The 71,789-nt window shown below is 43.8% G+C and overlaps 2 protein-coding genes across 2 annotated transcripts; both read left to right on the forward strand.

Annotated features, from left to right (window-relative positions):
• Window positions 1-17,638: 17,638 nt before the first annotated feature.
• LOC309604512 (antigen WC1.1-like) lies at window positions 17,639-49,314 on the forward strand. The gene is made up of 16 exons (XM_082337903.1): window positions 17,639-17,761; window positions 28,479-28,793; window positions 30,335-30,643; window positions 32,228-32,542; window positions 33,365-33,676; window positions 34,101-34,418; window positions 35,163-35,477; window positions 40,085-40,399; window positions 41,193-41,255; window positions 41,342-41,656; window positions 41,849-41,884; window positions 42,183-42,320; window positions 42,621-42,716; window positions 43,281-43,364; window positions 45,605-45,757; window positions 49,206-49,314. The coding sequence occupies exons 1-16, from the start codon at window positions 17,683-17,685 to the stop codon at window positions 49,310-49,312; spliced, it is 3,270 nt and encodes a 1,089-aa protein (XP_082194029.1). The 5' UTR covers window positions 17,639-17,682; the 3' UTR covers window positions 49,313-49,314.
• Window positions 49,315-59,524: 10,210 nt separating this feature from the next.
• On the forward strand, window positions 59,525-67,760 carry GSTK1 (glutathione S-transferase kappa 1). The gene is made up of 8 exons (XM_082333269.1): window positions 59,525-59,608; window positions 60,242-60,323; window positions 61,094-61,222; window positions 61,570-61,670; window positions 62,102-62,137; window positions 64,731-64,847; window positions 65,375-65,468; window positions 66,777-67,760. The coding sequence occupies exons 1-8, from the start codon at window positions 59,543-59,545 to the stop codon at window positions 66,824-66,826; spliced, it is 675 nt and encodes a 224-aa protein (XP_082189395.1). The 5' UTR covers window positions 59,525-59,542; the 3' UTR covers window positions 66,827-67,760.
• The last annotated feature ends 4,029 nt before the right edge of the window (window positions 67,761-71,789 follow it).

Consider the following 71,789-nt stretch of genomic DNA (forward strand, 5'->3'; position numbering starts at 1 on the left):
CGTATGACTGATTATGAGTACAAGAGACCAACAATACAAAGGGAATTAATTAATTAATTGGTGGAGCTTTCCTTAATCATCTGTGTTGGTTTTTTCTCAGCATCTGAGTACGTGTTTCTTCACCATTTATGTTGGAGGTCACCGCATTTTTCAACACATGGACATGCAGGATCATCAAAGTCTTCACTGTTTGACACATTCCTTCTAACCAGAGGCAGGAGCATAAGGACATATTAAATGAATAGCCTATATTATTTTGCAATGGGTTGTGTCTTTTATGCCAAAACTGGGTCATCTTCTGGAAGAGAAGCAGAGGGGGCAGCATGTTCATACATGTTCCAGTTGTTAGAAGAACAATATAGCCTTTCTCTGGAAGCAAGAAGGTAAGAGGACATTGAATTATAGAAAAATTTCACATACGTATGGATTTTCCCTGCGTATTTGAAAACAATTAAGACTGTATTTTTGAGGAAGTCACAGTTTTTGTGTCTAACATTTTTTAGCAGAGTAGATCAGTCTTATAGATGAGGCAGAGTTTTGTATATTCCTGTGCTCATTAAACACAAATGTGTCTCAAGGGTTAAGTGGATGACTTGAAACTCCATACATACTTTTTTATGTACTCAATATTTTAATGAATAACTGAGTGTAAGGTAATTTTTCAAATTGTTTTGAAACTCCTTTGTACAGTTATCATATAATTGCATAATTATTTGGTTTGAATGTAAGTTCTTACTGTAAACGGTATTATAGTTTCACACTATATTACAGTTTCAGACATTTTATAGATAATTTCCTAAGTTTGAATAATCTTAGCTTTTGCATTTGTAAGGAAAACTTTTTATGATTAAATAAAAGTAAACTGTGCTTAGTTCTGTAATTTTTTTCACCAAATAATACCGTGTTATGGATTAAAATGTTCTGCATCTCATATCCAAATTTACAGGTATATGGTATCTGTGTGGATTTTTCACAGGCTATTTTTTTCAAGGTTTCCCGACAACAGTGATTTTGAGAATTTCGAAAATAAGACGACTGTTATAACTGCTGTTATCTGCTGTAGTTCATCTTTACTAACAGGTTAATCAAAACACTTATGAACTGTGGTATGCGCCTGCTCTCTGACCACAGTAAGAACTCAGAGATACCAGGGCTGCATATACTACAGATAGCTACATATTTAGGAGAAGACTACAGAGGAATTAACTTGAGAAACAGTATTACCAGCCTTATGCATGGGCATATTATGCAAGCAGGTTTGCTATCCTTGAGAAGTAACTTTGCTCTGGTTATTGTTGCACTTCTTTACATTTTTGTGACTTGCCAGCAATAACTCATCCTAAACAATGTACTGTCAAATATAAAGACAAGTCATTGTCACTCTGTTAGGAGCAACAACCATGCTATGTCTGCAAGACAGAAGAGGACTTAACCCTTACTATTTCCTCTATATAACGTCTTGTAAGAAAGCCAGATCTGAAATAGAAGTCCAAAAAACACTGAAAGAAACTACCAAGAATTGCTAGATCTCTAATTCTTTGTTTTTGAAGTTTATTTGTGCCTAGAATTTCAGTTCTGCAAGCACCAAGAAGTACTCTATACTATTTCTGACTCGAATTCTGGTGGAATAAAAACAAACAAACAAACAAACAAAACAAAACAAAACAAAAAAACCCACCAACCTAGGTGAAGCAGCATATACATTCACCACGCATTAAGTTTGCCCTGCCCACATGCAGCATAAATCAATAGAGTTGAGCAGCTTCAAATATCTAATCACAGCTGCCTTATTTTCATTAAGAGTTAGTAGGAGAGGAATGTGGTTCTACTCCCTCTCCTTGTCTGCTGTTCAGAATACTTCTTTAAAGAAGAGAGCCTGGATTTAGTGTCTTGTGCAACCTGATAACATGCAAACAAACATACCAGCAAGATGTGACTAAGCTGTAAGTGTGAACAGGGTTGGGCAAGTAGGAGGTTCTCTCCACTCGCTTGGTGGAGGTGCTTCCTAGTATAATACTAATTGGACATAACAGGGAAAGTGACTGCCACTTAAAATATTAAGTGTTCTGAGCTAAGAGAGCAGAGTCCTTGTTTCCAGTTCCTTTTCTATCCATGGGTTATCAGGTTTACATGAAACATTTATTGGACAAAAATCCAGTAGAAGGGGGGGGGGGGGGAGGGGGACCAACAGATGCAATCCTACACATAAGAGCTGAAGTGTCTTCCTGGGAAGACATGCTCATGTTTGGGCTATACACCCTTGGCCAAAGTTTTTCTGTAGAACAGTCCTAGGTGTTCTTTGCTTGTACATGGATTCCCCCATGGGGATCCTATCGCTCTGCTTTACCAAATTAATTCCATACAACCTCCAGAGCCTTGGTTATTGATATTAGCTGAGTCGGCTCTATTTTAGGTGTGTGATACTCAATTTTAATTTTGTAGACTGTTCAGGCAGCAGTTACAAAGCAGATGCAGTTTAACTGGCACAGCTTGCAATGAATTCCTAATTTTTTTATTGCCTGCTCCTTCTGGGCACAAGATGGAATTGTACAGAAAGATGACACACAGGTGAGACATAGAAAGAGTTAAATGATCCAAACAAGGTATGCAAACAGCCATTTACTGTAGTTTGCATCCTTGTGATTACTGATTGGGCTTTTACAATCAAAGCATTCTTTCCTGGGGAAATGGAAAATCCTACTGCATCTGTGAGGCTTTCCCAGAGATCCACAGCTTTGTCTTTACCTGGGTATGTATATTAAGAGCAGTACTATCATCCTGATTTTAGTTTGATTAGTTCCTATACACAGATGGTACTTGTGAAATGTGATAAATAATTTTAAGACAGCATCTTGAAAATGGGCCTAATATATGTTGTATATAATATAAAAATATAAAAAACTCAAAAGATTAGTCAAAAGTGACTAATCATACTTGATGCCCAAATTCTCAGTGCTGAAATTATTGCCTTGAAAAGATATAGGCATTCTTCTATTCTCCAAACTTGAAAATTTAAGGATTCAAACAGACATATATAATAGGAGCATTTAAAACTCTAGAATAGATTTTCTCCTTCTGTATATCAATATATATGACATTAAGGTTATTGCAAATTCCACTTTCCTTGACAGATGATTATGCCATGGAGAAACCCAGACCACATACAATATTTACTTTAATGTCTTCTATTAATTAAACTGCTATTTTATTAGAATACATTTTTCATTAATAGATAGGCATTCACACAGTACATACACTTACCTCTTCACACAGTTCCCTCTCCCTCTTTCTGTCTCACGTACACATGCCACCCCCCCATATACATGCTCCCTCATAGTAACCTGGTCAGAATAATGGCCGAGAGACCAACCCCAGCTGTTTATTCAACAGGTGTGCAAAAGTAGCTTTTAGGTTCGTGTTCAGAAAATTCCTAAAGGGATCCTTTCTCTCATCAAATATACATATATACGTATATGTATAAGTACATATACATGTATTTGTATATAATCTTCTAGTCTTTGTATATAACAGCTATTGCCTCCTTGGCTGTGCTCTGAGCTATTCAACTTGCTGTTGAAAACAGTGTGTGCTGGTGACTGTGCACCCATTCAGCAGTCTTCTTGTGTTCTGAATTTATCAGTTCCTGTGGATTCAACAGTACCACTGGTCTCTGGAGTGTATCAAGTGTTGGGACACTTTCTCATGATACCTCTAAGCATGCAGTTTTCAGTTCTTCCACCTGCTGTTTTGTGGTAACTATTTCTCCACCGACACCCTACACAAACTCACACAGAACAACTTTATGGTGTAGTGATGATAATTTTTGCAAGAAGATCTTGTGCTAGAACAGTGAGTATGAAGGGACGCTCAGATCTTTTTTGTAATCTTCCTCCCCACTCCTTTGTATGTATCTTCTGTCCTACAGTAACAGATATAATTGGGGGTTTTCTTTATTTCTCCTGTACAAGTAGGATTCACTCACACACTCCTAATGTAATTACAAAAGACAACAGATTTAAAATATTAGCAATAATCAGTCACTAGCACTGAAGGAAGAAAATATGCAGACATTGTGAGCAGCAGTAGAAAGTTGATTATTGACTGATTTGCATCCCTAGGATCACCATCTGAAATCACTTTCTTAAGCTAGAACTGTTATTTTCAATTTCACTCTTTCTGAATCTTTCTTTGATACCTAGGGAAAAAAATCCTGAAGAACAGATGTACAATCATGTTCTAGTAAAACTTTTCACCCCAGAATAATTCCTGCTGGAACCCTAGCCTGTGGAGTTTATCTGGGAAAAGGCTTCCTCCAGTTTCTGAAATGCACTTCAAAATTATTTCTGCAAAGTAATTTCCCATCATCCTTAACATATCCTGAATGTTTACTTGAATTATGTAGAAACCTGGGCACTGTGACTGTGTTAATAATGCTACTCACTTCAGGCTAGATGGTCCTTTAGTGTGATTTTAGCTGTGACCCTAAAGAGGTTCTAGTATGGACTGCAACTTGTAACAAATGTCATAAAACATTACTTTGTTAATTACCACCAGAGAACTCTGAAGACACACTATTATACATTTATGGAAAGTCAACCTTGAAAAAGAGTTGTTCTTAATTTTTCCATTTGTGTTCATTGGCTTTATTTCTGTTTCACAATTTTTAAGACTCTTATCTATCATTGTCAATTAACCCAGGTCACAGCATGTTTTAAGGACAACTTCGAACCATGGTTCCTTTTTTCCCTGATGAATTTCTGTGTCTCGCTTTCTCCATGTATGAGGTGTGAAGACAGCATAGCCTCCAGCATTACAGGGGGTAGTGCTCTCCTTCCTCAACCCTACAGAAGGCTGTTGCAAGTAAATATGAACATGCAAGATCACGCGTTTGACCCAATCTCCAGTACAGCCAGCATCAGCAGCCCCGTGTGCATGTCTCTACTGCTTTTCTGTGTATGTTTGAGGAGGAGGGTGACAGAAAGATATGCATGAACTTTCTGGTGAAATTAAGGCCTTGGGTTCAGAACTATGAAGAACTTACAGGAGGTTTGTGGCTTCCCATTTAAAGATCCTGCCACATGATCCACACAGATCACCAGAAATGTAGGTTATGGGCTATTCATAACAGTGGTGTCAACTCGTCCATTCCCCACAAACCGGAAGGACAAAAAGTACATCCTGAGGAGGATTTCCTTTTATATTGTATTCAAGAGTGCTGCCAGCTGTGGTGAGTGTTGGTCATGTTAATGCTTTTTCCTGTTCCCACTTAATATTCAGCAAGACAGCTGTCTGGCAAGCTTTTTCAAGGGATTTGAGGTGTTTGATGGGAATTTCCTGGTGTTTTCTGGCATGCATATACCATAGCAGCATGTGGGTACCTGAAGGAGAGGACAGAGTGTTTGGGGCACAGCTATCTCCACAATGGCCTTCAGGAGACACAGAAAAGGTGTCCAGGACCACCAGCTAGCTGGGAATGGTTTTGTGCACTTGTTGGCCTGTACTGAGGTTCACATTCATCTGGAAATGCTTCTGAACCAACCTCTGGATGTTCAAATGTGAGATGCCAAGGTCCCCTTTCAGCACACTCCTTCACATGTCTTTGAACAACTTTAGGGATTTGATGGTGTTTCCTGGTTTAGCCACCCTTAATGGCTTTGGGATGGCAGAATGAGGGATCTGGAACCCCTGTTGTCAAGTGTTGTCTGGAATTTTCCAACATTTGAGGGTATGTTATGCTACAGTCTGGTGCTTTTGGGTACTGCTGGCTCCTCCACCATACCCAAGTAGCTGAGAAAGGGAGTCCAACGCCACTGGCTACCTCATGCTTATTGGCTTTTTGGAGCACAGCTGTCCCTGGGCCAGTATCCTTGTTTCTTCAGAAGGAAGTTTGCATCCATGAGGTGCTACCCCTTCCCTGGCATTTTTGGGCACAGCTGATTGCACTGCATCCCCAGGAGGTCCACAGTAGTGTTGTGGTTTCAGAAGATGGCTGACAAGAATTTTTGTGCTTTTGCTGATTTTCTTACAAGTAGGGGTGTTTTGTAGGCTAATTTGGTATTTTTTAGTGTGTCACCACACAGATGCAGATGATCATGGTTTCTTCTTTTAAGCCTCTCTGTCCCTTTATAGGAGGGTCATAAGTCAAATCTGAGATCTACTGAAGGAGTGATTGTTTTTTTCAAGTATTTGGTGATGTTTCCTAACAACAACATTCTAGAAGTTCAAGAGTGTGTGCGCATTCAGAGTTTCCATATTTTAAGTAGTAAATCTCAGAACTATTTTTTTAGCCTTTTTAAGGATCAGGATTCCTGAGACAACTAAGTTCATAGGATACGTATACTTCAGATTAATAAGTAAAAATCTGTTAAGGATACCTGGCTAACGGCTATACAAATACACAGAAAGCAATCAGAACAGTGACAAATCAAGAACAGTCAACCTAATCCCTCTGAATCAGCTACTCCTAAAACCATTGAAGATGTCTAACTTAGTAATTGCCCCTGTTGTAAGATACTCAATGGTGATTCAATTCTCTTTGGAATGCAATGCAAACGAAGACAGACTGCTGCATAAAGGAGTACAGAAGTTAAAATGGGGAGCTTGGGGGAAGAGGAGAATTTGGGGATTAAACGATGGAATTTTGGGAATATAGAGGATGAATTATGGAATGTTTACAGGGAACGCGAAGAATCATGTTACGGAGGAAAATGGAGAGATGGGGGAAGAGGAGTATAAAAGATGCCATTGCACATAAGCAGTAAACTTCTCTGGCCAGTCCCTGCGCCTGATCACTACAGACTGTACTGTCTTCTTATTAAATTCTAACTGCTTTTATGTGAGTATGCTCTCTATTTCTTCTCTGTGTGTGTGGTCTGCCAGCAAACTTCAAGCTGGACTCGCTGGTGAGTAGAGTGAGAAGTTTAGGAGCTAGGTACTAGAGAATCTGAGGGTCCGGAGGCCAGCTACCAGAGAGACCTGATCCACTGTTTTTCATCCATGCCTTCAAATTCAGGGATGAAATGTTTAAATATTTAGAGAAAAAGTCTAGAAACCCTATTTTACAAAAAGGGACAAACACAGACATGCACACATCACCTCCTTCCTGTTGAAACTAGAAAAAATCATTTTGTTCTTCAGAATTGAGATCCTGGCATTTAATTAAAAACTAGAGGTGAACTCACAATTCTCTGAGGCAAAGGTCATAGCGTAATGCAGCATCATTAATGCAACTTTTCAGAAGCCATTGGATCTGTTGTTCTGTCATTAGTAGATTGCATATTCGTCATGAAATCCTGGACAGTTACCTCAAATTAATTATACCATACATGGCTTGAATAAATAGTGATTTCATGACTACTTGGAATTAATAAAAACTGGAGGGGAAAAAACTAACAGAGAAACACATTAAAAGATTTTTTTTTTTTTTTTTTTTTTTTTTTTTTTTTTTAGGAAAAATGGTACAGAAAGAAATAATAGCCACAAAAAGAAACCACCAAAGTTTCCATGTATAAATTGTCTCAGAGAAAGTGCACTGAAAACATCTGCCTTAGACCACAATTCAAAGAAGTCATCACTAAAACTTTGCTTTCAATTTGTTTAACTCTTGGGGACAGAGACATACAATGGATCATAAGATCAAAATACAGTTTATTCTGAAACTGAATGACACCTTAACATTTCTTACAATATAAATCATATTGGCTTGCACTTGAGCCATCCCTAAAACCAAATCTTGTCAAATATATATATTTCTTTAAAGTATGCTTTCCTCAAGTCATACTTTTGTTGGAAGATTTCTGACTGCCACTTCTCCAAAAGCATTTGGGCCCACAAGAGAGCAAAAAAATGTATGACTAGCTTTTGGAAGTTTTTGAAAAATACTTTCATAAAGATTCAGAAAGATAAATACCACTCCAGATGACTTCATTTAAGATGTTTGTTTAAACCATTGTCAGTTTGAGATACAGAGATTAATCCTTCTCAAAGCTCAGGTTTAACTTAACCACAGGATACATCTCATTTCTCTGAAACTCAAAATCCCTCCAGCACAGCCCGAATAAGAAAGAAAGAAAGTGGTTTCCTTCCTAACTGCTTGTTTTCCTTCAGACACCCCCATCTTTACCCCAGCATCAAGTGTATTAGCTCCATCTCTTAGCTCCATCTATGTTTTGTTTCAAGATAACAGCAGTTCAAAGACACATATACTTACATAGCCCCAAAACAAGTTTTGAAGCAGCCTGTGTTAGCTTTGGACTACAAGGCATGTTTCTGTGTGTGTGTCTATATCTTCCTCACCTGCTTTCATAGACGGATGGGACTGAAGGTCTTAAGACCTGCAGGAGGCTTTTAGAAATATGTACAACCTTCTGTACAAAAGGGTTTATATTCTGATTAAATCCATTTAATAGCACAGAAGGACAAATATTTAAGAATTTATTTCTACCTGTAAGACTAGTAGTTTGAAAGCTTACCAGAAGCCCTTACTGATGGCACTGTCTGGTAAGCAGAGAGTACAGCAGCTCTTCCTGAACACTACAGAGCAACAGTTGCCACAGTGTTGGGGCAGTAGCTCCTTCACCTGCCTACCTTTAGCATGCTAGAGAGGCTGACAGGGATAAGCAGCCAAGGGGCAGCAAAAGTAGCTGCAGGACGACAGTCACTGGAACGCTGTCTTGCTGTGCTGGGTGGAGACCGACAAATTACAAAGATTTGCTGCACTCTACCAATTTTAATGGGAAAACTGTGGGCCCCTGGAGTCAAACGTATGGAAAATAGAGCTCCATAGGGATACAGTTCCTGTCATTTGAGGCGAAACACTGGGTCAGCACATGGTAGAGGGAATTAAAACAAACAGGCAAGAGCTGTTTGCCTCTTAGTTATGGTGCAGTGAGTGACATATTTTAAAGTTTGAAGTTTTAATGTGCAGCGACCATAAGGTATAAATTTTGCATAGATACAAGAGAACTGTGTCCAAAGGGACTGCAGGTAAAAATTACTGCTGCAAGCTGAAATCATGGGATGGGAGAGTGTCTTGTGGGACACATGCTGGCTTATGGATCAGCTCAGGTACTGCATTTCTGTCATAAAAGCCTGTATTGGGTGAATTTGCATGAATGAGAAGTGCCTATGTGTGTGAATGGAAAAACAGTAATCAGAAATCAGATCATGGAAAGGATGGGCAGGTGCTGAGAGGCAGCATGTAAAAGCCTCCCAAGAATACATAAGGTCTGGAGACTCTTAGTCCTGTGGATCCACAAGAGCAGAAAAACTCAAAACATGAAGAACCTCAAGTCTGTCAGGGCCACCAGTACACAACAATATCAACAGTGTGTTGAATAACTTAGACCACATCCTAGGATCCAGTGATTCTATGTAAAAAGATAACAGAATTATATACACACCTGCTGAAAAATGGGCCCTAAAGGATCTTTCTGAGCTCAGCTAGAAGCCCCCAGCATGACAACCCTTTGCTTCTGGGATGGGCCTCCCAGATCTTGCTCTAAACAGGTAACTGTCAGTGAGTGTCTGAGTGTGAGGCAATAATTGAGCATACTGTGTGAATAGTTATCTGCTATTAATAATAACAACTTGATTCTATTAGCAGTTTAACTAGTAAAAGGTGATCTAACAAACACTGATTGCGATCTTTTTCTCCCCTGACTTGAACACCTATCAGGAAAATTTACAGTTCTACTCATGAAACCATTCTGTCCTTGCTTGACTCTAGGATTAGCACAGGCTCATCAGTGGTTGTCTCCCTGAGTCCCGTCTGTACCTCACTTGACCAATAAATATTCCATTAATACTGCTCATTCCCCCTTCACTGACCTGCCTCCCTTGCATTATGTTGGTCACAGCGTAGTGAAATCTGAGGTTTTGCATGTCCACAGGGGAGAGTCCATTGTCAACTACCAGGTGAAAATGCTACGTGGTCGCTATCAAGTATGGTCTTTTTGTCTACTCTACAGCAATCTTTTCTTCGTATTCAGATTTACTTCTCTGGATAGTTCCAGGAAACAGAAGAGTTTGTAGCTCTACCACATCTTGCACTATATATTCTCTATGTGTTTACAGCAAAAGTATGATTTATACAGAAGGTCTATTGTGGTAATTCCTGAATTATGGGGCAAGGGATTTAAGGGGACCACCTCAGTCATCAAGTCTACACTTGTGTTAACCAAAGAAAACATGCCCAGTAATTCCTTTCAGTGACTATGACCTTGGCCATTACTAGAAAAGTTTCTTTCTGTTACTGTTTTTATTGGAAGCTTATTCCAGGACCTCATTTTTCTAACTGTTAGAAGCCTCCTTGTGACATCCAGTCTTACATGTCTTCACAGCAACTTTGTACTTTTCTTCACATTGTAGAGTCCTTGTTCCGGTTAGTGTTAACCTGTCCAAAAATTCTTAGAAGTTTGTTTTGTTAGACTGGCATTTTTTGTTAGTCTCTTCATCACCCTTTGACTGTAAGATGGACTTTGTATTCCTCTGATCATCCTTGAAGGCCTTCTTTGTATTGTTCCAACTCCAGTACATCATTTTGGCTATACATGAGCAAAATTATTTACTGTAAAAAATACTCTGTAGAGTGATCTTAATATTCCTCTATCTGTACTGCAAATTCTCAACTGATACAGCCTAGAATTGCATTTGCCTTTTTTTATAATGATACGGCTCCTGTTCATTGATTACAGAATGACAAGATCTTGGCATTTTTCTTCCTTTTCTGCAGTAATGTGTTTCATCCAATCACCTTACCCTCATCCTCAAGTTATCTCCTTCCTCCTTGGTACTGTTAGTGTATCCTAACTTTGCATCACCAGCCCAGATTACTCCTCCCACTGTCTTAAGGGAACACCGTGCTTGTTTCAGTAGACTATCATCTTGACCATTTTATCTTCCAAAAAGTACTTTTCTTCTATATGGAATGGTAACAGGTCTGCTTTTAAAAATATTTCCCCAGAAGAACAGTCTGAGAGATAACACAAAGGGCTGTTGGTATCACAAGTGTGTCTTCCTCATGAGAAGAACAAAAAAACCCAGACCCTCATAACAGAAAAGATTTTGAGTTAAACTCAAAAACTCAAGTCCTAAAATCCATAGTGGAACAGAGTTTTGATAGGATTAATGTTGCAGCAGAACTGGGGTATGACATGACCCAGAAAACAGAGGTAAAACCTGAAATTAGGAATAGCCAAAACATACAATCCAGACAATTGCAGGCAAAAAAGGAAAGAAGCTTTAAGAGAAAAGAGGAAATATAGCTCATTATAGAAGAGGGAACTACTAAAGATTCGAAGGGTTCTCTCTAACAGAGAGAACAGAGAGCCTCTTGAATATTTAAAGCATACCTTCCACCTCTGCTACACATACAGGCAGAAATAACAGGCATCGTGTTAAAACCAGCATAGCTTTCTGTATCCCTAATTCAAATAAACCAAATATTTTGAACAGAAAGGGAGATCTGGAAGAACTAGGATGAAAGATATACTGTACATTTAAAGACTTGTCATAAGCTCCTTCTAAGAAAGGAAGGAATTAAACGAGATTCATTATTTGTTTAAGAAAGCACACGTAAGATGGAGATGGAACTTGCCTTTCAAAAATCTCTTTACCATCAAGAAAAGGAAAAAAAAACACAACACAAAAGAAAAGTTAAAAACCCAAATATTCCAATTCTGAGAAACTGAAAGATTTGTTCTCTAGACCCTTCATCAGCTTCATTGCCTGTCTTTGGACACGGTCCAGCACCTCCATGTCCTTCTTGGAGTGAGGGGCCCAAAACTGAACACAGGATTCGAGGTGCAGCCTCACCAGTGCCCAGTACAGGGGCACCATCACCTCCCTGGTCCTGCTGGCCACACTATTCCTGATGCAAGCCAGGATGCTATTGGCCTTCTTGGCCACCTGGGCACACTGCTGGCTCATACTCAGCCGGCTGGCGACCAACACCCCCAGGTCCTTTTCCACCGGGCAGCTTTCCAGGCGTTCTTCCCCCAGCCTGTAGTGTTGCATGGGGTTGTTGTGCCCCAAGTGCAGGACCCAGCACTGAGCCTTGTTGACCCTCACACAGTTGGCCTGGGCCCAACAATCCAGCCTGGCCAGATCCCTCTGTAGGGCCTTCCTGCCCTCCAGCAGATCAACACTCCTGCCGTATATGCCGTGTGATGATACTCAAGATGATCTGATCCATAAAACATAACATAATTATACATGCAAGAAAATATGTATGTATTAGTACAGGTAGTGTCCTAACCTGCTTTGGCAACCTTCACAGATATATGAGAAGAGGGTCCTTTTCTGTATTGCAGCAGTGGGTAAGACCTCCAAGGAAATCAATGTGCATCTGTCTTTCATACTGTCCTGTCTCTGCAGTGCTGCCATACCACTCCGCTTGTCAGCCCCTGTGATTGCATTGGACCTTTCCATCAATCCCTCAACTGGTTTCACTTAATATTTCCTTCAGGGGACATCAGATCAGTTCTGATGAGGCTGCAGGTTGGCATAGGCAAAAAAGACGGCAAGCCTTCTTTTCATCATGTCCCCACTTATCTTCTAGATACCATTGGCCTAAGCCACTGTCTGGAGGAGCAGCATTTCTCTCACCCCACTGCAATCCAAATGTGTGGATCTCAGTGAGACAGCTGGCATGAGTTCAGGTGCTGCAAGAGAGACCAGGCACTTCTGAGGGAGATGATGCCTGTCCGTTCTCCCTTGTCACCACCTGCTGCCATTGCTGTGCCTTGAGCCACTCTCAGGCTATCCCTTTGGTTATGGCACCGCTGGCAAGACCTAGGTGCTCCTCTGCAGAAATAGTTAGGAAATTGCAAATGGCAGGCCTAGCAGCTCACCTTTGCTTTTGAGAGAAAGTTCCTCTCCTGAATTTCTGCTGAGGCTGCCACTGGGTTTGATGTGTGAAAGGTTCAGCAAGGTCTAGTACTGGTGTGCCTAGAGCTGAGGCATCTCTGTTGCTTTCTCACTACCAAAGCTTCTGGCAGCAGGAGCTTCAGAAATGGTGGTTTAGCTCTCTTGAAATGCTCTGAGGTAGAGCTTGAAGCAGCTTGTGACAGGAGGGCTTCTTGGTATGCAGACATCAAACCTGCCAGTGGTAAAGATGGAGACACCAAGCTTTTTGCGACCTGCAGATCTGCTGATGTCCTGGATCTCCTGTCCCCATAGATTCCCTGTGTCTACCTGCTGGACAGTTGTACCACAGTCCTGTGTCAGTAGAGCTGAGGTATCCATTCCAATTCTCTCACGTCCCTCTATGACTTTCTCTGCTTCACCACTGTTTCTCAGAAGACGGTCTCTAACAAATGTTTTCTTTTCCATGTTTCCTTTCCCATCCTCTAAAAGGGCTGTACTGCCTCCTTTGTTACCTACCCTGCACCAATGTGCATGCCTGGAATCCTGCAAAGGCTCCTTTGTAGTCCAGGTGATCCAGCACCGAGCTTGCTAAGGGGTCGTCTTAGCCATCTCCACTACAACTGCTTCCTAAGAGATCTCCCACTAGAGAGCTCAGTACTGCCAGGTCCTGAAAACTCTTTTAGAAAGTTTTTTACAGACAACAAGAAAGGACTTTTCTTGCTGACTTCCTGCTCTATATAACTCATCTTCATGTGCATGGGGAGGGATCCCCCATGCTGCCATGGGGATGAATACTGGCAGGTGTCAAGAAGATCAGGGAGCTCTTCAGCTGCAGGAGAGAGAGATGGGAGGGACTCTGTGGGTACCCCTACACTGCACAATAAGCAAGCAAACTCAAGCACTTAACCTCTGTCCATGGCTCAGGTGCTGGTTCAGTCTCTAGCTTTGCTTTGGCACACTTCAAGGGAAATACGACATAGAGGGAATTAATCCTGTGAAGTGCGGGTGCAAGTCAGTCTGTGCCACTTGACACTGGGCCCAGGAATCAGTCCCTGACCAACTTTTACTTAGCACTATAGACAGTACTTGTGCTGATTGCTTCAAAAATGAGATAAGCCTCTAACCACATCCTTCGTTGTTTGCACCAGGAGATGAAAGCCCCACTGTCTCCATGAGCTGCCTTAGGTGAGTCTGTGTGAAAACAGTCCCTACACACCTCTCAGCTGTGGGGTCCTGCCACATGAGTCTTCCAACTGCTTTCGCTGCACAACCCATGGGTGGTACCCATGCAGCCTGCTTCAAAGCCATGTTGCGAGAACATCCTTATGTGTGTCGGTTCCCTATGCTACATTTCTTTGCAAATGCAAAGTGGCAGAACTAAGGAGCATCAGAAGAGAAGAGAGAACCCTCTCTTCTACCCTACTAATCTCTCACTATACCTATGATACTGGAGATTTCCTTATGAAACAGTGGGCTATTTATTGGGCTGCTCCCACCATGTGTGCCCATTTTGCAGGAAGGTAAGTATCTACTATATATGCACAGATCCCAAGAACAACAAAGCTTCACTCTGTGCTCTAACCAGATTGGAGCCCTGCCCCATATCTACTTTTCTTCTTCCTTCCTTGCAAGCTGGAGAAGAGTGGGCTCTGCCCACCTCTTAATTTTTGCTCATCCCAGTAAGGAAAACTGAATCAACACCAGATTTTTCTTGCACAAGAATCAAGAAGTAATCCTTAGCCAGAAGGTACCCCTAGAGGTGACACCAGGAGCCCCTGGAAGAAAGTGCTGCTTGGGGAGCAGTATGTCTTGAAGCACGTGTCAACCAGTATCCCCAGAGCCCATTTTCATTTCTGTGAAGAAATATACTTCATTCTGCTCTCAGAATGTATAGTAGGGAAGTCAGGCAATTGATACTAGTATGATGCTTCTCATGCAGCACAGGAAATTCTCTCTTTATTTTCTTCCTGCATTCTCATGCAATCTAGCTATTGGCTGCAAAATTTCATAGTTTATTAGGGCTCATGTGAGGGTCTTCTACCTCTTTCAGATTCTAGACACCAACACCTGTTACATCTTCCTGTCCAAGGGTGTGTGCTAATCAGTGTACCTGCAACTCCATATGCAACATGATTTTTAGTTACAGAGTTGTAAAGCTTATTCTCAAGCACACAAGGCTGAGTCTTGTCCCCAACACATGCTGTTGCATGCCTCCAGACCATAAGGGTTGTTTTTTGTCCATCTTCCTAGGCTTTCTGGTGGGGAAGCCAATTCTGCAAGAACCTTCACAAGTGACACAAATCATCCAGAAGTCCCAGAAACTCATCTGAAGGCAAAAAAAGAGCACCAAGAATTCAGAAATATATATTCACACTGGGAAAGCTAAACCTAAAGTAAATATATTTCAATGTTTCTTCATAAGTCTTGAAGTCATTCCTAGTCCACTAGACGCATTTGATGACCTGCTATCAGCCACTTCTGTTTCAAACTCTCAGTTCCCCCTCTTTGCCCCATTACAGATTTCTGCTGTCATGACCAATTCCTTGTGGAGGAGAGGTCCAACAGTGGGAATACAGTGTGGAAAGCATCAGGGAATACTTCTGAAAAGGGGGGAATGGACCTCTAGAGGCATGAAACTGATGGCAGAGAATCTTTTCCAAACAGGTACTCAGTTTATGACAGATGAGCTCTGCTTTAAAGACAAATACAAGATACAAGGGAGACAGTTTGACTGGGGGAGGAGGGGCAGGAGGGTAGGTGGATTCCTCAGAGAAGAAGGAAGTGTTTCATCCATCTGAGGAAAGAGCAGAACTTCTGGATATGTAGACCAAGATGTTTGTGCTTAGTGGAGATGGTGCTGGTTTTTCTTCTGCTATTTGATCATAGATGGTGTCCCAGAATGCCCCTCTACCCAGACAAAGAATACCAACAGTTATGATGGGCTGTGCAATGGTAACTGATGGGTTACTTTTCCATATAGGAACATTCTGTATCCAAGTCTAGTGAGAAGATACCCTTAAGGTCTTTCACAAAAATTGCTAGATGGATAAGGCTGGATGACAGACATGATGTCATGTTGCCATTGAACTTGTCCTTGAATAGATGTCTTCTCCTGGTCATTTGACTATAAGCACATCCTGGTGTCACCAGACATATTCAGGACTTGTTAAAGTCATCATGGGGACTGTGGTTTTTAGGTAAGCCCTCATGTCCATTGGGCACAGGGAATCCATGCTGCCAGTCCCGACCCAAGTGAATACTGATCCTGATTACATCCTTGTCTGCAATGGGAAAGAGAAGAAAAGGAGAGTACCAGCTTCTCCCCAGCTGAGAATTCTGGAGTTCTAATATCCATGGGTGCTGGCATGTACCTGGTACTCCCCCTGCGAGGGAAGGTCAGCCAGGAACTGGAGGTGACAGCAAGCCAGGCATGAGGCAGAATCCTCACCAAGGGGTATGGTCCCATAGTACCTGAACAAGAACAACAGAATAGGTCCAGTGACTGCAGCCAGGTTAAGTCAGCAGTCCAAGCAATCCAAACAAGACTATAATAAGGTGGTAGGTCCAAGATCAAGCCATAAAGTCAAGTCAGCAGATCAGGGTCAGTATCAGCAAAGTTCATGGCCAGACCCAAGTCTGGCTGCCATATAGCTCTAGCAGAGACCACAAGCAAGTGTCTGAGCTCCTGAGTAGCTACTGAGCAAAGAATGGGCAGCCTCTGGCCAGACTTCTCTCTGCTCTTCCTCATGCAGCTCTTTCCACAGGAGTCTGACCCAAGGTTACACTGCTGCTACACACCTTGAACAGGCAGTCAAAGCCCAGTCAGAAGGGGAAGAGGTTGCAGAGCTTGTTGCTGTACTAAGGACCTAACAGCTTGGATGTCACTGAACTTGGGATTCTGGATAAACACCAGATAGCTGCCATCAGACAAAGAGAGCATGTGTGTCAGTGCCATAAAGAGGATTGTGTGTTCAGACTAGTGTAAACAGATAGCACTCTGCAACTTGTTCCAGTTGCCAGGAATGAGTCAAGTAGCCACAGTTTGTTTAACAGCAGCTTTTATTTCCCTAAATTCATCATTCTGGAGTGAATGAGAGTGAGCAGAACTACCAGCAATGGTCATACATAACCTGAAACAAAAAGAAACTCAGCAGAGGAAACAGGAAGTCCTATAATTCGCATCCTAAGGAAGATGGCCTTTCAAGAGCTTCTGCCCATACGGTTCTCAAGTTTTGACCGAATAAGGAAACCCTGAGCAGCACTGGCCTCAAAGACAGAGCGGGTGTCATTTTTTTACTCGCAGAGCTACCGCTAGTGATAAACACCACTGCTGTTGATTTCACAGTGAGAGTACAACTGCTCCCAAGGAGATAGATGAGCTACAAATTTAGGGATTTTCTTTAGCTTTTTCTCTTCCAAAGTGATTCATAAAATGACCAATGTTCCGCACTTTCACATTGCTTTGTCAGGTGAGAAATAACCGTTTTGCGTACTGCTCTGCTTGTACCACCGATGTTGGTCCCGTAGTAAAACAAGACAATACTGATGATGACATCAGAAGCGCAATCATACTTCATATATGGTCACAGGCACAATTTTCACATTTTATTGGAGGTTTTGGTTCTTTCAGATTTGAGATTAATCTGTTGATAATGTCTAAAAAGGTGAACAATATTTCTATTGGTTCTTTCATGTAGTTCATGCTAGCATGTGAATCTATATATTTCCTCCTTTGTAGTCATTTGTAGACACAGAGAAGCCCATGCAGAGTTTGGTCTAGGCAGCACCTAACAGAGAGTGAAGTTTCATCTGTCCATGATCAGGATGGCAACAAAAGGACCTCTTTCTACTTCAGTGTTGTGGCTGCTTCTCCTCTCCATTCAGGTCTCCCTGGGTAAGTACATACTTTATTTTACATAAGGCAGTGAGATAGGAAAAGAATGTAAATTCAAAACAAATAGGTTTTTATTCCATCAACCTGTAAGACAAAGTGTCAAGAAGGTGCTTAAATACATTTCTGTCTTTGATTCAGTCTCCTTGGTGATCCTGTTTTACTCAGACATCAGCGACTGGCCATTCTCATAGGAATTCAAGTCCAAGTTTAGTAAACAGCCAAGCTGTAATGGAAACCAGCTGGGTATTCTTACGACCGTCTTGCCTCCCCTGTTGAACTCTGTGTAGACAGAATGAATAACTCCAGGTCTTTTTTCAACACCAGTTAAAATGATGTTGCTGTGTTCTGTGTGTCCAGCAGAGTTTGGCTGCGTAACATACCGTCCCCTCAGTTGTCCTGTATATCTGAAGCTTATCGCCATTTGTCTCCCCGCTCTTCTAGAGCTATGTGTACATGCTTGAAGCTGATGGTGAGAGCCAGATTTTGGAATCCCCATTTTTGTCTCTATACACAAGGAGGTGGCACTATGGCATTGCGACTGGTAGTCGCATCCCCATATGATGAGAACAAGACTTCATGGTTGATACTTTGATGTAGCGTGGCCCTAGTCTTAAAGGTTCTCACCAGTTGTGTGAATGGAGTCACAGTTCAAGTGGATGGGAAGAGGAGGCACAGGCCTTTCTGTGCAGAGTGTGAAGAACAATATTAAATATTTGTATTTAGGCATCTTCGTAGCAATGTTTGAGTGTCAGCTGAGCAGTACTGTAGAAATGAGTTTTCTGCCAACTTCTTAATAACAGGGAATAGTACCAGAGTGACTCAGTGGCAGATGCAGACAAGAGTAGCTTTACCTTGACGCCATCACCAGCACTACGATCCACATCTCTGCCCTGGTGGTACTTGCACTCCCCACGCTGCCGCAGTCCCCTGTTAGTCCCCTGGGAGGGTGCAGCGTGCAGGCAGTCTGGGAGGCATGGCCATCAGGGACTGAGCAGGCAGCCTGCGACCAAGGCAGCACACGTGTGCTGAAAACCTCCACTTAGGGTCTGGGTACAGGGATGCATGGCTCATCCTCATCCCTGGCCTATGAGGGGAACCAGGTCTTCAGCTGGAGCAAGCCAAAATCTGACATCTTCTTATCCAAGCAGAACCTCACCCTGACTAGTACCACTGAATTCAATGAAGGCACTTGTGGGACATACGGAGTGTGAGAAAATACAAAAGAGTGTGCCTGTAGGTATCATAAAAATTTCACATAAGATTGATTGCAGAAAATTATAGTTTTGTTTAGGAAATATTTAAATCTGTTGATTGGGTTATGCCTACCTCTGCATCCAGTCTTGCATGCTGTCATGTGTTGAAAACATCAGATACTGGATTATTTAAAAATTCAAGTGCAGAGAGGTCAGTCAAGTGAGGAGCTGTTTGTTTTATTCCTGGATATGGATAATGGAAATAGGTTATCTTGTTCCTTTAATAATGTATTATGAATTTAACCTTTCTTAGAAATTATTTCTCTTTTAAATGTATATATTTTTAGCTGAGAAAACTCTTTTTTGGACTATGTTCTTCATACAAACTGGGTTGTTCTCCAGAACATCTTTCAGAAGAGTCTTAAAAGACTTATTACAGAAAGATTATACTCCTTCTGAGACAACATGTTGCAAGTACAAAGGGATTTTGTAGTTATCAGAGACTTGTGCTATGTATGTGAGAGACTTTCTCAGGAAATTTGAGGAGAGAGGACAGATTGCAGAAAAAGTAGGTTTTGGAAGTTATTAGTTGTCAGTCTCTTGAATAATCTCCCTTAATCTTTTTGTGTTTCTGAATCTAAATGGTAGGCAGGAAATTGTGAGGAAGTCCAGCAGTGTTAGCAAAGAGGTAAAACCTTTGCTTATGTATGAGAGGTGATCATGTGTCAAAGCTATATTGTCTGTGTCTGATGAAGCAGGGAAGAATCAGGCTACAGACCACATAGAGAAGGAGGCAAAATTGCCTTTTAGTTGACTACTGCCAGCAGTTTACTCTGGAATGAGAAATGAAACGCTGGTTAGTTACTGAAGGAAGTGGCTGCATTAACATCAGTCCATGGTCTAACACTGACAGGGAACAGAGAGAGGAATTAGATTTGTTTTCAAATGCAAAGAAAAATTATATATTCTTATTTCACAATCTCAAATGACAATGAGCAGTGTGATATGTAGGAACACCTCTGTCTTTTGAGGAAGAGAGGGAGGGTGGTATTTTCCACACCAGATTGTTCTGAAAACTCTTACTGAAAAACCCAAGGCTCTTAGTGCAAATTAATTCTCTTTTGTTGCTTATCAAATACCATCGTTGATGGGAGATGATCTCTGAGCGGTGTCTTTCTGGACTATTAGCAAGATGTGTGCAGCTGCACTGTTTTCTGTTCACATCGCTGCCCAGTGCTGGGTCATAATGAGTACTGCAGGTTTCTCTTGGTACCTGGTCAGGTTCTGATACCTTTCTTGCTTCCAGTGCAGTCTTACTCACTAAAAATTGCATCTGTCTTAGCTAACTGTGTCACCTTTGGGGAGGTGACTCCTATGAGTCATGAGCTGTAGAGCTGATATGAGGGTACAGCAAGGGCCAGCTGCTCCAGCTGCGATAACACGTCTGGCAGGGCGGTGGCCTCACCAGCCAGGGTCCTGCCCCGCAGTACCCAAGAGAGGCAAGCAGGACAGACATAGGGGTGGTAGCTGGGTTCAGCTCTTCTTGCCAATTTGCCTCAGATCATCAGGCAAGTTCATGGTGATGAGGCAGGTCCAAGGTCAAGCTGAGAAGTCAGTCTGTGGCTCAGAGCGCAGATCAATAGGGCCCATGGCCAGGTACGACTGCGCCTGAGTTGAACACAAATGCACCTGCAGTGTAGCTCAGGCAGGGACAGAAGGTCCAGGCCTGTGCTTAAATGGAAGCCTGGGCCCACTGGCAGAGTGGGTGGGCAGAGACCCCAGGTAGGGAAGGTCAAGGCCATTAAGGATTATTAGTGCACTCAGGGGACTGACAATTGGATCAAACCTGTCCTATAGATGTTTGCTTTAATTTTCCATGTGTCAGGTTTTGAAACAGTGCTAATTTGGGACCAAAGTTACTAGGGTTCTCACATGACTGTCCTGTAAACGTTCTCTAGCTATGTGGTCAATCTGAATGATCCTTCAGGCCCCAAAAGAAGTTGCCAACCCTCTTCAGGGATTTACCTGTTCCATAACATGCTGAAATTCAAATCTGACCAAATTGAAGACAAGTCTTACATGTGGTGGCCAAGCTCTTCCTGATTCTTGTGTGCACTTAGCTTGTAGTTTGTCCTTAACCTGGAAATAGCAAGGTCCTGCATGTGTTTTTCTACCATTTGATTTTCCACCCATTTTGTCATGTCCTCGTTCATGCTCTAGACACCAGTGGCTTTCAATTCACATGGTTCAGTAACGCCAAACTAGCATTTTTTTTCTATTTTCTCCTTTTAAGTTTTCTCCCTGAGAAGCACAAAACTCATATCCAACAACTTGGTTCCAAGGGGCGCATGAGCCCACCGCAACGGTTAACAGATGAACATGATGAGTAGAGAATTATTTAGTTGTCAAGGGGCAGACTTAAATTTTTAAAAAGTGCCCCAGGCTTCTTAGTTCCATCACAAAAGCTGCAGAGCTTCCTTTCCTCTGAAACATAAAATTCCTTTCAAATATTTCAATATTCTATGTGTAATTCAATTGAGCATTTATATCCAGCAAATAATTACATACCTGTCTTCATTTCAAGGTTGGCCTGTATCCCAAGGTTTAAGGCGTGTATCTTTCTCATGTTATCAATGCTTAAATGTCTGATTACTGCTTGATAAAATCCTTCTTAAAAACCTTTCTTGTGCAGGGGTTGCTGAAACTGCTAGTGTGATAAGAGACAAGGCAGTTACAGCTCTATTTCCTGAGGTCCAACTGGTAGAGAGGCGAACTTGTAGTCCCAATAGGCACACACATATGTAACGCACATACATTGATATACAGATGTGTGCACACACAGCCCCCCCGTACGTCGCTGGCCACACAGACAGAAACATGCAACAGTGACACAAACACAAACAGCACCAATGGCCTTATCAGGAGCAACTGATGTCACTTAACTTCTGTAAGGCCTTTGACATGGTCCTGCACAACATTCTTGTCATTAAATTAGAGATATATGGGTTTGATGGCTAGCCTATTCAATGAATAAGAAATTGGCTGGATGGCCACATCCAAACAGAGATTAGTAACAAGTAGTGTCCCTCAGGAGTCCATACCAGAATTGGTACTGTTCAGTGCCCTAATTAATGACATAGATAGTGGGATCGAGTGCACCCTCAGCAAGTTTGCGAATGACACCAAGCTGAGTGGTGCTGTTGATACACTTGAGGGAAGGGATGCCATTCAGAGGGACCTTGAGAGGCTTGAGAAATGGGCAAATATGAACCTCACCTCATGAAGTTCAACCAGGCCAAGTGCAAGGTCCTGCACCTGGCTCGGAGCAATCACCAGGATCAGCACAAACTGGGGGATGAATGGCCTGAGAGCAGCCCTGGGCAGAAGGACTTGGGGATACTGGTGGGGGACAAATTGGACATGAGATGGCAATGTGCGCTCACAGCCCAGAAAGCCAATCACATGCAAGGCATGCATAAAAAGAAGCGTGGCCAGCAGGTCGAGGTATGCAATTCTGCCCCTCCACTCTGCTCTTGTGAGACCCCACCTGGAGTACTGCATCCAGCTGTGGGGTCTCCAGCAGAAGACAGACATAGACCTGTTAGAGTGGGTCCAGAGGAGAGCCACAAAATGATGAGAAGGATGGAACATCTCTCCTATGAGGAAAGGCTGAGAGAGTTGGGGTTGTTTAGCCTGGAGAAGAGAAGGCTCTGGAGACACCTCCTTGTGGCTAGTCAATACTTAAAGGGGGCTTATAAGAAAGATGGAAAGAGACTTTTAACCACGGCCTGTAGTGACAGGACAAGTGGCAATGGATTTAAACTGAAAGAGGGGAGATTTAGATTAGATATAAGGAAGAAATTCTTTACTATGAGGGTGGTGAGGTACTGGAACAGGTTGCCCAGAGAAGCTGTGGATGCCCCATCCCTGGAAATGTTCAAGGTCAGGTTGGATGGGGCTTTGAGCAACCTGATCTAGTGAAAGATGTCCCTACCCATGGCAGAGGGATTGGAACTAGCTGATCTTTAAGGTCCCTTCCAACCCAAACCATTCTGTGATTCTGTTTTCCTCTCTGACTGAACAGAATAGAAGTCTATCAGTGGGAACTATGCAAATACATACAATTTGGACTCCTCCAGACACTCGGCCCATCCAGTATCTGGTCCTGGATCCTCAGTCTCTGTAGTTGCCTCATGCATTGACTCACATTCAAATGGGTCTTTGAGTTGACCCCCTGACCTTACCATCTCTCCAGTAGTTGGCCTGGACCCTCTGCTCCCTCTGGTGGCCAACTTCTCCAGTTACCTCACTCCCAGACACACACGTATACTTGGCTCCCAGGCCAATTAACTCCCTGGCTAGTCCAGCTTGATATTCGCTAGCGATCACACACTGATATGCGGTACCCTCACTCACTCCAGTTGCTGGCATCTGTTGTGGTTTAACACCAGTAGGCAGCTAGGCACCACAGAGCTGCTCGCTTCCTCTCCCCCGGTGGGATGGGTGTCACAGCCCATTTGGATCCCTCAAATTTACAGGACAACGTACTCTGTGAATTAAACTTTATTTTAGGAGCTTATTAAGAAATACAATAAACAAACACAACAACAGGGGGTCGCTGGTAAGTGAGCCGACCAGGGGAGGTGCCCCGCTGGACCTGTGGTTTACAAACAGAGGGCCTGGTGAGTGATGTGGTGGTCGGAGGCTGTCTTGGGCTCAGCGACCGTGACATGATAAGGTTTTCAATTCTTGGAGAAGTAAGGAAGGGGGTCAGCAAAACTGCTACCCTGAACTTTAGAAGGGCAGACTTTGGATTGTTTAGGAGTCTGGTTAACAGAGTCCCTTGGCAGGCAGTCCTGAAGGGCAAAGGAGTCCAGGAAGGCTGGATGTTATTCAAGAAGGAAGTCTCAAAGGCACAGGAGCAGGCCGTCCCCATGTGCCGTAAGTTGAGCAGGCGGGGCAGAAGACCGGCCTGGCTGAACAGAGAGATTTGGCTGGAACTCAGGACAAAAAGGAGAGTTTACCACCTTTGGAAGAAGGGGCAGGTGACTCAGGAGGACTACAAGGACGTTGTGAGGTTATGCAGGGAGAAGATTAGAAAGGCGAAGGCCCAGCTGGAACTTAAGCTGGCCACCACCGTTAAAGATAACAAAAAATGTTTTTATAAATATATTGGTGACAAAAGGAGGGCCAGGGAGAATCTCCCTCCTTTGTTGGATGCAGAAGGTAACTTTGCCACGAAGGATGAGGAGAAGGCTGAGGTACTTAATGCTTTTTTTGCCTCATTCTTTAATAGACAGGCTGGTCATCCTCAGGGTTTTCAGGCCCCTGAGCTGGGAGTTGGAGATAGGATGCAGAATGAAGTCCCAGTTGTTGAAGAGGTGGCAGTCACCAACCTGCTCCTCCACCTGGATGTTCACAAGTCCATGGGGCCAGACGAGATCCACCCGAGGATACTGAGGGAGGTGGCAGAGGAACTTGCCAAGCCACTCTCCATCATTTATCAGCAGTCCTGGTCAACCAGGGAGGTCCCAGATGACTGGAACCTAGCAAATGTGATGTCCCTCTACAAGAAGGGTTGGAATGAGGATCCGGGGAACTACAGGCCTGTCAGCCTGACCTCAGTGCCGGGGAAGGTCATGGAACAGATCATCTTGAGTGCCATTACGCAGCACATGTGGGGCAACCAGGGGATCAGGCCCAGGCAGCATGGGTTTATGAAAGGGAGGTCCTGCTTCACTAACCTGGTCTCCTTCTATGACAAGGTGACCCGCTTAGTGGATGAGGGGAAGACTGTGGATGTTGTCTACTTGGACTTTAGTAAGGCCTTTGACACTGTCTCCCACAGCATTCTCCTAGAGAAACTGACTGCTCACGGCTTGGATAAGTGCACCCTGCGCTGGGTTAAAAACTGGCTGGACGGCCGATGCCAGAGAGTGGTGGTGAACGGAGTCAAATCCAGTTGGCGGCCGGTCACGAGTGGTGTCCCCAGGGCTCAGTGTTGGGGCTGGTCCTGTTCAATATCTTCATTGATGACCTGGATGTGGGGATCGAGTGCACCCTCAGTAAGTTTGCAGATGACACCAAGTTGGGTGGAAGTGTCGATCTGCTGGAGGGCAGGAAGGCCCTATAGAGGGACCTGGACAGGCTGGATTGATGGGCCAGGGCCAACTGTATGAGATTCAGCAAGGCTCAGTGCCGGGTCCTGCACTTGGGGCACAACAACCCCAGGCAACGCTACAGGCGTGGGGAGGAGTGGCTGGAGAGCTGCTTGGCAGACAAGGACCTGGGGGTGTTGGTTGACAGCGGCTGAACATGAGCCAGCAGTGTGCTCAGGTGGCCAAGAAGGCCAATAGCATCCTGGCTTGCATCAGGAACAGTGTGGCCAGCAGGACCAGGGAGGTGATAGTGCCCCTGTACTGGGCACTGGTGAGGCCACACCTCGAGTGCTGTGTTCAGTGTTGGGCCCCTCACTCCAAGAAGGACATGGAGGTGCTGGAGTGTGTCCAAAGGCAACGAAGTTGGTGAAGGGTCTGGAGCACAAGTCTGGTGAGGAGCGGCTAAGGGAGTTGGGGTTGTTTAGTCTGGAGAAGAGGAGGCTGAGGGGTGACCTTATTGCTCTCTACAACTGCCTGAAAGGAGGTTTCTATTTCCCCTTTGCCCAGACTAGCTTGTCATGTGAATTCACTGATTCAGCTCATAAGGTTTCATAACTTATAACCCGTAACTCTTAATTCATGCACTTATGAGAAAAAAAAAAACGGAATTAGTTACCTAGCCGATGGTGCGAGTGCTCATCCTTCCTTCTCCTTCATGCTGCGGGCATCCCCAGTATCACACAGGGAAGCACGAACGCCTCAGCAGTCCGGCTGCTGTTGCATCCGATTCAAAGGCTTTTTGGGTAAATTGATGTTTTATACCTTCCAGCTCCGAAGTTTGCTCTATACCATTTCCATACGTTCACAGATTCTGAAGAAACTGCCAGACAAAAGGCAATGGCTGCAGGAGCCAGCACTCTGCAGGTGATAATGGCTGCATAATGGCCCTTTAGCTCCTTCTGGGCATCTGTCCCACCCACATGGTGCTCTCCCTTTGACCTAATGGCGCTGCTCTCAGCATACATCAGGCCTTAGCATGAACTGGGTTAGCCAAAATCTGAGCAGGAGTTGAGTGAACAGTCACAGATGGGGGAGAGATTCGGAAGGGTAAAAGTGAGAGAAACTTGTGGGTTGAGATAAAGACAGTTTAATAGGTAAAGCAAAATCTGTACATGCAAGCAAAGCAAAACAAGAAATTCATTCACTACATCCCATCATCAGGCAGGTGTTCAGCCATCTCCAGGAAAGCAGGGCTCCATCACGCCTATACAGTTATTTGGGAAGACAAATGCCATAACTCTGAACATCCCCCCTTCCTCCTTCTTCCCCCAGGTTTTACTGCTGAGCACAATGTTATACGGCATGGACTATCCCTTTGGTCATCTGGCGTCAGCTGTCCCAGCTGTGTCCCCTCCCAACTTCTGGGGCTCAGCAATAACTAAAACATCCCTGTGTTATCAACACTGTTTTCATGACAAATCCAAAACATAGCCCCATGCAAGCTACTATGAAGAAATGTAACTCTATCCCAGTCAAAACCAGTACAGCACCAAAGACACGTGCTTTTACGACCTGTGGTCCAGCTCCAGTTGCTGGCACTTAGAACTCCATACAGACACATGCACACCAAATAAAGCCACCTCACCCAGGGAATCAGTTAGAAATAGGTTTTAATAACAAGATAAAACGGACAGTGCTGATTAGGTGCAAGGCATAGCCAGACAAGCATACTGACTAGAAGCCTGCTTACCCACAACTGGCTGCTTTTCACAGAATCACAGAATGGTTGAGGGTGGAAAGGACCTCTGGAGGTCATCTGGTGCAACCTCCTTGCTCAAGCAGGGCTACCTAGAGCTGGTTGTCAGGACCATGTCCAGATGGCTTTTGAATATCTCCAAGGAAGCCAACTTCACAGCCTCCCTGAGTAACCTGTTCCAGTGCTCAGTCATCCTCATGGTAAAAAAGTGTTTCCTGATGTTCAGATGGAAACTCCTGTGTTTCAGTTTGTGCCCATTGACTACGGTCCTTTTATCCACTTACCCACCTATTTTCCCACACTTGCTCCTACCCAAACATCCTTGATTCCTCCCTTTCCCCACCTTTGATTCCTTTCCTAAATATCCCATAATAAGTGTTGTGCAATTCCAAGATGCTCTTCTCTTGCATCCTATAAAGTGTCCAATACCCTCTAGGCAGTAACCCCCTCAGTCTCTAAAGTGACACGGAAAGCCCTCATGTTGATTCATCTGATGGGTTTCACACCTGGACTATGGGGCTGATCGCTCTGCTGGGAGAGCACTAGAAGGGGGCAGGGCAGGGCCTTGACTGGATTATTGGGCTTCTCCCACCTGCCATTGCTCCTCTGTTGTCCTTTGTATGTGGAGACAAGCTTTCTATCACATAACCCAACAAATGAATGCCATCCGTGTTGCTGTTTAATTACAACAGTGACTGTGATGGAATTTGGCAGAAGGTTTGGCGTTTTTTTTTTGTTTCACAAACATCTACAGAAAATCATTGTCTATGTCAATTCAAAATATTAAGTCAACATGTTCTATGATTCTGTGATTCTGTGTATGCTTTTTACTCAAGCAGATATGAACCTTTCTGCAAGTAAAGCATCTTTTTTATGAAAAGATGTTCCAAAACTGTTACCTTAAAATTTCTGACTGGGAAAAAAAACTTGAGACAATTCCTGAACAAGTCCACTTTTTTTCTTTATGTGTCACTACATCTTAGGCTACCTATTTCAGTTTTTCCCGTGTTTACCGTGTCTGTGTAAGACACAGACTCGGGCCTGTTCCCCTGTGTTTCTTGAGTACTAGCAGACCTTTGTGTAGCTTGGCTTCCTAAGGACTGCTTCTGTGTCCCACCATCATTCCTGCATTTGAATGTAACAAAATTCTCCCTGTGTTTTCTAACCTTTAAGTCTCTGTGCTAAGCTACTGTATAATCTTTGAAGCATCTATAGTAGCAGTCCAACACTGTAAAGCAATACAACGGAAATTGCTTCTTCACACCATTCTGAACACAGGAATGAAGAAAGCGGTGCCCAGTAAACATTTTCGGCTGGATATCATTATGGCAGAACAACAAAGAGAAAGGAGGAGTTTCTGTTGAAGCCTTTGTGAATCACACAGCAGGGACATTACTCAGCATTTCCCAGCCCTGATAGGTCAGAAGAAGAGAAAGCTCACCTGTCATTAGAAATAACTTACATTTTAGCAGTATGGTTAACTCAAATTTGTAAATACGGACCTAACTCCCTGCACAAAAATTTCAGTTGGAGTATTTAGAAAGGTGAACGAAGTAAGTCTGATTTAAGAGTAAATTAAGAATAATAATACTCTCATTAACCGTCTGCAATAGATAATCATGATTAGGCACTGTCCTTTCCATAACCTTGCTCTGTCTCTGTGTATGAAGGTGCTGATGAATTGAGGCTGTCAAATGGAACTGTCCCCTGCTCTGGGAGAGTGGAAGTAAAACATGAGGAGAAGTGGGGAACTGTGTGCGATGGTGACTGGACCATAGAAGATGCTGAGGTTGTTTGTAAGCAACTACAATGCGGATCTGCTGTTAAGGCCCTCAATCGAGCTCCTTTTGGAGAAGGATCTGGACCAACGTGGTTGTATCGAGTTGATTGCCGTGGTGACGAACCCGCGCTCTGGAACTGCTCACATCCAGGATGGGATGCTTTTACCTGCCCTCATTACTTTGATACTGGAGTGATCTGCTCAGGTAAGAAGTCATCCAACTTTGTATAGTAGAAAAATGCTACAAGGCTGAGATCAAACTTTGTCCTAGCTGGATAAAGCCAAGTACTGTACAGAGGTAACACTTTCTCCATGGCCTCTGCTCAGCCAAAGCAAGTTGCGCCAGCATTAAGTCTTCTGCAGACTACAAGTGTATGTCTTCTTTGCCGGGGCACAGCAATGACATAGAATGGAAGTAGACATAGTAAATGACACAGAACAGAAAAAGAAACACTATTTGTTTCTCCCACAGCTCTCCCAGGCAACAGGAGAGCAGTACTAAACTTGCCTTTGACCAGGAATGGGGGCTAAAACAGCAGGTATAGATGGAGAAGCAAGAAAATGCTATGTTAGGCCATACGACTGCCCCTCTTTTCCAGACCTCCATGTAAGCTAAGACAGGACAGTCTGCAATGGCAAACAAATCCCATGTCTGTTTGGCTGCCTTCCTCTTCAAGATGTGCTTGGTTTTGCTCTTTGGATAAAGTACTACTGCAAGAGGTTTTTTTCCTTTTCAGCTTCAGGACTTCACATTTGTCCTTTTTATAGGATTCCTGTCAGCCCATTAATACAGTCCGTCTAGGTCCCTCTGAATGGCAGCTCTGCCCTTGGGGTTATCTTCCCCTACCCCCCTAATTGGTAGGAGTGCACTCCATCACCTCCTCCAGGTTGTTGGCAAAGATGCTGAACAGAACAGGTCCCAGGAAAGACCCAACAAGTGGTGTTCCACTTGTTGCCAGCCCCCAGGTAGAGTGGAAACCACTAATCACTACTCTCTGAGCCTGACTATCCAATCAGCTTTTTAACCATGTAGTTGTCCACCCACCCAGACTGTAACATCCTAGTTTGGACACAAGAATATTGTGCAAGACAGTGTCAAAGGCCTTGCTAAATGTGAGGTAAATGACACGTGCTGGTCTCCCCTCATCCACAAATCCAGTCACTTTTATCAGAGAAAGTAGTAAGGTCACGCAGGCATGATTTACCCTTGGTAAATCCACGCTGACTCTTCCCATTCACCTTTTTGTGCCCAGAAGTGTGTTCCAGGAGGGCTCACTCCATGTTTTTCCCAGGTACCAAAGTGAGGATGAAAAGCCTGTAGATCTCCAGACTGGCTTTTTAGCCTTTTCTGAAGTTGGGCGCAACATTTCCCCTTTGCTCTTTCTGGGGTGCTTCAGCTTCCTACTGATTTGAATAACAAAGTCTCGAGGACCCACACTAGTAAATGTATATTTATTTATTTATTTATTTGGGGATTGCTACTTCTCAAGCATTGGCAAATGTTCAAAACTTCCCTCCTTCTGTAGCTTCCCAAGGATTTAGTATTTTCCCATACTAAGAAATAAGCATTCCCACACACCATTTTCTCTCGTCAGTGGCATACAGGAATTGCCACAACGGTTATTGCCAAAGTGTCAGTGGTCCACAGAGAAGTGACATGTGTCTTGCCCATGAAGGTATGGGAGTTATTAAATTAGGTCAGTACAACCAACCCTTGATGCTGGATTTCTTGGGGTTTTTTTCCAGGTTTCTCTGGGCTGCGTCTGACTGGAGGGGATACTGCCTGCTCAGGAGATCTGAAAGTAAAGCAAGGAGAAACTTGGTCTACGGTCTGTTTTTCACACATTGATTTCAAAACTGCCTCTGTTATATGTAATGAGTTACAGTGTGGCCAGGCTGTGGCTATCTTGAAAGGAACTCACTTTGGAGACAGCCATAAACTGATCTGGCAAGAAGAGTTTCATTGTGCAGGGAATGAGACTCACCTTGCACACTGTCCCAGGACGCTGCGCCATACTAAGACATGCTCTCATGATGCCACTGTTGTATGTTCAGGTGAGGCTTTGGTTTGATGGACGTAATTTACATGTGTCCTATATGTCTTCTTCCTGTCAACCCACAGTTCAGAGCCTCTGTACATTTCTGTGGTCCTCAGGGTTCTTGGGTGTTTCCCCTGTCATGCCTTGAGCCATCCAGGGAAGGCCAGGAAGTAAAGAGCAGCCCCACAATCTCTCATTCACTCTCCTGAGAGTCTGCATTTAACATGGGCTGTTCTAACCAGTTCAATTCTGCACCAGGGATGCGGATCTCAAAAGGGCTCTAATTTCTTTTATGCACTCAATAGTGCTGAGAATTTCTTCCATGTCTTTCTCATATACATAAAAGGAAAGATGGCCAGAGCAGGCAAGCAGGAACATGGAGAAATGAATTTATTTTCTGTGCTGCCAGGGCATATGTTAGTCCCTGGCACTTCTGTTAATTATAAAACTGGGAGAGGTACAATACCTCCAAAAGGTCAAAGGAGGCACAAGTTACAAATTTAAGTTATTTAAAAAAAAAAAAAAAGAAAAAAATGTCAGAGGCCTGGATGACTTTAGTTGTGACTGCCAGGTAACATTATTTAAGAACTCCATACAGTCAAGGTTGCTGGGGGCTCTAAATACACCTAACACATTGCCACCCACTACAAAAGTGATGATTAGACCCAGCAAACACAACTTTTTTCCTGAAGGCAGAAATCAAAAGGGGTAAACTGAACATGGGGCAGAGCTGTTGGCAACACCTTGTCACAAAACAAGCCTAGAAAGGCCTGCAGTTCATGTCCAGTTCCCACTCAAAGGGCTGCAGTCTGTTGCAAGACTGCCTTGGACACTGTCCCACCGGCCATGGTGATCCCAGCACTGGCTGGGGAGCTGTGGCAGCCAAACGGACCAGTTAAGGTATCAGTAACTGACGGGTCTTGGCTCCTGCCTCCATCTTGCAAGAGTCACAGCTCAGAGCAGAAACCCAGGTCTCATGAGTATGATGCAAGGACCAGGCAGGGGTAAGAAGTAACAGTGTGAGAAGACAGAAGGACTGCATGGGGCTGGCAGTAAGACACTACAGCCCTACCCATGCTGCACTTAAATTGTTGTGAATACGCTGATGGGCATGGCCTGTTGTGTTCAGAGCCTTATGCTGTGGCATGGATGAAAGTTGAGAATTGCACACTGCTGTTTCTGCTTGCTGGGTAATATGTGAGCTACTGAAAGAGTGCTACTAGTAGCTCCTACTCATTTCTCACATGCTCCAAATGCAAGTCAATGTTGGAACTGCCTCTACAAGAAAAGATGTTGCAAGGTAACAGCAGTATTGTGGGGGGAGGAGAGAGCAGAGCAGAGGAGGAGAGACTGAACTTAAAGAGTCAAAAGACTTTTAGTCGTGTAGTGCAGGCTACACATGGACAGCAAAGACTTTTTTTTCCAGAGCTGGCTTACGAGCATCCTGCTCTAACGTGCTTCCCAGTAACCTGCAACATAGTGAGTGCTAGTTCCTTGCAGCTAGTTCCTCACAGCTAGATCTCTCTTACAATTTTCAGTGCAATAGCACAAAAAAAAAAAAAAAAAAAGGTAACCGCTAAGTTCCTTATTCTTCCTGCAGGCTATGGTGGGTACAGGCTGGCAAATGGCAGTACCACATGTTCAGGGAGAGTAGAGCTTCTTCATGGAGGCACATGGGGAACCCTGTGTGACTACCTGTGGGATTTACCAGCTGCCAATGCCCTCTGCCAGCAGCTGGACTGTGGAGTTGCCCTACTGATACCAGGTGGGCAGTCCTTCGGGAAAGGAAATGGATCTGTCTGGAACGGCACATTCAGCTGCAAGAAGAATGGCTCACACCTGAGAGACTGTCCTGTGACTGTGCTAGGTCATGATGAATGCCCTGCTGGAAAAGACGCTCGCGTGGTATGTTCAGGTGAGCAGTGGAAAGGTCTAAGAGGAGAAGTGAAAAACTCCTTCTTTGAGGAAAAATGTGGACCCAAAATCCAGAGGGTGTCTGTGGAGCCAAGCTCTGTCTTTTGTCTGCTGCTACAGGCATTTCTAGGAGTTGAGGCTGCACTGCACCTGTACCATAAGGCTGCTTTCTGTGAAATGCTCCTAGTGTCAGGGAACATCAAGAACAGGGCTGCTCCACAAGGTAGGATGGGCTGGGGCAGAGGGTGAGGACAACACAGGCAGTGTCCTTACCCACCAAGGCACAATCCAAAGCATCTGCACAGGGGACAGAGGAAGGTACGGATAACAAGGTCTACGGACAGTCCCAGACAAGGCAAAGTAGTCAATCAGTTGTAGGGTCCAGCTGGAGAGTACAGTCAGGAGTAACAGGAGACAAGACTGGGGACAGTTACACCAGTCACATAGTTGAGGCAAGGACTGAAGGTCTGGTCCAGGTTTAAGTGAGGCCTTGGACCAGCAGCCCAAGGGTGCATAGCTGGAGGCCCTAGGTGAGGCTGGTCAGAACAATTAAGGTCTATTGGTTCACCCAGACCCATGAAAACTAGTGCCCTGAGTTTAAAAATTGCAAAGGGGACTAGATCCTGATTTCTAGTCATTCTTCTCAGTAAAATAGGGTGGACTGAATTCTAGCTATGAGTATAGAAGTTCCAGTGGCCCAGTGGAGTCATTTTTACTACTGAATGCTAAGGAACACCCATTCCCATTTCCCAGTCACTTTCAGGTCATGCCTACGAGCAGTTACAAACATGACATCTCAGTACTCACTTTCTCTTATATTCAGGGTGCCCAGGGGGCAGGTTGGTGAATGGCACTGCATGCTCTGGCAGAGTGGAGATCCGCCATGGAGACACATGGGGAAGACTCTGCCGCTCCCACTGGGATTTGCAAGCTGCCAGCGTTCTCTGTCAGCAGCTGAACTGTGGCTATGCAAAGTCAATCCAGACAGGAGACCGTTTTGTGGACGGCAATGGGCATGTGTGGAGAGATGCTTTTCACTGTGAAGGGACAGAGTCCTGCCTGTGGGATTGTGCTCAAGTGACTTTGGGCAACCCAACCTGTTCAGCCAGAGAAGCAGCCACTGTTATTTGCTCAGGTAAGTCAGGAGTGGCCTTTTATGGGTAGTGCAACTTCAGACCAAAACAGCATTGGTGATCTCTGCCAAGCAAGCCTGGTATGTCAGCCAGTCTTTAATGCCCTTTCCTGTCCCCCCACCCCTCCAACCTTGGTTTCAGCATAGAAACTTCATTTAGTAGAGGGTTTCACATTGTTTAGATGTGCCTGTCTCCTCACAGGATCTAGTCTTTGAGCTAGGGAAGCCTTTCTCACTTCCCATTGCAGACCCTTTTGTGCATGAAAGCAAACAAAGCCTGAACAGAGGCTGTCTCCTTAACCAGTGGTGAGAATTATTTTTTTACCAACAGAGAAATTTGTCTGCCATCTCTCTCCTGCATGTTATTTCTACTGCAGTAAGAGCAGTAGGTGTCATTCAATACATTTTCCAACTCTCTTGAGCCCAGGTCTTGCTGAATCACTCAGACTCTCAGGTGGTGAGAGCCGCTGTGATGGGCGAGTTGAGATCTTATTCCATGGCGTGTGGAGCAGAGTCCTGGATGATGACTGGGACATTAAGGATGCTCATGTGGTATGCAGACAGCTCCAGTGTGGAATTGCCATGAAAGCCTATTACCTTCCAAGGTCTGAGCGAGGCGTGGGTCTTGTTGGCTTAAGAAGTGTCCAGTGTGCTGGAAATGAGACTCAGCTGATGCTCTGTAAGACCTCCCATTCTCAGACAGTGCCAACGGGAGTGGCTGAAGACGTTGGTGTGATTTGCTCAGGTGAGTTACTGTGCGAAAGGTACAGAATGCTTCATAGGGTTGCCTCTAGCCCACCTTGTGCTGTGGTCTTACCAGATCTTAAATAGGCAGGGGTCTGAGCTTGTGATACCCACCCGCTTGCATACTCTAAGGGACAAATGATAGTTAAGGAAGCAAGTGTACTTTACATAATGCTTTCTTCACCTGAATTTCTTAAAGAATTTATCTTGCGGAATCAAAAAGAAATAATAGAATACAGAAGCCATAAGAACACTAACTTGGCCATGACTGCCACACATTCTGACTGTCACCTGGGAATTACATATGTTTTATTTTGTGACATCTCTATATTTATAGATACCTGCAGCCTTTCTAAAGTAAATTAGAACTGTTTCTACTCTTCTCTTATTTTGTAACCCATCTGTAACAGAAATTGTCTCTGTCTAACTAGATTAGTTTAGATGATAGAAAACAGCTTCTCCAGATTTCTAAGATCAGGTGATCTCTGCATATACCTAGTAAGACTAGACACTCCTTCTTGTTTGCAACATCTCACAGGAGTTATTCAAACATTTACCTGATGCAGGAGTAAGCCTTTCCCTTTATGCAGTTTTAGCATCACAGGAGTTCTGCCCAAGAAACCATAACAGAACTGGAATATAACAAGAACATGATGCCTTAAAAGTGCTTTAAACATACAGCCATTACACTGACCTGTGCATTATTGTTATATTGCATGTTGACATCTGCGTTTTCTTACCGCAGGTAGCAGACAGATCAGGCTGGTGAATGGAACAAACCGCTGTGCTGGTAGAGTAGAGCTTTATCATGATGGCATCTGGGGCACCATCTGTGATGACAACTGGGATCCATCAGATGCTAATGTTGTTTGCAAACAGCTGGGATGTGGACATGCCATCAAGGCATTTGTCTCTGCTCATTACGGTGAAGGCTCCGGACAGATCTGGCTGGATGATGTGAACTGCACTGGGGCTGAATCTGATCTCTGGGAATGTCCCTCTAGGGCATGGGGCCAGCACAACTGCCAACACAAAGAGGATGCTGGAGTCCTGTGCTCAGGTGTGTTCAGAAAATCCTTTTCTGAGCCTGTGGGTTGAAAGGGGAGGGTTACATGAAGGGGAAGCAGAGAATAGTGGAGACTTGCTTGGACAGCCTCTTGCTCTCTTGACTACAAGCATAGTTGGTCAGCACATCCCCCTGGTCCCATTAAGATGCAAAGGGTCTACAGAGTCCTTATTTTGCATTAACATACACACACAAAAAAAAAGTGTTTGGTGGGGTGGGATATTTGGGGGGTAAATTGAAGGGTTTCTTTAAAGATTTCCACAGCAAGGGGCTGTGGGTGTTCCTTGTGCAGGAGGAGGTCATCAACTGCCATATGCCCATTACAGTCAGTTAGAGTTGGCTCTGAAACCAATGGAAACAACCTACTGTGCACCAAAGCATCAACCAATCAGAGGAGCATATGGTGGCTTTGCTCATGCATATTTAAGACAGAGTGGCAGCTGCAAGAGAGAGGAAAAATTAAGGAAAAGTCGAAAAAGACACCACTGGGGACATGGCTGGAGACATGGTTTCCATGCCAGAGGAGGTGTGCCTCTGAGAGGGCTGTGGCCTGTAGATAAGCCACACTGGAGCAGATACACTCCTGAAGGGACTGCAGACTGTGGACGACCCACAATGGGGCAGGTACAATCCCTGAATAGAGGAAAATTAATAGGAAGCAAGGAGCAGCAGAAAAAACCACAACCTCCTGCACTGCCACCCTCACTGAAGGAACTGGGAGGGAAAACAATGGAAATTAGGACTAATGGAGTAGATCAAAGGTGTTTCCCTAAGTGTTTGTTTAATTGTTAATGTTTTCTTTTCTTTCCTCATTACCCAAAGCAATAATTAAGATTATGTTAAGTGCAAAAAATAAAATTAAGTTGAATTTCCCAAGTGGAAACTGTTTTGCCCATGACAGCAGACAGTAAATGTGGGAGACGCTCTGGCAGCACTAGTACCTGGCATGCCCCGGGACTGGAATAATTGTAGTGACTTTAAAGCCTTGATTCTGATATTGGAAATCTGTCTACACAGTGAGACTTAAGGATGTATCTGAAAGAAAAGGGAGACAATATGAGAAACTGGGAGGAAAAGCCCTTCATAGACCTAGCATTGTGAGCACAGGAGAGAGGTGAGAGCTTATTTAAACCATTCCCTTCTGCTACCCCCAATTCTGGACCAAACGCTGCTCTGTCAACTGATTTGAAATTACTGCATCAGGGGGGTTCTCCCCTGGCCTCGCAGTGGATGAAGCTAACCAAAGTTATTAGACTGTTCAGATAAGGTGGCCAGGCACCCTTGCCTCAACAATGTTGTGCGCTAGTTGATACCTAACGGTAGCAGCACTCAGTGCACCTTATTGTCCTCTCTGTGTAGCAGTGATAAACAAATAGTTCCTGGAGTAACTGAAGGAGAAACACGCCCAGCTCTGGAGGAAGGGAACCTAAGCTTGAATAGATGGGTTTAGTACACCTTACTTGCTGCCACTGACCCTACTGCCCCTTTCATCCTTGACACTGACTTTCTTCACCACCGGAGATGGATGGATGGGACAGAAAGGCTTCGGGTTTTTTTGGAATAGGCAGTGTGGCTTGCACAGGTGAAAACCAGCTATGGGACTCCCTGGGACTCTCTAATCACCCAAACTTTGCTGAATTGGCTTAAACAGATCCAGGTGTCACTCCCTTGGCAATCCAAGTAATTTGCTGAAAGCAGTATCAAACTGACCAAGAAGCCATCAATAAAATCCTCCCAAATAATCGTTCCCCTGGAAAAACAAGGGGTGCTCTTAAACACACAGTCACCCTACAACAGTCCTGTTTGACCTGTATGGAAGTCTGCTGGAGAATGATGGTTTACAATAAACTTCAGAGCTCTGAATGAAGTCACATTCCCATTAGCTGTTACAGTTCCAGACATGTTGCAGCTCTTGTATGAGCTAGAAGCTAAAAAATATACCTGGTATGCTATAACTGATACTGCAAATGTTTTTTTTTCAATCCCACTGGTCAAAGAACCAAGACCTCAATTTGTCTTCACCTGGAGTGGTGTGCAGTACATCTGCAACCGGCTGTCCCAAGGGTGGAAACACAGCCCTTGCTGTCTGCCATGGCATCATCCACCAAAATTTAAAGCAACAGAATTCCAAAGAACTTCCCTCTACCTTGCTGATGTATTGATTGGAGGAACAACTCCAGCAGTACTAAGTAAAGGGCTATAGGTAATCATCACCCTTCTCAGTGCTGGATTTGGCATTAAGCACTCCAAAGTAAAAAGGCCCCCTCAAGATATACAGGTTTTAGGCATGCAAAATGGATGCAGATACACACAGCTGACCAAATTGTTTGGATAAACACCATAGTCCTCCACACAATAAACAAGAACCCGGGCTTTCTTGGGCATTACTGGATTTTGATGTACGCACATCCCTGGTGACAGCCAATTGACCAAACCCACATATCAAGTGACCTGAAATAAGCCTCATTTTGAGTGGGAAGAGGAACACCAGCAAGCTGGTTATGCCCTAGACTAACTGTCCTGAATTTTAGGATCAAGGATTCAAAATCACTGAGGGAAGAGCAACCACAACTACATGGCAAAAATGGTTACTGGCCCTTTGCCAATCTGTACATATTGGTTCAAGCTCCGGACCAGGATTAGTTGAATTTACTAAGTCAATGGCCAGCAATCAATAGTATGAGGAAGACCAAACACCTTTGGCTGTCAAAGCCCTAGCATATGATGCATTAAGTACAGAAAATAAACAACAGAGTTTGTTTACTGATGGATCCTGTAAAAGCACAGCAGGAAACAGGAGGTGGAAATCCTTGTAATGCCTCTACAGGAGAAGCTGCCATCTCGAAGGAGACTTGAAGAAGTTTGAAAGGCCTTGAAAACAGCCTTGGAACATACTCAGGAGCATCAACAGACCCATGTATACAGATTCCTGGATGGTGAATAACGTAGTAAGGAAATGGCTTGAAGAATTAAATTGTGACAACTGGCAGCAGTGAGGAAAACCATTTTGAGCAGAAGAAGTATGGAAAGTAGTACAACAGCTGCTTGAAGAAAGACCTGCTTAGTATGTCATGCTAAATACATATCCCAAATTCAAAGGCAACTCAAGAAGAGAAACACAGCAACCAAGCTGACCGGCTGGCTCAACCTGTCAGTATGAGATTTGGGATGGGAGCATAAAGGAAAACTATTTTTAGATAGATGAGCCTAGGAAACTGCTAAGTGTGCTGTGAGGGATCGAGGACAGAGAAGGCTGCTTAGGCTTGCCTTGGGAAGATATAATGCAAGCAATTAGGCAGTGTGATGCCTGTGGAATAACACAACATACAGCATGAATGATGAAATAGTATGCACAGTGAGAGAAATGAATGTTTGGAGATGCCTGACAAGTGGATTATATAGACCAACCCCCTCCTCCCCAGCAACACTGGCAGATGTTATGTTCTCATAGTGGTAGAGCATCACAAAGGTGGCTAGAAGCTTTCCCCACTCAGACAGCAAATTCATGCAGCACCCTAGAAGGAATAAACAAACATTTCTGTTGGCACCACGGAATGCTGCTTAGGCAGGAATCAATGTAAGTCATTACAAAAATACAACCATTCAAGAATGAGTAGAGTGGGTACATCACCAGGCAGCTGGAAAAGTAGAGCTGTGCAATGGTTTACTTAAACCCATGCAGCCCAAAAGAAAACCTGAGCTCATTAGGGTGATAAAGTACCAGCCAGCCCTAAGGATGCTTGGATTGGGAAGCCTGCAACAGTTAAAATCCGTAAGAAAATGGTCTCTATTATTTGAAGAGCAAGGTTTACTTACTGGTTGGTCTTTGGAAAAGGAACAATGAAATGTGTGCCTTTACATAAAGTAAATAGAAAAGAGTAATATCACTTTCCCTCATAAATTATGTTCTTCTTCATGTGTTTTGCAGGGACAAGGTCTGAATCTTGTAATAAATATATGTTGAGATTGGTATGATGTTAACTCCTATAATGTGGTTCCCAGAATGAGAGGTAGCATTTTATTGACTACATGTGCACATTGTTACAATGTCAATACCTATTGTCTGGGACTAAGGGTAGAGTTTATAATGTATGTATTTTATGACTATGATGATGGTAAAGTAGAGTTTATAATGGATGTATGTTCAAACGGTTCTTAAATAGGTGTCTCACAGAGGTGAGGGGTGAAACGCATTGGCTACAACTGGCAGGGTTTCAGTCACCGGGGGCTGCAGGGTTGCCCTGTGCTTCTGCAGGGCAGCCATTCCAGCTGGCTCTGAAATGATTGTAAACAAGTCATTGCACACCAAAATATCAACAAATCTGAGGAGCACATGGCACCTATGCTTCAACATACCAAAGAAATATGCCTGCAACTGTGGGGGGTGGCCATCACTGTTGTTTGTTGATGTAGATGCTGGAGAACGCTGGTTAACCAGAGAGGATCACTGTATGACTTTTGGTTTTGTCACTTTTAGAGTGGTTTCCTCTGGCACTTTCTCATTCAGAGTGATGAACATGATTGTTAGCAGATTCTGGATTTTACTCATCACAGCCAGGGTCCTGGCCCCTTTAATTCCATTTTTATGTCTTCACTTCTAGAGTTCCTGGCTCTGAGGCTGGCGAATGGCAATGACTGTGCTGGGCGGCTAGAAGTTTTCTACAATGGGACATGGGGGTCCATTTGCTCCAATCATATGTCTCAACTCACTGCAATAACTGTATGCAAACAACTGAACTGCGGAGATGGTGGGGAAATCGCAGGAGACTTCAAATATGGCAGAGGTTCTGGGCCCACGTGGCTGGACCACATTGAGTGTACTGAGCAACACAGCTCTCTCTGGCAATGTCAGTCAGACCCCTGGGATCCTCAGTCATGTGATAACCGAGCAGAAGAGACCCATATTTCTTGCACTGGTAATTAGAAATTTATCAGTACAGGACTGCCCAGACATATACATAAACCTACAGGTTGGACTCAATTATCTCAGAGGTCCTTTCCAACCTTAACAATTCTATGATTCTACATATGGACATTGTAGTAATTACCTCGTGTTCATTTGTTATCTGGTATATGTTGCTTCTAGCTTCATGCAAATGGCACAAACATTTTTCTTTGTCTATATCCTTGATGTAAATGAGTGAATTAAAACTACATGAGTGTCATTGAGTGCAGTTATCCAATGGAAATCCCAAGGAAGTCCCTGATAAGATGGTGTCATTGCATATTTTTAAAGCAAAAATCTATGATACACAGTCAGTCTGTGAGATCTGAGTTAGGATCAGACTTCTCAAGAAGTCTAGAGGCATGTATGTGTTTCTACATGTATGGAGGCATATCAGTGCAAATGTACATGTACACACGTGCTGCAAATAGCCATGGACAAGTGTATGAATTAGTTCAGTTCTAAAGGTCCATTTCTAATGCCTGCTCTGTGGGTTCCCACTAAAATATAAATTAATTCTAGATGACATTCAGGTCTCCTGAAAGGGATTGCAGTTGCCTCACACAAGAAGAAAGAAAGCACAGTCATCAGGAAGATTATTTAATTCACAGCAATAGTCATACAGTGAACCACCAAGTACTAAACAGGCCATATATATATTATAGGAAAAAAATAATTTGATTATTAATTTTCAGGCATTTTGTACTCCGTCGCTCTTTTCAGAGAATAATCAAATTATTTACTTCAGTATTTAAATTCTGCAGGAAGAGAAGAGGCAACGTCTCCAGCCACATTTGCTGAGTGTCCAAACTCCACAAGCTGTTCAGGTACCTCTACCTCTTTGTTTCTCCTTATTGGTCCCTATGGACCTTCCTGCTGTTTCAGCAATACAGAAGGTTTCTGTGTTTTGCAGACAGGGAGAAGTTACGAGTCATAGGAGGAAAGGATGGATGTTCAGGCAGAGTGGAGATTTGGCACCAAGGTTCTTGGGGAACAATCTGTGACGATTCCTGGGATGTGGCAGATGCTAATGTTGTATGCAGGCAGCTGGGCTGTGGATCTGCTGTGTCTGCTCTGAGTGAAGCTGCTTTTGGGGAAGGGACTGGTCCCATCTGGTGGGAGAAGGTGCACTGTAAAGGAACAGAGCTGTCTCTTTGGAACTGTCCTGTCAAGCCCCTGTCCGGCAAAAACTGTGATCATAAGGAAGATGCTGCTGTGGATTGCTCTGGTTAGTAACTGGTCCTTTGGTTCATTACACAGATCTGGGAAGGAGAAGGATAGAGGACCATGTCAGTTGTACATCCCGGTGACCGCCCCCTTCATAATTTTGACTGCAGGAACCTCGCAAATGATGTGAAGATGTTCTCCCTGTTTTTCACACTTGCCTCTTCCTTAATCTGGACTCACCTTGCTTTTGCAGGTATGACAGAAACAACAGCATCACCCACCAGAGCAGGTAAAACATTCCTTCTTCCCCCTTTCTTTCTGCCATCAAATGAGGATTTAATGTCCCTGATATCACATAGCAGGTAAATCAGCAGTATATGCCAGCTCATCAGAAAGCACCTCCCGCAGCCTTTTGTAAAGGAAAGCCGAGTGGCACTATCCCCAGCTGCTGAATTCTAGCTGCTTGAGCAGGACCCACAGCTGGGCAGCAGGTGCCCTGCCCTAGCATGGGCACAGCAGGAGGCTACAGAGAAGCAGCCCTTTGGGTCACCTGATTTTATACCTGTTGCTTCTTCATTTCTATTCAGATCCTCCCCGCCGCCCTGCAACAGGCACTATGAGAATTTCAGTGCCTGTCATCCTCTGCATTATCCTGGGGGCTCTTCTCTGCCTGGTCCTTGCCATTCTTGCTGGACAGATCCGAAGTGCCAGGGCACAGCAGAGAGGTGGGTCCCTCAGGACTGGTATGAAATGCCTCCTTGACATGGGTGGTGAGTGTTTAGTTGGCTGAGGAGGCTGGAGGGATGGGTGACTGAGATTAATGGCATCTACTGTCACAATGAGATTTTCACTTACTGTCTGGCAGTGAAAGAGCCCAGCAGTGCTTACCCTCAGTCAGCACCTCTTGGTGACTTTCTGGGTACCAACCAGGCCATGTAGACCCCTTTAGGTCACTTCTCCTTTTCATGACCCCAGCCTGGGTATGAGCAGAGACTGTGTGAGTGATCATTGCCTTTTACTTTCAGGCTCCAGACTATCCTATGACCCCTTCTCTGAGGCTGTCTATGAAGAGATCGACTATAACCTGATGAGGGAAAAGCAGGGCATGATTGGCCTCTCAGGTCTGTGTGTCTTGCTCTTGTCAAGGGAAAATTCCTCCTGGTGGCCCAGATCCCAATCCGATACTTTGCAGCTCCCAAATCCACTGGGAAACCGAAAATTCCTAGATTTGAGGAGAGGGGTTTCCAGCTCACTGGACTTTGCCAGTTCCTCTCCTAGGGACAATTCATTTTGCGCTGTCCTCACCACAGCCATAGAGCACAGATCAGTATAGGTCAAACAAAACAAAACAAAAAAGGCTTTCGCGGCAATCATTTAAAGCAGGAACAAATAAAGGCATAATTTGTATCTCCCTCCCAGTAGCTATGTGTCTCTGTAGGCTTCCTCCTGTTGATTCCCTTTCTCCCTCCGTGGCTTGGCTCCCCCATGAACCATGAGAGGTGTTATGGGGCCCCTGAGGGATTCTTGGATATTCCACTGTAAGCCCTTTACCTTGCAGGAGTAATACTGACTGCCCAAGAATCTGCTTGACTTGCGTGTTATTACCGTAGCCTGCTCTTTTCCTCATGATGCAGTCTTAGCAGCTAAGGAGAGTTTAATCTGATATCACACTCTTATTTGCCTAGATTCTTATTCAGAAAGTTCAAAAACAAAGGCACAGCTTTATAGCAGGGACAGTGATGAAGAAAATGGTCCTGGAGCTACTCAAGGTAATGGAAGATGGGGATCCTACAAAGAAAGAGACCCAAAATCAGGGTAGCTTTTAATTTCCAAAGCATTATTGGTGATTAAAACTTTTTTCTTGCTGCACTTCATGTCCACTAGTGATGTTTTGATGTGAACCAAAAAGTTCTGTTTAACTTGTGGTGGAAGAATGTCATACAATCTCGTATACAAGTGCTAGTCTTCTCTTCTAGAAGTTGAAAATAAATGTTTGCTGGTAGTATTGCACTCTTCACAGGATCCAGTCCCATGAATTCAACAATTTGGCAACTGCTTCTCCCAGAAATTGCAACTGTAACAGCGTGTAAGCTGTTGCTTCATTTCTGAGATAAATGGGAGAATTAAGACAAAGGAAAAACATTCTCCAAATAAGAACATTGGCATACCTTTGGAGTTGATTAGGGAATTGTAATCTGAGTGATCTGAAGAAAATGCATCTTGCCAGATGTGGGGGGCTTTTATCTTGAAAAAGTTGAGGGAGAGCAAGTGTTTGGAGAATTGCATTTTCCTGGAGCTGATCAAAAAGCTCTCTTAGCTATTGCCTGGTCTCAGAGAGATCAACTGCCAAAGGCACGAGCAGTTTTGGATCTCAGCTGCCCATATCCCTGACTCTCTCTGTGCTATGTGTTTAATTTTATTTTCTATTGTTTTTTGAATATTAAGAGGGTTTTATTATTTAAAATTAAACTAAAAGCTTTTATTTTCCGTACTTGCTTTGAAATGCTCATCAAGAAGGCAATTATCCCAAATAAGATCTCTTTTTCTTATTCAGATTGAATATTCAGCACTAGGTAAAAAGTGAAATAGAAGTGCTTTGATTGACTTTTAATTTTATATATGTATTATTTGTATGTCCATGTGTGTATGTATATACTATATAACAGTGAAAACTAATATTCTCTCGGGCTTCCAGATAAGTACAGACCACTAGATGCCTCAAGGCTAACTGCCCCTGAGGAATTAGAGAGCTGGCTACTCACAGAATGGAGTTTGATGGATGGACTATTCAATGAATAAGGAATTGGTTGGATGGCCACATCCAAAGAGTTGCAGTCTACAGCTCAATGTCCAAATGGAGATCAGCAACAAGTGGTGTCCCTCAGGGGTCCGTACTGGGACCGGTACTCTTCAATATCTTTATTAATGACATAATGGGATCGAGTGCACCCTCAGCAAGTTTACGAATGACACCAAGCTGAGTGGTGCTGTTGATACACTTGAGGGAAGGGATGCCATTCCGAGGGACCTTGAGAGGCTTGAGAAATGGGCAAATATGAACCTCACCTCATGAAGTTCAACCAGGCCAAGCGCAAGGTCCTGCACCTGGCTCGGAGCAATCACCAGGATCAGCACAAACTGGGGGATGAATGGCCTGAGAGCAGCCCTGGGCAGAAGGACTTGGGGATACTGGTGGGGGACAAATTGGAAATGAGATGGCAATGTGCGCTCACAGCCCAGAAAGCCAATCACATGCAAGGCATGCATAAAAAGAAGCGTGGCCAGCAGGTCGAGGTATGCAATTCTGCCCCTCCACTCTGCTCTTGTGAGACCCCACCTGGAGTACTGCATCCAGCTGTGGGGTCTCCAGCAGAAGACAGACATAGACCTGTTAGAGTGGGTCCAGAGGAGGGCCACAGAAGTGATCAGAGGGCTGGAACACCTCTCCTATGAAGAAAGGCTGAGAGAGTTGGAGTTGTACTGCCTGGAGAAGAGAAGCAGAACTGCAGATATTTTTCTCCAAAGCTTTGGCCTAAGTTTGTAGCCTCCTATCCATAGGCAAATGGCCAAGGGTGGCTACTTAGCAAGTCCATTTCAGAGAAATTTAACAGAAGGTAGTTAAAGCAATGAAAAGACAAGGAAGCAGGTGCTACACAGAGATAAACAAGGAGTAATTTGTCATTGTGCAATTATGAAATGCAATGGGGAAGCTTACTCTGAAATAAAGCCTGTCACTAACTGCCTCCTTCTCCAGATCTCCTTCCCCATCCTATCCCTCCTCCATGTTGATTTCCACTTTCTACTTGTTACAGCAATGTATAACAATTATTGGAGCTATAACATTGTTGTCTGGAATACCTGAGAGTCCTCAGGAGGATTCTTTGTTTCTTAGCATTCATTATCATTATGATAATGTCAGTATTACAGGCCCTTATCACTGGATCATCAGCTACTGCTCTCTCTAGTGGGTGATCTATCCCTGTTATAGTTAATACCTGTACTGTTCCAGAGGTCTCTCCACTGCCTGGAAATACCCTGGAAGATGGTTATGATGATGTGACGGAAGCTCCTGGACCTAAAGATGCTTCTCTTTCTGAGCAGAATGAACAGGGAATCATTGGGATCCCTGAAGAAGGTGACAGAAACAAGGATTCACAGACAGGTGAGGCCAGAAGAGCAGTGCGGTTAGTTTTCATAACTTATAGTTACTGTACTGAACTCAGGGAAAATCAAGGTGGAGGATACCTCAAGGGATCACCTAGGTTTTATCTAACCACTGTCAGGAAGGAACACTACCTACGTACATGAAGAGTGTAGGTTAGATGTTTGTTATTCTGTTCTTAGAGCCATTCAGTAGCAGCGTTTCCACAGCCTCTGCAGGTAATCTATACCCATGCTGTGATCTCCTTACAGCTATAAAATTCTTGCTTGTGACCTAACCTAAGTCTTCACTGCTGCAAATTAAAATTGTTACTTCTTACTATAATGACCATGGGGATAGGGGAGTTGCTTTCACCTTTGTAGCAGCCTTTTACTTGAAGACTGTTAACATATCTCCCCTCTGTTCTGTCTTGTATTTTGTTTCTCTAGACTGCAGCAACCTGAATTAGTCCATTTTCTACTTAGGTGTTGTTGACTTGACCTCTGGTCATTCTGTATGTCTCCACCCAGGCTGTGTCAGTAGGTTCGTATCTTTCAAAAAGTGTTTCAAAACCAAAATTTTACAGTATTTCTGTACAGCATGATACTAAGAGCTTATTAGTGTCAGGTAGAGCAGAAGGACCACTTCACATGTCTTACTGGATATCCTTCTGTTTATGCATGCCAGTGTGATGTCTCCCTTTTTTGCAACAGCAAGACGCTCCTGACGGTGTTCAATATCCAGCCTGATGCAACTCCAAATCCTGCTCTGTAAAATACCACATACCATTAGACACTGATCTTTCTAATTATGCAGTTGATTGTTTCTCCCTTTGTCTGTAGTCTTGTGAGTGTCCTTATTAGATTTCATTGATTTTCATCAAAACTTTGCCAAGATCATTTGAATTCTAATATAGTATGGCATCATCTGGAAAATGTAACAAGAACGTGTATTTTATCTTAGGAATTAATAAAAATACTTAGTTGTATGTAGGGCTGTCAAAGAATCCTACCTGGTACAGTGAGCTACCCTAACAATACCATTTTTGACTGAATTTGTGCCCAGTCTACAGAGGTTTGAGTTAGACCATATTTCTCTAGTTTACTTATAAAAATACCATGTGTGAGGTGAGTGACAATTTACTCCCTTACAAAAGCACTTCTAGATAATCAAAAAGAAAAATCAGATTTATCTGGTGTGATTTCTTTTCGATAAATCCATGTTATCTATTATCCATCTGCTTTTTTTCTTCTGTCTCCTTACAAGTAGTTTTTTTGTTCTCATATTTTTCCAAAGCTGAACTTTCTGTAACTCCTAATCTTGTTTCTTCTTCCCCACACACCATCTTAAAAATAAGCATATGTTGTTCATGTTTTCCCAGTCCTTCAGAGCCTGTTCTCTGTGAGTTCTTAAAGACAGTGGATAGTGGCTGGAGGAAGGATTCAGCTAGGTTTTTATCCTAGCACTAAATTTTGTCTTTTTTTCCCAGAACAATTAAGAAAAAATATTTAAGATAGACTTCTCTTTCTCTGTGCACTTAATATAACTGTGGAACACCTTCTGATCAGCAGCTGAACTCCACCTTTTGGGACAGTGATAAATATAGTTGACAGACTGAAGGCATGAAAAAATAATCAAAATATTTTAGGACTAAAAGTGATTAGAGAAACATTAGAGTTTTTTTAACAGCCCATTATTATATTCATTTTAACATTATGTACAAAGTTGTATACATTTCTACCTTACTTAAACAATGCTCAGTGTCTTTGTGAACCTCACTTGCTGTTGACTTCATACAAAGGTTGTATTGACAACCTTTGCTGTTTGCGAAAACTGTATATAGTTAAGGTATATTCATCTCTCTCATCATTTATTTGTATTCTAAAAATCAGAAGATAGTAGGGGTTGCTAAACCTGGTCATCTGATGGAGGTTCCAGGTCCCTAGGTCCAGCCAGTAGTGAGGCTGAGCACATGTAGGCATGCACATACGTGCACGCACATATAATACATATATGCAGATACACAAGGCTGGCTTGTAGAGCCAACAGGGACAGAAAACATAGTACTCAAACACAAGCAGCACCAATGGCCTCATCCTGTTCACCCTCTCTGGCTGACCAGGATGAAAGCCTATTTGTGGAAAATGCATATGTACACACACAATATGGATCCTTCCAGTAGCTGGCCTTAGACACAGTCTATCCAGTAGCTGCCCCTGGATCCTAGGTCTCTCAAGTTGCTGCCACCTGCATATATTAACCCCGGAGGCCCACTCCAGGTTCTGGTAATCTACACACACACACACACACATGCACACGAACACTATACTTCCACCAGTAATTGGCCTTAGACACTCAGTCTATCCAGTAACTGGTCCTGGAACCCCCTGGTTTTCCAGTTACTTCACACACTCACATGCACACTAACACCCACACATATGTACAATGCGTCCCCCAGTAACTGGGCTTAGACATGCAGTCTACCAAGTTACTAGCCCCTGGATTCCCTGATCTCCTCCAGTTGCTGGTGTCTGGGCACGTGAGCCCCTGAGTCCCACCCCAGTTAGTGGTACTTAGAGGTCTAGGCACTCCGGTCTCTCCAGTTGCTGGCACCACAGATGCACAGTGCCCTCTGACCCGTGGTCCAGCTCTGGTTGCCGGTACTTACACCTCCATACACACACATACGCACAGAATGGAGAGCCCCTTTACTCGGGAAAACAGTTAGAAATGGAGTTTAATAAGAAGACAGGACAGATGCCACTGATCAGATGCAGGGCATGGCCAAACACACATACTGGCCAGCAGCCTGTTTACATGCCACCAGCCCCTTTTATCTCCTCATCATTCTATTTTCTCATGTGTGTTCCTCCCCAACCTACATTGATCCCTCCTTCTCTGTGCTTTTGTTTCCTCCCCTAAGCAGCCCATAGTAAGTTTTCTGTGATCCCAAGATGGTATTCCCCTGCATCTCATAATAAGTCTCATACCTCTGTGGGCAACAACACGCCTCAGTCAGTAAGGTGGGATACCTCCTCTTAATGGGTTTCAAACCCAGACAATGGGCTGAGCACTCTCCTGTGATAGCTCCAGGAGGAGACAGATCAGAGCGCGCTTGTGGGACGGACAAGGACAGACCTACTAAATTTGCAGTATGTCAGATAACACTTGAGGCCATAAAAGAGAGTTGGGTTATTTAGGGATATTGAAGAATTGCCTTTATTAGAAGTGTTTATAGTTAGATCAGTAACCTGTTTTCTGGGAACAGTAAGGTTGATCCTTGGATATGTGTACATGTAGCAGGAGGCAGGATGAGACAAGCATTTCTCTCATCTTTCACAGCCACGCATATCTATGGCTCTAATTTCTGGAGAAGACAGCGAGCACGTGCTGCCAGCGGCACAACGCTGTAAAGGTAACACATACAAAATGTGCATTTATCTCAGTGTTCTTCCCTTCGCGTTTTCAGACTGGAGTCCTAACGCATCAGGAAACAGGACCTCCAAGGCTGAGAGAGATTCATCCCCTGCTCTTGAAGACACGGGCTATGATGACATTGAAGAGCTGGGGCACTGATAGAGACTGCTGAGATGTACTGACCACTTTTGGAAATACACCTCTGCTCGTAAAATGTTAATTGGATACCAGCAGAACCAGAACAACCTGTGTTTAGGATTAGTTTACCTAAATTTGGTTTATTTGCAGAGAAGCAGTTACATACTTAGAAGAAATGCAAGCATGACTGTTAAGAAAATCTTTCTAATTTCTCTTATAATTTCTTGTTGCCAAGACTGCCTGGACAGTTTTTGCTTTTTATTCCTAAATATTTTCATTGCAATTTTTTTTGCTACTGAGCTAATTTTTCAACTTACGATATTTTCATATTAGAAACTGTTTAAAGATCTCTTCTCAAATTTACGCTTCTCCTCACAGATACACGGGGCAGCTTTCTGGAGATTATTAGGAATAGAGACTGAACTGCAAGAAAATCATCAACGTTCTGTTTCAACTTTTGGATATTCTTGCTTGTCACACAGAATGTGAGGACTAGAATTAATTTTCTAGGTAGTGCTTTGTGAAATGAGAAACTGAGGAAGAGGTTATTCTTGTCCTCACTTTAGATGCAAGTCAGTCCATTTGAATTCTGTACAAGTGAATCACACATTTGATTGGAAGGAAAAGCTTTGCTTCTCTTTTCTCCCGCTATACCATCATGACTTATTGTCTCCCAAAGTCATACCAATTATACAGTAGAGAAAGTTTAATTTCTTTCCACAAATGGCAAGTGGTGGTCATACTTATAGGCGTCTGTTATATAATTTCTTTTAATCATATGAGGGCAAATTGAAAAAGTCCGCATGTTGATGGAATAGAAGGTGAAGTATCATTGTCTTGGCTCCTAATGAAATTTCTTTCAGGTCCTGAAATAAAAAGCCTCCCTTGCATTCTGTCATCTCTCTTGGCCTCCATTTATCCCTCAAAATCTGAGCCCTACCCTTCTAGTAGGCTCTCCCTCCCCACCCAAGAAACCTGCTAATTTATTCAAGAATGTGAAGGAATTTTTGTATGAACCTTATTCAGACCAACTAAGTATCTCAAAAAACCAAAGGTCTGAAACTTCAGCATGGATATGATTTTTTTGCATCAGAGGGTAAATGTAGTGGAAATGCAGGCTGTTGAGAATTTGCCTAGAGCATGCCAGTGTATTGATGTGTCTAGAAGAAATACCTGCGAGAGTCACCATAATCTAGATGAGACTCTCATTTGTACATAAAACCAACAGCTGTTCTAACCATCATCATGCATAAAGAAATGTGAGTTTGTCCCAGACAGCAGAGAAGACACACAGACAAGCGAATCCTTTCCCAAACAACCTCACGAACCTCATTAGCCCAGCATCAAGACACCCTACAACCCTGCGCCAAGGACTGAGGCAGAAGAGGTTGCACTGAGATGAACGAAATACTTCTTTGTATTCAGTGACTATCCTGGCAAATCTACGCTTCCCTGGCTGTCTCCCTCTCAGCCCTGAATGGAGCTTCCTGTGGAATATTGGGAGAGCAGAGGAGACATGATTCTGTGATGCATAGGATGTTTCTATCTGTGTAACTTTATCCTTTCCGAGCTAGACTGGAAGTAGTGAGGAAGAAATTCAAAAGGAAAGACAAGTCTGGCAAAGACAAGGTGCTTTGTTAAAAGAGATCCTAAGGGAAAGCAACCACCTTGACATCTAGCTCCAGGCACAAGTGGTTTCCTTCCCTGGTTAAACCTAGGATCGCAGGAGGACATAAAGCCATTGCAGCAGCCAAGTCTTTATTTAAAAAAGGAATTCTTGCTGACTGCTTCTCCAGCAGCATCAGCAAGACCTGACAGGCATGCTACAGGCATGCTGTGAGACACAGAAGGAGGGAAACACATACATCCGTGTAATTTAACTGCATCATGCTATCTGCTTTTCCTGGCTCACTAACGGAAAAACTGGGAAAGCAGAAATAGTCAGTGTTTGCAAGGAATAGGAAAAGGCAGCAGCAACTGACAGGGGCAACCAATTCTATGCCAAAAATAGGTGTAGCAGACTATTTATCCCTGTTAAAATTATCTATACAGGACAGGACTTCCCCTCCCTGGGTCCACCAGGCTGCGTTCCAGCTACCAGGAAGGAGGAATCCCTTGGGCCTCAGAGATGGCAACAACTGATGTCATCATTGGCATGATCCATTTGAGCTGAGTACTCCCCAGGTGATCGTATATAAGGGTATATAATCCTCAGTGGGGCCAGTGATCTTGGAAATCTGCCCACAGCGTTAAAATTTTTAACCAAACTTCTATAGCAGTACGAGTGCACCTGAATGGGACCTGCCCAAGGAAATTTTTAAGATAATTGGAGTAATCGGATTGAAAGCATATCAACAGAACACAAGAATAATAAGAGATGTAAAGTGGCTTAACTGTGGGATCTATCAGGCAAAATTTCTACTCCGAGGGATGAAAATAGATGCTTACAGAAGTACGGAAGTACAGACGCGTACAGAAGACCTGCTATAAGCAACAGATCATTTCAAATTATTAAATCAGAAACAATATTGGCTAATGAGCAGGATGAAAACCAAGAGAATTAGGCTAAGGCTGAGCTCATTACAAATCCATCTTTAAAATTTGTGGAAAAAATCAGGTACAAAAGGAAAATTGCAAAGGGATAGCCTCAATTTACAGAGACATTTAAACCTCATGGAGTCTGATAGCAGAACTCTTGAGTATTACATACAAATTTCAACCTCACCTAATTTTACTAGGTTTGATCCCTCTAATCCTCCCATACCTATTTTTCCCTATACCGCCTTTAATTCTTTCTCTGAAACAACACTACTCCATAAATAACATAAATAATGTACCTAGTGGAAATACACATTTCTCATAGCTCGGGTCATTAGACAAACACCTAGACATCCTGCTAGGAGCAAGAAATGGCTGGACAGGACAACGCAGGGTCAGCCGGTGTTATTTTAGCAGCACGAAGGCCTGTGTTTCTGAGAGTGCTTGGATAAAGATCCTGACCCAAGGGAGAATACACAGTTTCTAAAGAGCTTGGACCCTCCTAGGGAACCCTAAAGATTTTGCTCTTGAAGAAAAACAGAAATACAGATACACAGGATGGGTCAGGTTACAGTTTATGTGTCACACTGCATGACATCCCACCCATCGACATCCTACCCATCAACATCCCCCCCTTCCCGATACTTTAAGTGCTAAGAATAACAGCACTTAAAAGTGGGCACTGCAGGGGAAGAGGGTTGAAACAGCATTCAGAGACCAGCACCACCCAACCCAAGAGTGCCAAAGATGCAAGGTTCATTCTCCAGAGCAGAAGGAATTATGTTTTAATTCATATTGAACTTACTCTCGATTAACTACTGAACCACCACAGACTGAGATGAGATATTGGAGTGGCGGACTGAAGGATGGAGATCTTGGGGTCGATCCGCTGGAAATGAGGCACCCTCCTCTGATACATCCTTATGCTCTTATGCATACAGAGTTACAAACATAACTGAGAAACGGTAAGAGAGACAGTAAGACCAAAATTCCTCAACGACTAGTTGATGGGCCATCAAGAATCTACAGGAATAGCTTTGAAGAGCGTTGACTTGGACTTTGTAACTGATAAGAAGGGGAAAACAAGAGAACATGAATATTATGGATATTTGAGGGGGTCTGGGGCACTATGCAAAGCTTACTAAGGAATGTTCAGGGAAAGAGTCAAAGGTAGGGAAAAAGCTTATGTGGGAGGAGAGGGAGGAACAAAGTGGGGGGAACAGAGGGGAAGAATAAAAGGGTCCTTTTGTGTATAAGCAGCTGCTGGTCAGAACACTTGTCTGAAGGAGCCCTGTGCTTGATCACAGGCTATCCTATCTTACTAATATTTATGAAATATCTTTCTGTTTAATTTCACCCTCTACCCCCTGTGAGACTGTTCAAAGGTCTAGGTGACAGCAACTGGAGAGACCAGACTAACTGAACCAAATGCCAGCAACTCGAGTTAGATCATGGGTGGTAACGGCCCATGTCTTTGTGGTGCCAGCAACCAGCTGTGGGGGCTCTCAGCATCAGCAACGGGAGGGCCATGGGTCACAGGCCACATATACCTGGGATGCCAGCGACTGGAGGGACCTCTCCATTTATATTTCACCCTAACCTGATGTGCATGGGTGCATATCTGTAATTTGCTAGGACTCTTCTGGTAGGGATGGGGTGAATCTGGTAGCTTGACAGAAGCAAGGCTGACACAGCTCCATGACCCCAGGTACAACCAGTAGTGAGACTGCAAATGTATTCCCAGTAGGCACACACACAAACACACATATACAACACAGTCAGACACACTCAGCACTCACATAAACACAAACAGAACCAACGGCCTCATCCTATCCCTGCTCTGGCTGATCTGGATGAAGATCCACTAGGTACAACGTAGATTCCCCCCTGTAGCTAGGCTAAGACACTCAGTCTACCAAGTAGCTGGATACTGGATCCCAGTCTCTCCAGTTGCTGGCACTTGGTCACAGACGCCCCTGAGGCCACAGCCTCACTCCAATTGCTGTTACAGACCTCCTAACTCACCGACACACACACATACACATACAAAACTTGCCAGCGGTTGGCCAGGACTCCCCTGGTCCCCTCTGGTAGCCAACTCCTTCTGTGCTCTTGCCCTTTGAGACATACAGGCACACACACACAGAGCTTACTGGTCCCTGTGGTAGCCAAGTCATGTTTATCTATGACAGGTCCTTTTTATCCCCTTATACCTCTATTTTCCCATGCTTATTCCTCACGAAATTGCCTAGATTCATTCATTTCCCTGTCTTTGGTTCCTCCCATAAACACCCCATAAATCTATTGTAAACCCAAAATGATCTTCCCCTGCATCCCAGACCCCTTTGCAGTACCCCCGCTGCAACAGTCCTGCTCCTCCTGACTTTACGGGTTTTATCCCTAGACCGTGGGGCTGATGTTTGTCCTGGGACAGCCCTGGGAGGAGCCCAGGACAGTGGAGAGGTGGAATTTGGGTTCTCACGTGCCATTGCGTCCCTGAGCACCTCTGGGCTTGCAGAGATGGGCCTGTGACATGCTCCTGTGGTAGGCCTGGAAGCAGCCAGGGTGGGGTACTACTTGGGCTCCCCCACCCGTCATTGTCTTTCTGTGCTCCTCTGTGGATGGGCAGATTAGCTTTTTTATCAGATAACCTGACAACTTCAAGCCGTACTACCTGGTTCGTAGGAGGAAAACCTGGAAAGAGTCATGTCTGAGCTGGAGATGGCTAAGGGAGCTTAGAGCACCGTCCATGGGCCAAGCTGAGAGCCTTTGCTGATAATCAAGGGGTCCATGAGTGTAAGAGTGCTTGTGAGCCAAGTGTGTAACTGCATGCCTCTCTGCCGCCAAGTATTGAGCTGGACTAGCTGGCAAGTAAAAGACCCAGATACTGGGCAAGAGGGCTCAGGATCAGGGCATGAACATGAGAGGGGCTGAGGGCCCATGCTGAAATTCAAGGGATCTGCAAATGTGCATATGCTTGTGAATCTAGAGGGTGAAGGGGTATGTTTTCACTAGTGAACTTAACCCCAATCAGCCAGAGAGCAACAGGACCGGACTATCTACACGCACATTTTTTTGAGTTCTGGTAGCGTTATATGTGAGTGTTGTTAAAGGCAGCCCTCTGCCTGCTGCAGTCCGTGTAACCTGCCGTGTTAGTGTCCTCCTCTGTACGTGTGTGTGTGCAAGTACGTATCTCTCCGAGACACACACTCAGCCTCGCTGCTGGCTGAACCTGCACGTGGGAAAGCAGCAGCCACATCCGTAGGCTCCAGTGGCCTGGAAGGAGAAATTCCCAGACCCCAGAGGATGCCAGAGGCAGTGTCTTATAACATCCCTTAACGTCATACTCCACAGTCTTGTCAACCCCTTGGAAAAAACATAAGGCAGGATTCTCCTTTATAGAAGCCCTACCAATTCTTCCAAATAGATTTTTTTATTTACTTTGTTACCGCAAACCGGTCCAAAAACTTTCTAACACCAATTTGGCATTTAGAAAGTAGGCATTCTTTATTGCAGCGCTGGATGCACGGAGGAGATCTCCACCTAGTGTGCATGCCGTAGGCAACACCAGCAAGGTATTTATCAAACTTAAACATACATATTCATTAATTTTCCAAGAAAAGTCATTAATATTACAATTATTTCCCAGAAATCATTATCATATTTCCCCTCCCACCAGAGCATGCGCTGTTTAATTCTGGGGATTCTTTTGGGGGTCCTTGGTGGTTGTTACCCTCAAATTCGAGCTGTCCGCTTGTTGACCTCGTTGATTTTTTCCACCTAATCATGCTGATTTGGCTGTTTTCTTTCATTAAGAACACAGCTAACACTCCTCGATGTCCAGGGATGTTCTTGTTTTATGTTCAGACTCCCCGTTATCTTTGTTCTGAGCTCACTATTTCATTCCTGCCCTTGATAGCTGTCAATCATTGGTGATTAACTTCTTCTAAGCAGTCCCTGGTAATTAACTTCTGGAAGCTGTCCTTGGTGATCAACGTTCTTCTGAATCCCACATGTAACAATTCGTTCATTAATTCTTTTTTGCCACCATGCCTACCAATATGCCTGGTAAAGACCTCACACTGAAGTTTCCCAGCTCTCTCCCAAATATTTTCTTAAGGATTGGCTCGCTGCCCAGTACTCGGGCGTTAAGAAAGATTTCAGCGAGAGGTCACAAACTCCTGTGGGCAGTTCAGGTTTTTCATCCTTGAGTTAAAGTTACTTTAATTTCAGAAAGCTGCTTTGTTGAAAATCAAGATTACAGCAAGATGAGTCACCAGGATCACATCTAGGACTAAGGGGGGGTTGCTGCCTGGGGACTGGGACACGTTACAGGCTGCAGGGGAAGAATGTTTTGGGATTGCACAGGACTTCTTGTGGGATGGTTAAAGGAGGAACCAAAGGTGGGAAAAGGGAGGGGTTTAAGTGACTGGAGGAGCAACAAGTGTGGGAAAATAGAGGGGATAAAAGGGCCCGTCACCTTAAACAGTTTGCTGGTCAGTATGGTCTGGCCATGCCCTGCGCCTGTCCTATCTTCTTATTAAAGTCCTTTCTAACTCTTTGCTGGGTGAGGGCTCTCTACCCTGTGTGTACGTGGCTCTGAGCGCAGCAACGGGAGTCAGACCACAGGTCCGAGCGCAGGCGTGCACATGAGCGTGTGATCGCTAGTGAAGACCCAGCCAGACCAGGTAGTGAGTAGGTGAGGCCACCTGCGAGCTGGGGGCGTTGAGTGGGTGTCTGAGGGCCAGCTCTGAGCGTGAGAGTGCCTGTGTGTCTCATCTTCATCTGTCTTGAAGACAAGATGCAAAGAGAGAATAAACACTCTACTGGGACCTGAGCGGTAGATTGCTTTCACGTTTATCTTAATTACCACCTCAAAGTAACAGTATTTGTTATTTAGAAAACACGTTCTCTTTATCAAAGCTGATGCATTCTCATGCGTATGACTTACTTTTCAAACCATTTTTTTAAAGAATTTGCGTTCTTTAAAGAACACAGGACTTCATAAAAAAGGAGAAATCCGTTGTTGTGATCTTAAATTATACTTTTCAATGATTTTTAACAGGACAATTGATAGCCCTAACACCTAGATATAAAGACAGCTGTCTTGACTCTAGTTGGGTTTATTGCAAGGCCTCTCAGTGCAATCACATAAAAAGTAATACATTAGAGGACAAACAGAGTGGGCTTTGCTTCCTTCTTTCTGCCTGCATTTAATTTCTTTACCTTACTATGAGCGTTGCCAGAGGTAATGTAGAGATGGACAGCACTAAATAATGCGTGGTTTGGGTAATCTCGGAGAGCTGAGTCAAACACCTTTAACACAAAGAGGAACAACCTGTGCTCTACTCAAAGGTAGCCCATCTGCCTCTCTCAGCCACTCTCTCTCTTCATATAAATACATATAATATGAAATATAAGCAGCAATTCTGAGCCAGTTTGGCTTCTCCAGGGGAAAACTGAACATCTTAATTGTTTATAGTATCAGTGAATGAAGAATTTAATGGAAAAAGTCAAGTGGATGAAATTCCTAGAAGCACTCAAAATCATTTTGAAAATATGTATTGATTATAGCTGTTAATAATGTTAGCCCATCCTTACAATGTCATTTGAGAACTACATGTGAAACAGCACGTTTCCTTTCCAAAGGTAGATATATAATGATCAATCAGTATAGTTTCATAGATGTTTATGTTAAATATGAAGACAAACAGTTCCATTATAAAGAACATCTTATTTTTCTGAAACATCGAAGTTTGCAAGCAACCATAGTTCTGTGCTGGAAGCTGTTATAATCTCTACATTTAAAATCTATTGTCTAAAGTTAGACACATTCATGTTTTAACTTCTGAAGAGGAACAGGCCCATTTTCAGAGCTCTTGAGTGCTTGGAAAACTAAAAAAAAAAAAACAGTGGGAGATGCCTATGCAAGGGCTGAATTTAGCTCAGCATGTTCAAGATTGTTCATTGATGTAAGGGAGGCGGTACAGACCGAAGAGCTGAGTCTGTAGATGTACCTCAGTTACCTCAAAGAGCAAACAGTCGACGGTGGAAGGAGGTGGCAGGGAAGCACACCGCACTTCCAGTTCAGGCAGCACGGAGGACGAAATTCCCTTCTCTAAGGCCAGATTGTGATTGTCTCGGAACCTGAGGAGCAGCCTGAGGAAAGAGATGATGGAATCGGCCCAGGCTGCGTGCTTTTGGAAGAGCTGACTTTGTGCTGCTGCTTATATACACAAGCCATGTTTAAAGTAGTGAAATGAACTTACTGAGTATATCAAAAAGCAGATGGGAAGTAGCGAGATGATATTTTGCCACCATGTGCTATATGCTTCAATAGGATACTGGAATATACTTGAGAAGATTTTTAAATATCATGCAAGGAGACAGAGACCTACTGAAAGGGTTAAAGCCAAGATAGACAAAGCCACTGCATCAAAATGCCTCCTGAAAGAATTAAAGCCTAGGGGCAAGGAGGACATTTTAAATATCTTAGTCACTTAACTAAACAAAAGAAAGGCCTTTGTGATTTAGGGGTAGTTAGAAAGGTTATAAAATAAGGGGGCTCCGGGATAATCCCATCTCAGACAACTGGGCCTTGGGAGAACAAATGCATGGAAGATAGGAAGTCACAACAGCATGACAACAGCCTTGAAGGACGCCGTTTCCGTGATCCTAGGACTGAGTTTGCGCAGAAGCAAAGGTCACTCAGCGAACCCAGTGAAGACTACGAGCCTTCATCTGAAGACCCCCAAAGACCACCTGAAGACCACCACGGGAGACGACTGCGCATGCGGATCGGACATTTGCATATGTTAATAAGTTCCAGGAAATCTCATGTTTATGTAAATGATTTCTCGGGAATCCTGTGAATATGTAGGATTTTATAGTATATAATCTCTGAAAGTCTACCAGATCGGTGGAGCACTCATGGTGGAGAATCCCCAGTGCTGCCCAGCGCTGCAATAAAGGATACCTGCTTAACAGTGACTTCGTTGCTGTTGAGTTGCATTGCAGGGACTCTCTGAATGCCCTGTTTCTCCCTTGGGGGGATTCGGACTGTGAGAAGCATCCGTGAATTTTTGTATCACTACAGATTATTTGAGTGGTGTGTGTAACATAACACAAAAAAAAAAAAAAAAAAAAGGATAATACAAAAAAAGGAAAAATAGTGATTGTTTCTGTGCTTTAGATTGTAGCATAATAAAATTCTTTAAAATGTCAGTGTACTTACAAAGAATGGTCAATAACTATGAATTTTCTAGCTAGCAAGAAGTTCAGTTTGTTACCCCAACTGATTAGTTTTCGGGGGGAATTTTTTTGCTTCTTTTTCTAAGTTTTACATCCCCTCCGCAGGCCCTGGCAGGGAAGCCGTGCTCCCGGGAAACCATGCCGGCCTGCTCGGCTGAGCCAGCGCCCGGCCTCCCTCCCCGGGAGCCTCCTCGCCTCCTGCCTCGCCATGGAGAAGGGCAGAGGCTCCCTCCCGCCTCCCGCCCCCACCCCTCCTCTTCCTCCCAAGCTGAGCTTCAAAGGGGAGACAGCACAGGGCCCCTCGCCCTGGGGCCGGGGCGGCGCAGGGAAAGGCGGAGCGGAGGAGCCGGCAGGGACGAACGGGGGCGGGGGGCGGCCCCGCCACCGCCCCCCGCCGGCCCCCGGGGCGGTGCCGCTGCCGCTGTGGCGCGCTGGGTAGCGGCGGGACGGGACGGGGCTAGGATGGGAAGGGCGCTGGTGGAGCTGTTTTACGATGTGGTTTCCCCTTACTCCTGGCTGGGGTTTGAGGTGAGGAGGAGGGCGGGCGGAAGGAGGCCATTCCCGGGGCGCCCCGCCGTTCTCCCGCCGCCCGGGCCTCCGCCGCTGGCCGCGGGCCTGCGGGGCCCGGGCCGTCCCTCCCGCCGCTGCCTCTCCTTCAGGAGGCGGCTGAAGGGCAGCTCGCCCGGCCGGGTGGCGGTGCCTTCCCGCCGCGCTGCAGGCAGCGCCCGTCCCTCCTTGTGTTTAGGATTTGGGTTTATCTCACTGGCGCGGCCTGTTTCGGTTCCTTCCTCAGCTGTGGAAAGCCAGGGACCCTGAGGAAGCCTCTCAGCCGCGGCCCGTGCGTATTTGGGAGCTATCGCTGAACAGTTTGCTTCAGGGATAGTTCTGATGCTTAAGTGCAAGTGGCCACTTATGAGCTTGATCTTTTCGTTATTGACCCCTGCTTAGACTTGAATAATCATAATATGAATGTGGTCCTTTCAGTTTTTCTGAGGTCAGGGTTCTCTGGCAGCATCCAGCTTTCAGGACTATCACTAATATAACAGAACAGGATCTACCTGCTGTGTCTATTTAATGCCCTAGCTTATTTCCTAGCTGCACACAGCTCTACAGACATCTCTTCCGACTGTTAATTCATCACTACCTTTTTTTATGTCGCAGGTGCTCTGCCGGTACCAGCACATCTGGAACATTGATCTGCGCTTTCGTCCAGCTTTCCTTGGTGGCATAATGCAAGCAACTGGTAGGCAATGTGGGAAGATTAGCTCTGTAGGGAAATACCGTCTTTGCTGGTAGGACACTAGTGGGCAAGCGCTTAGTGAGTGCAGAGCCCACAGAGCCAGCTTTAAGCTAAGTTTTGGCACCAATAACAAATTAGCTATAGGATTGTGGAGCGCAGTAGTGACTGAGAAATCAGCAAGGAATTTCATATTGTGCAACTCCACAGCCACTGTTTGTGGCACATACAGTCTATGCCAAAGTTCATCAGTTCTGAAATAGGATAATAATAATTTGATACAGAATGTTTTCCTAAAAGTTTTCTGTTGATTTCAAACCAGAATTAATTTGTGGAACACTTGCAGTTTGTAATATGCATGAAATATCCAAGTATGCCATAAAATAGTACTTGTGGCCTTATTAGAACAAGTTAATCACTTAGACTTACAACTCATAAATCATGAAATTAAGAAGTCTCTACATTTATTTACTGATGCATTAGTAGTTGTTTAGCTTAAAAGTCATGGGTCCAAATCAATATAAATCCCTGCTAGGACATTTGTACCTTGGTTTAAAACTGATTCTGCTAACTTAAAGGGTTGATCTGTGCAAAACCAAGATAAATCATGTTTACATCCTAGCATTATCTTTGGAAAAGCTGTGTATGCTTCAGTAAGCCAATATGAAATTATACTCTGCCTTAGGCACATGCGTGGGTGAGGTCTAATTTGTCCAGTTTTGTTTTGTCCAGTGTTATAATGAAGTTGAGAATCTCAACAGACCTTTTTCTGAAAGGTAACAAGCCCCCAGCAATGTTGCCAAAGCGTGGAGAATACATGCTGAAGGATTTAAAAAGGATGGCAAAATACTACCAAGTGCCTGTACAAATTTCAGAAAATGACTTCCAACGTATCCTGGGTACAAGTAAGTCAGAGGCTTAGCTTAGCTGGTGTCTTTCCATGATCTAGCACTTCTGGTTCAAGTTCTCCCTAACGGTAAAGGTGAAGATTTAATTCCCTGTCCGCAGCCTCCTCCTGTATCTGTGAGCAATATGAAGTATGTGCATTTGTAACCATAAAAGGAACTTCTGGAGAAATATACTTGTGAATGATATGAGCATGGAAGATACTGTGAATCAACATAAGCTTTGCTGTTGGGTGACCGTTACAGAGCAAATCGCGCTGTTCTTAGGGAGCGCTTTTGCAGACCGTATCTGCTCCTGATCCTGTGCCTTGTTTCAGTATGTTTCTCTGTCTCCCCACTAATCCCAGGCACTCTTGGGGCCATGCGCTTTATCACAGCCATTGATATGACACAACCACAATACTTGGAACCCTTATCCAGGGAGTTCTGGATGCGTTTTTGGTCACAGGTCAGTATTTTGTGAAGCCAAGGTCTTGACCCTGTCTCTGTCACCCTTCCTGTCCTACTTCGTTCAAATGTGGAATTCGAGCAAGAGAAAGGAAATGTCTTTTAACGAAAAGTCATAGCAGGAAACTTAGGGTCCTAGTGGTACAGAAGCCATTACAAGAAAAGAACTAGCTTATAGACAGCTTAATTTGCCTTCTTTTATGTATGTATGGTGAGTCGTCTTTTATTTACTTATGGGCTGAGTGGATCAGTAGTTCATATCAGAAAGCACTTAATAACCTTCCCAGATTAGGTGACTTAAAAGTTTTTCTGAGGAAATTTCCCCAGCAACTACTATTGCTTTTATTTCTATTTTCTTAGAAAACTTGCTTTCAAGTCCAGAGCTGAGCTTTTGTTCTTAAATACTGAATACTTATTTTATTCTTTTGCCAGCGTGAAGATATCAGTCAGCCGGAGAATATGTTGGCTGTAAGTGTCTCCTTTTTGTTGGTGCTTCTACATTTCTGATACAGAATCTTATTGATGGCTCGGATGAGTAATAGACCTGAAGACAGCTTAGTCAAATAATGACTTGGAGTTTTGAAAAATTTCAGATAGAAAAAAGTGGATTTCATTTCCCTAGCAGCTCTGTTTGGAATGATTTTTGGGTTTTTTGGTCATGCTTTGAATGGCACTCAGAACCAGAATCTCCTTTTTTGTTAAGTCATGTGGTGAGATACCCAGGATGGACAATGAATTTTCTGTTAATACTGTTTTATTAACAGTAGTGAAAGTATGAAGAGTGTCTCCAGCATGCATTGAGGTTTTGCTGCTATATGAAATCTTCAGGGGAAATGCAAGACTTTGGGGAAGCTGACTTCCCTTGGAGAGGTGGAGCCAGGCTTTACTATGAAGTTCAGTGCTGTATTGCCCTTTTACATGCTTAGAAATTGTGCTCTTCTTATGTATTTTCTTTTGCTGTTTATAGATTTTGTTTATTACAGTAAAAGCTGTAATGGCATGTAAGTTAGTATACCATGAGATCCTCTTTAAGGGCTCTCATTTCTACATTATTTTATTTTTTAAGTTCTTGGAATATGAAAAATAGAGAGGAATTGTCCATGACTAGTCTCTCCTATCCAACATCCCTATTGGAAACCTGAAACTTGCAGCCTTGCTGTTTCCCCAGCGTCTAGTCCTTGCACTTCAGCTTCATCTTAGTGTACCTTTCTTACCAGAATTTCAGCAGAGGTTTGCATTTTGCCTTTTCAAGAGGCAAGATTTGAAGGATATAATTAAACTGCGGTGCATTAACCCTCGTAGGCAACTAAGCACCACAGAGGCGCTTGCTCACTTCCCCCCGCTGCCCAGCGGGACAAGGGAAGAGGAAAAGAAGAATAAAAGCAAGAAAACTTGTGGGTCGAGACAAAATTGCTTAATAAGCAAAGGAGAAGCCTTGTTGTGTCCTCTCCCAACCTCTTGCGCGCCCCCAGTCTAATCACGGGCAGGGAGGGCAGGGCGGAGAGTGAGAAACAGAGAAGGCCTTGACACTGTTCAACAATAACTAAAACATTAGTGTGTTATCAGCATTGGTTTGGTGACAGATATAAAACACAGAACCATAGGAGCTGCTGTGAAGAAAATTAACTCCATCCCAGCCAGACCCAGTACATAAATATATACAGAAAGTCCTCACATAGTCTCTGAATCTATCATCATTTAAATAAAGCAAGGACATGCAGAACTTCAGAGAAACAAACTTCATACCCAAAAAGATCTCTATGTCATTTAGTCACTGAGTATCCCCCTATGTTCAGCAAGGCTGAGAGGTCAGCGTCTCCTTGTTCGCTGGTGTCTGTCTTCATTCACCCCTGCAGCAAGTAGTAGACTTCCCTCTCTTCTGGAAATACGCCATCCAAAGGTTGGTGAGGGGTCCCAACCCTTTCCTCTGAGTCTTTATAGCTGAATTTATTTTGCACATCAATTAGAAAAAATTCATGTTGTTTACTAGATACAGTTCCTTAGTATTCTTTTACTTCTTTTAGTCAGCAGTAACTTCACATAAATTACTAGAGAAGCAATGTATAGTCTTTGAATCCTGCCCCAGTCCGCTTAAATACCCCTTCTGCCCTAGCATGGTGAGGACCACAAATACGTCTCTGTGTAAATATTGCAGTCTAAACACTGTGGCTACCAAGCATACACAGCATTTTGTCCTACTCCAGTGCTACGCTTGTTTTATCTCCTGTTCAAGCAGAGTCAAAAAGAGCTCCTAATCTCCCTGATGTGGCAGGAGGAGAAGGTAGAAGAAAATGTGGATGCTAAATGAAAAAGTGATTGAGAGAAAGAAAGAAAAAAATCATTAACACCTGCATGTGCAGGATTACTGGTCCATGTGCAATGCTGTAAGCATTTTTTAATTTTTTTAAAAGAAAAAGGCATGTAATTCAGGTAGATGGCATGGAACTTCACATTTTTTGTGAAATACCTTATTAAAATAGGTACTTGTAACTTTGATGTTACCCAATGAACATTGGACCTTTACCTTTGGCCACCTTATCACATTCCTGCGTGGCAGAGGCACAGAGGAGGCTAAAAAGATACAGCAATAACACTAGCAACAGTTTAATCTCTGTGAGCTACAGTCTCTCTCATGCAGTATCGCTTATACATCCTAGGCAGCCCCGTTTGTCATCCCAACTGTTTTTGTCTTGGCAGGCTTGTACAGTAAGATTTTCAGAACAACTCTTTTTTTTTTGTTACGTTATCTGATAAGTCATTGGATTAGAGGTTAAACTTAGTTTTGTTTTTCTTTTTTTCTTTCTGTTTAGGAACTCCTGAAAAAAAGTGCAGCTTTGGGGCTCGGAAGTTTAAAATATCCCTTGTACTTTGAGAGTTGATAAATGATAAATGGGTTGGGAATACAGGAAGACAAGTTGTGCAAGAAGTGCTTCAAGGGGATTTTCTAATTTTTTTGGTAACAGACGTTGGGTGATGATACTGAAGATTGAATCAATTAGACCATAGTAGGAATTAGAATATTTAGTATTAGAGTACTCTTAATTATATCATCTTTTCTCAGGTTGCCAAACAGGCTGGGCTATCATCAGAGCTCGCCCAGAAGCTACTTGAAATGATTTCATCCCCTGCAGTGAAGAACCGACTGAAAGAGACAACAGAGGAAGCAATAAAATACGGGGTGAGATGCTTACTATGCCATTTGGCATCACAGCTATGCATTCCTTCCCTGTTAAGAACACTGGGAAGCAAGGAACAAGGAAGGTGATGATTAGAAAGCACTACATAGACCATCTCTCTTAGGTGGTCTTTGCTTTTTGAACATGTGAAAGCTAACTCGTTGTTGTTGGTAGTTATCTCATTGTCATCTGGGAAACCAAGGTTGACCCATTCAGCTCATTCCAGCTGGACAGCAAGGATGGGGAGCTACAGGACCAGTCCTAAGGGATACCATTTATTGCTACTTGACATAAAACTGTGAATTTATCAGGCTGCTTTTTTTGCTCCTTCAAAAGGGGCACACAGGCTCTGGAGAGTCCCCTGCTTTCTGATGGCTCCAGTAGACTCGTCTTTAAGAATGAAGAAGGTGAAAAGAAGGGGAGGAAAAAAAGTCAAAGTTTTTGCTTTTTATTCCTGAAGATTGATCATGTGTCTGCAAAAATTTCTCTCATTATAACATTCTCTGTTTCATCTCCGTGGTGTCAATAGGCATTTGGGATGCCTGCTGTTGTCGCACATTTTAATGGGGAACCTCATCTCTTTTTTGGCTCTGATCGTTTAGAGCTGCTAGGCAGCGTTATAGGTGAGTGTACCTAATAACATCCCTTCTGGTTTTGTGCTTTCACCCTCTTTTAATGAAATACGTAACACAGCTAAATAAAACACTCTTAAGGTCTTTCAAATATTAAATAATGTTGGGTATCCTTCTCATGGGATGGAACTGCTGAATGTATCTCGGTACAGTTAGAGTGACCAAAGATGTGTAGTCCTTTTCCAAACTAGAAGTAACTTGCATTCTCCATCCTCTCTTGGTACGTCTTAAGGCTTTGTGCTCCACATGCCATTCTCAAATTACTACTGAAACGCTTTAGTTTTCAAAATGTTCATATTTAACCTTTTGGGAATGGTCATTAGGTCTTGGCTAAGATTAAGACTACGGCTGATACTGCTTTTATTTTTTTTTTTTCGTAGTTTTAACATTTTCATTTTCTATCTGTTCCTTCTTAATAAAAAGCACATTACCACAGCTGCCCAATCCATAACTTGTAATTACCTAACTACACAAGATTTTAACAGAAATTCATATATTGACCATCCTTCTTTTCATTTTTCTATTAACAGAACACAAACTTTAAATTTTTAAAGAGAATTGGAATAGATTGTGATAACTAATAAAACTCAGTCACCTGCTTTTATGTGCATTAGAGGGCATTTGGCTACTGATCTCAAGATTTGGCTCTTAAGAGAGTCTGTCACTAGAAGGACTTAGCACATAATTAGCTCTCATGCATTTGTTGAAAAATTTCAGCAGAAAATCTTAATTAATGAAATTAAATTAATCATAGGCTTAAACAGAAGGGAATTTTTTTGAGGTTTATTTTCTTTTCTGGATGGGTTTCTGATTCTATAAAAATATTCTTGATGAAAAGGAGAGTGAGGAAGACGAATACCCAACACCCCTCCGATAGTCACTAATCCTATTTGGAATGTCATGGCCTGGTTTCTAGTCTCAACTCCAAGGACTTCCACAGATTCTCCTTTTGTTTCTCTGACTCCCCAGCCTTCCCCCCTTTTTCTCTTCCTTACCCCCAGCCCCTCAAAAAAGGAGTCCTGAGAAGAATTGGCTTCACCCTCATGCCACAGACCTGCAGAACCTCTCATCTGCGGCAGAGGAAAATAATTCTGTACAGCTTCAGTTGTGACTAGAAGAGAGAAGGATTTATGGCGCTGGCTGAAGCATGCCAAACAAGATATAAATCTGTATTCCATCATCAGTAGTTACCCTTCCAAAGAGGAGTAGGAACAGTCATCCTACTGCAGAAATATGACTGGTCAATCACTTCTGTGTATTAAACTTTAACTTTCTCTTTTGTGCTGCTTTGTCTTGCAGGTGAAAAATGGCTGGGACCAGTTCCATCAGTTCCAAGCCCCAAGATGTGAAAAGTCCTGGAGAAATATATAAGAGTAAAAATATATATGTACATGGTCAATCTTCAGTGATTATCTGAATGTACCCAATTTTATGGAGAGATGGCTTTCTCATCCTTAATAGCTAACTTTATGGCTCAGTCTCATCTCTAATTACGAAGAAGTTCAAGGTTTGCCAGTATTACCAGTCTGGTGAGGTCTTCACAAATACAAATGTGCCTCTTTTCTTTCAAAAGATAAATGATTAACTTTAAAGATTAAACATTAAATATTTAACTTCTTGCAGATTAAACATTCTGCTTTCCTGATTAGTTCTCTTTCTCTTACCCTAAAAGCATGAGGATTAAACTATTGTTATGGGACTGTGATCTCTGGATTTCTCGTATCTTCCTGCTTGTCCTTTAGAAACGCACACGCATACAGCCTAAGAGAAGCTGACCACGTTCTCCTTTTATTTTAAGTCCAAGATACTACATAGATGCTAGAAGCACAGGACAAGGTATTCACGCTTCCTTTTACTCTGCAGCACGGCGATTGGAGGGGACAGGAGAGAGGAGAGTGGAAGAGAGAGGGACAATTCAAGCCCAAAGGAAAACCTGGGGAACCAATCAAGTATTTCCACAGGAACCACCCCCCTGCTGGACAGTATTTTATACACCTTGCTGACTGACATTTGAGGAGGCCACCACACCCAGGCATTCTCAAGCACCAACCCCAGACCTTGCAGGGGTTTTTAATTAATGCCAGTTTTACACTACTGTCTTTGGTGGACAATGGTCGTTTTGCTTCCTTAAGGATGGCCTAACTGCTGCCTATCTAAAGGTGATTTGGATATGGCTAGGAGGGACTTCCCATCCTATAGTCTGCAGAGGCAAAGATATGCAAACAATAAAATTAAAACCAAAACACTTGATTTTTCAGTCTCATTTCCCATTATAGTAAGAAATTTCACACTGAAATAGTTTGAACCTGGCCCTGTATTGGCTGAATTGGAATAACACACTCGAATTAATTTGATTTGTATGAGGCTTGATTTCTCAATGACTGCTGGCTGGCTGACACATCACTGAAGGAAGCAGAACTAGCAGCAGCTGGAATTCTGTTTTTTGTCTCTTTCTGAACTTTCAGGTAAAGCATATTCATGCTTGTTCACTTGAACAACAAATCCTGGAACAAAGCGTCAGAAAAAAAAATCTGTATCCTTCATGTTCTTACAGCTGTAAGTGTTGTGGGAGTATCGTTTGTTCCCCCATCCACCATTTTTCCTTCTTAGACCTCTTTCAGCTCTTCAGAAAATATCCTATAATTTGAGGACTCCTTCCTCCTTTCCACCAGTGCACCCAATCCAGCCTGGAATTTAAGGAAATCTTTGTGAGATATAAGAGGCTACATTCATTTAGGAGTTAGAATGACAGGGAAGTTATCATGTATGTGGGTGCCATAGGTCTCTTTTGAGTCCCTTGAAGCCATGTTAAAGAAATTTTTTACCATTTCTCCCCCCCCCCCCCCCCCCCCGAAATTTGCTAGTCTCCAATTTGTGCTATCATCAAACTGATTCTGAGGTTGTGATAAAAATAGAATAAAATATCACTTTCAGCCTGGTCACCCCAGTGACCTGGGGCCACTGCCATAGACCGTGCTGTCTCAGAAATGGGTAAAATGGGAGCTCGTGAACTCTGGTGGGAAGGTGGAGCGAATGCAAGGACCATCTTGAAATATCCTCATGGTGAAAGCCAGGGTCTCGTGAAACTTTGTCTTTTGAACCATCTTGACTGAAAAAACCCAGCCTTTGTGACAGAACGTTGTTGATTTGGCAGATGGACCAAATGAGATGGATCTTATAGACTGCTATGTATTTCCCAAAATGATCTTAATGGCCTTTAGACCTACTTGAAATCAGTGGAAATGAAATGCTCGAAGCCTTAGGTACTAAAAGAGCACTTAAACACTACTGAGATAAGGAAAATCCAAACTCAGGATTGCTTATTGGCTGTGATAAGCACTAGTAAGTGGTTACAGCCTTTGCATTTGTATCCGTGAGTATGCATATTGCTGCAATTCTGACTATACCGACTTCAAGCAGAAGTTGCCTGTTTGGGAGCAGACCTTTGAGGAAGTTCTGCCTCTTGTTTGGGCAAGCTTACTCCTGCGTTACAGAGACCTGATGGTAAGCCCAAGTCGCGGCAGACACTCTGGTGATTACCCCAGTAAACACTGGCTGGCAGCTATACTGTCATTCTCAGTGCTTCTCTTTGGGGTAGCGTGCATTTTCATAGAATCATAGAACCGTTAAGGTTGGAAAAGACCCTTAAGATCACCGAGTCCAACCGTTAACCCAGCACTGCCAAGGCCACCACTAAACCATGTCCCGAAGCACCACATCTATCCATCCTTTAAATCCCCCCAGGGATGGGGACTCAGCCCCTGCCCTGGGCAGCCTGGGCCAGGGCCTGACAGCCCTTTCGGGGAAGAAGTTTTTCCCCATACCCAACCCAAACCTGCCCTGGCGCAGCTTGAGGCCGTTCCCTCTCGTCCCATCGCTTGTTCCTGGGGAGCAGAGACCGACCCCCCCGGCTCCAGCCTCCTTTCAGGCCGTTGCAGAGAGCGATGAGGGCTCCCCTCAGCCTCCTCTTCTCCAGGCTGAGCCCCCCCAGCTCCCCCAGCCGCTCCTCCCCAGCCTTGTGCTCCAGCCCCTGCCCCAGCCTCGCTGCCCTGCTCTGGCCACGCTCCAGCCCCTCCATGGCCGCCTTGGGGTGCGGGGCCCAGTGCTGAGCACAGCATTCGAGGGGCGGCCTCACCAGTGCCCAGCACAGGGGGACGATCCCTGCCCTGCTCCTGCTGGCCACACCGTTCCTGATACAAACATTATCCTGATACTACATTTAAGTAGTCTCAGCGCTGAGTACCAGCTTCTTTACCTGGCTTCTCTTTCTGATCTTCTGTCTGTAAATGTCAGTCTGCTGCAACACCAATGGCCACCACCGCATGGAGCTGAACTGTTTATCTGACTGCTCCGAATGCCACCGGGTGGCTGGGCAGCTAAAAGTTGAGCATTACTGGAAAAAACATTGAGGATCGAAACTGTTTTGTCTTTTTACCAGGCACGGGGTTAGAGGCTAAGCAGTAATAAGAACTGCCAGCTGTTTAGGAATAGCTGCAAGAATTTTCTTCCATAAAGATGATACCTCTTCATTTAGCTATATACCAAACTGGTTGCTGAGACCCTCACATCCACATTACTTTCAAGGTAGCATGCTGTTTAGCTGTCAAGCCAGAGAAGATACTGGGCAGGGAAAGGCGCTTTGAGGCGAAAGAGATTCTCAGCGACTCAGGCAAAACTGGACTATGAACGCCAGGGAACAAACTTGGAGTTGTGTTCCCCTTTGCTCTATTACAGACCTCACCAGGAGATCCAGTCCCACTTCCCATGTCTGGAAAAGCTGTAAAACTGGCATGGAGAAGGAGGTCCCACCAATGCTAGGCTGAAAGCAAACAAGCAAGCGTACAGATAGGCATAAAGTCACCAAGTGAGCAAAAGAAAGTGGTTCAGGAAAATAATGAAACCCTTGGAAGCAGAGGATAGGTGCAGAAAAAGCTAGGTGGCATCTGAGCAAAGGAAACCAAGCAATGAAAGAAAAAGAATAAAACTGAGCATAGGTTATGGCACAGAGAGGTGTCTCAATGGGAAATGCTGTTCCTTGAGAGGGAGCAGGCAACCAAGAAAGGCAGAGCTTAGGAAGATTAAAAGGCCAGAGTCAGCTGGCCGTGGAAGATCATTTGGGGAAGAAGGTACAGGAGTAACTCCATTTACTGGGAAGCCGTGCAGTACTTGCTGCACTCTTTCAGCGAGGCCAGGGATGGCCCAGGGGCCTGCCTCCACCCTGAACCGTTAGCCTGCGGAGCTGCTCCGAGCCTGTTACCTGTGCTCCTCACCCAGCGCGCACCGAGGCAGTCCTCCAGCGGTGACCTCACACGCAGCACAAAATGGAGGCCTGCAGAACAAGGCAGTTCTTTAACCTTTCCCTGCAAGCACCTTCTTATTGTCCTTTCAACCCTCAGCAAGCAAGGCCTCCTAAATTAAGTCTCTCTCTTTTCTCCCATCCTTATCTCTGTGCAAGTGAGAAGGAAACATTTTATTAAAGCACTTACTGGGTTATGGTGCTGAGCATCTGCTTTGCTGCCTTTTCCTTTTCCAGTGGAGCCAGCAACACTGCTGGAAGGAAGCAACCTGCTTCCTAGAAGGGAACCAAGCACAGAACAATAAAGAAATAATCAAAAGGGTATCCCAGGAGCTGCACACATAGCTGGTTTTACCCCAAACTTTTCACAGATCTGTGGCTCATCCACAGGTAAGAGTGAAAGGAACGTATCTACACCCAACTTGACTAATGTTACCTTGACCTACTTCTCATTCCAGCTTGAAACATGAGGAAAGTGACTACTTGGCTTTCATTTCATTCAAAAACATCATTGGCCACTGGTTCCAGACTGTGTTTCAATGCCACAGCTGTTCTGGCTACAGCTTCTTGCCTAAAGCAGCTATGTCCATAGCTGTCTAATGAGTACTGAAGGCATTCTCCAACTTCCACAAATGTTTCCATCAGTCCCGTTTTCAATTTCTGTATTAGTCTACTGTCATACACAAAAAATAGTTTAAAAGAACACAGCAGGTTCCAGCAGGTGACAGCATCACGCAGTCAAGCTAAGAAATGCCATTACTGAACACAGCCGTGCAATGCCTCATCCTTAAGAATACGCTTTGTGAAGCAGAGTCCAATTTTATGCTCTCACAGTGTTTCTCTTCCTTCTCCTCCCTCTGCCTTCTCCCTTACGATTCCCCCATCTGACCTCAGGGTTTAAGGAATTTGCCTATATCGTCACATATCAACACCATGGCAAAACCAGGGATGAAATACTTTGCAAAGTTCACAAACTTAAAACATTCTGTTGCTTGCTGTAATCACCTTATATTCAC

Source organism: Platalea leucorodia (genome assembly GCF_965183815.1).
Source record: "Platalea leucorodia genome assembly, chromosome: 2".
In the NCBI taxonomy this organism is placed as follows: Eukaryota; Metazoa; Chordata; class Aves; order Pelecaniformes; family Threskiornithidae; genus Platalea; species Platalea leucorodia.

What these genes read in the sequence shown, in the direction of transcription:
- LOC309604512 (XM_082337903.1), top strand. Translation starts at nt 17,683, where the DNA reads ATGATCAGGATGGCAACAAAAGGACCTCTTTCTACTTCAGTGTTGTGG. An exon ending in CGCTCGCGTGGTATGTTCAG is followed by an intron (nt 32,543 to 33,364) that starts GTGAGCAGTGGA and finishes TCTTATATTCAG; the next exon opens with GGTGCCCAGGGGGCAGGTTG. An exon ending in TGCCAGGGCACAGCAGAGAG is followed by an intron (nt 42,321 to 42,620) that starts GTGGGTCCCTCA and finishes TTTTACTTTCAG; the next exon opens with GCTCCAGACTATCCTATGAC.
- GSTK1 (XM_082333269.1), top strand. Translation starts at nt 59,543, where the DNA reads ATGGGAAGGGCGCTGGTGGAGCTGTTTTACGATGTGGTTTCCCCTTAC. An exon ending in CCAACGTATCCTGGGTACAA is followed by an intron (nt 61,223 to 61,569) that starts GTAAGTCAGAGG and finishes CACTAATCCCAG; the next exon opens with GCACTCTTGGGGCCATGCGC. An exon ending in GCTGCTAGGCAGCGTTATAG is followed by an intron (nt 65,469 to 66,776) that starts GTGAGTGTACCT and finishes TTTGTCTTGCAG; the next exon opens with GTGAAAAATGGCTGGGACCA.